Source organism: Triturus cristatus, chromosome 8, assembly GCF_964204655.1.
Source record: "Triturus cristatus chromosome 8, aTriCri1.1, whole genome shotgun sequence".
Classification (NCBI taxonomy): Eukaryota; Metazoa; Chordata; class Amphibia; order Caudata; family Salamandridae; genus Triturus; species Triturus cristatus.
The window spans coordinates 1051921512-1051993600 of NC_140591.1; positions in this window are offsets into that span (position 1 = coordinate 1051921512).

A 72089-nucleotide genomic window follows, 5' to 3' on the forward strand; every position below is an offset into this window, starting at 1 on the left:
TCATATTTAATTTGGCCATGAGGTCTCGTCCCAAGAGATTTACTGGGGACTGTGTTGAGTAGAGCAAGCGTTGCTGAATACATTTACCTCCTATTTCCATTGGTACTGGTTTGGTAAAAGGGACCCTTATTATTGCCCCAGAGAAACCCTGTGTGTCTGCGCTCTGGTTGGAGATGGGCAGTACTCCTTCCCTGATGCAGGAAAACGTAGCACCTGTGTCAACCATAAAACTATAAGTTTTGTTGTTTATCGTGACATACACAACTGGGTCCTCTCTGATATTTGTGAGGCACGATAACACGGGACACACTAGAGTTGTCTGTGGGCTGTCCTAACTTGAATATCCTCCAGCCTGGTACTGCTGGATGGTGCCCTGTGAAAAGGGATTGGTGGTGGGCAGTATCGTGGCTCCCTGAGGCACAGGAGCTTGCGTCTGTGGCACCATTTGGTAAACAGGCATCTGTGGCTGAAGTAGCTGTGGCTGTGCTTGTTGGATCTGGGGCTGCACTTGGGCTATCACAGGTGTCTGTAATTGTACCTGCTGCAGCATTGGCTGCTGTGCTGGGGAAGGGGAAGGATAGGAATATACTGCTTGAGGCGGCAGCGGCTGCTGCTGCTGGTAGTATTGTACTGGCACTTGAGCTTGTTGTGGATTTCCTCTACCTACTGACCTCCCTTCATCCCGCATCTTCATATGACATTCCCTCACATAATGTCCTGGTCGCTGACAGTAGTAGCACACTCGTGCTCCTGGCTGTGGTGCAGGTCTTTGGAAGCCTAATCCTCTACCTCTCCCCCGCATCCCAGTATTTGCATACCTCATTTGCTCATTACCATAATACTGCTGCTGTTGCTCATTGGTGCATGCCTGTTGTTGCACACCATTATTGAAGGGCTGTGCCTGTATGTTTGGTGCAGCTACTTGTGTGTTACCTCCTAGTGCAGTCTGGGCATCTTGTGGGAAATTAGTGACAGCAGTCATCTGACTCACTGGTGAAGCCACCATCATTGTATCAGGGGTCTCCCTTTTCTTAAGTTTTTGCTGCACTAATTTAGCTGCTGCATTTTCAATAGCTAACAACCTTTTCTTCTCCTGTTCCTGCTCCTTTTTGCAAAAATGAATGATGTGGTGTTGTATCTCTGGCCATGGTTTGCACTCCATGGCTACTATTCCATCTAATTTGTCCTGTACTGCAGTGGGCAGTCCCTTTTTTACTGTGTGGTAAAAGAACCTACAATTACCCCCTGTCACATCCCATTTTTCTCCCAATTCCTGATGCCATTTCTCCTTCATTCGTGAAATGTACTGTGCTGGATCTTCATTGCTTTGCATTGTCTGTGACATCAAAGAGCTGATGTCAGGAACGTCAGGAAACTTCCTACGCAATTCATTCCATAGGGGTGATCTAATCTTATTGAAGGGGTTACCGTCACACTGTGTATTAGTGGTAGACAGTCTTGTGTCAATGCGTGTAAACATGTCCTCTGCATCCTCTCCAATCAAGGAGGTGAGCAGACTCTTTACATCTCCAATAGCCAATGGAACACCTGCAGTGTGTTTCTCAAAGGCCTGTATCCATTTTCCTGCACCCTCTGTGAGAGGTGGGAGTTGTTTCTTTAAATTGTCCTTGTCCATTAGTGACCAAGGAACATAAAGGGGGGGATCTTTAACATTTTTAAATAACAGGGGTAGCTGGCGTGTCACCCCTGTGGGCCTTGTGTTGTCATATCTACGTGCGTATTTCTGCCAAACTCTTAGGCCCTTGCTCATATAATCGTAATCCCAATCGTCATCTCCTGCCCCCTGCAGAATACATTCCTCAGCTGTGGCCATGTCTTCTGGTTCAAATGACCCATCCCGAGGCCAGACATTCATTTGAGGTGCATTAGCTTCTGTCCAACCTGCTAAATTATCTGAGAATGGATTGACATAATAGTCAGTCCCTTCCCCAAGTATCACTATCTCATTTGGCGTCAGACCATTGGTCATTGACGGCAATGGCCTGTTAGGGGCCATGTGATGCAGAGTTCTAGATCTTGTTGTTCTTAGCGTTGCAGTACCTGATACATCATAATCTTGTGGGATGTCATCAGGCCGCCCATGGCTACCTTGCACTGCAAGTCTCTCTCTCTCTGTCCTTCTCTGCCTTCTCCATCTTGTTTCTGCCCGTTCGAGCACACTTGGTAGATCAAGATTATCAAGGTCCATCTGTTGTGCATCTGGCCTGCGTGGTGTGACTACTGGAGGCACTACCTGAGGTATGTGTATAGATGGGGGCGTGACAGTTGTTGGCAGAGCTTGCGGTGTACTTGGGTTGATCATCAGAGGAGCTGCTGGGTTACTCTGAGGTGGGGCTGGGGCTATGCTTTGGACTTCCTGGTGGAAGTCTATCCATGGCTCCTGCTGTGGGGGGATCATTGGGACCCCACCACTACGTGAACCCACCAGGCCTGCAGCTCCAGCCAATTCACTTAGTGTTGGTGGCTGCCTTCTTCTAAATTGGCCTAAGCCACCCATTAGTTCAGTGAGTTGATCCTCTACCCTGTCCACTTGTAATGATAACCGCTGTATTGCTGCGGGGTGGCCAGTAGGACTCCCTGAATGTTGCTCGTGTGATGTGTCCCCTGATTCTCTATCTGTTCCTTGGTGTAAGTTGTGCTCTGTTCTCCATCTACTAATGTCCGCCTCAGTGATTATTTCTGGGCGAAATTGTTCACTATCTCTGTTTCTTCCATTGAATTGAAGCAAGTACTCTTCCTCTCGCTTGGGACCTATGTTAAGGGGTCGCCACCCGTTATGGTGTGCCTGTGTATTGCTGTGCTGCTGGCCAGGGGAGAGGAATGGGCCATAGTGTCTAGTCCTTGTCTCTAAGGGCTCGCTATTGTCAGTGACAAATGTAGGCGCTGTAGGGTTAGGCCTAGGAAACGGCAAGTGGGAGCTGTGCTGTGAATCACCAGAGGCTCCATCACTCTCTGAGCCCTCTTCCTGCTGGTGAGCTGCAGAGTTGGGTGCTGGTGTCAGTTTTATTGTGAATAGCGCATCAATCTGACCTGGCATTCCTGATGTTGCACACTGCACCCCTGGACTTTGGGAGCTTAGTGTTACCTGGCCCTGCGCATTCCCTGGCATGCTGTTTGGTGAATCTTCTGAGGGATCTGAAGCAGAAATATCCTCATGTCCTACAGCTGCCTGTTCATTTAAATTAGGCTCTAAGTCAGCCTTAACAACTCGCTCTGTATACATGCCATCTGCGTCATAGGCTGGTGGCGGTGCGGTAGGTACTGGGGCCTTTTCATCATTGTCCTTAAAGACTCTCCACAGAGCTAGGGTTTCTTTACGTTTATCTAGTTTGTTCCCAGAGTACTTCCCCTCCAGGAACGTTTGAGCATGATCTAGTACTGCCCTATCGAAGGTACCCTCTTTTGGCCAAGGGTGTAGCATAGTCTGTGTGAGCTTGTGCAGCTCTCCACAATGTTTTCTAATACGCTTCCCCTGAGTAGCAAAATTCTTCATCACGTGTTCTAGTGGTGTTGCCATTATTCTCTAGCGTTGTGTGTATTCAGAAATAACAGTATACCTCCACTGGGTGTCACCTATCAACCTGCCACAGATGTGTTGTTATTTATACCCTAGGGTATTGTGTGGGTTGACTTATTTCTGACCACAAATAAACAATGTTATTCTTTTGGTAACAGGCGGTTCTGTAAGTATCCCCACAGTAATGGGTAATGTGTTATAGGAGGACGTCCCTGTAACTGCTCTATGATACTTAATGAGGGCTGCTGCTGCAGCTGCACATGCAGCTGCTGGGCGTGATGCTCACAAACCAGGGGTAAGTTGGGGTCGTTAAGTGCCTGCAACAATATCCTGTGCTGTTCACAGCCTAATACGTCGCTAGTGATTTGTGTGATTTGTGACCCTTCCTGTTGTTCCAGGTGGCTGTCGCCTGGAGGAGACGGTGTGAATAGAGGGGATGGTGTAAGTGATTCTTGGTGAGCGAGATCAGGGCTCCCCAGCTGGGTTAATGCCGTGGAGGAGTCTCTAGCAGCACACGGCGTCGGAGGGGACACTAGTGGCGGCTGCAGCAGTGTATCTGGAGCGTCTTCCACAGAGGGGGTGCTCTGTGGCAGCTCAAGTACAGGGTCTGGGTTCAGGGTAATGGGTCTACAGGTAGGCACTGGGAGGCGCAGCTGCACTAGGTGTAGTGAAGATACCTTTACCTCAGTGCCATGTGCTAGTGTGATTCCCAGCAACTTCCACGCTCTGGCTATCAAGGCACTTTGTCGCCTCCCAAAAGTTGCTATAGTCTGTTCGCCAGGATTGTGCACCGCTATTATTCTGTCATTTAGTATGTGCAGAACTATCCCAACTGACTGATGTTCACTATTGCTCATCTGTATCCCTTAGTACTCTATATTAATAAATATATATATATACTGCTCTCCTTATGTGTCAGTAGTCAGGGTGATCATATATTAGCTCGTCCCCCAATGCCTCTTTAATGGTTAAATAAAATGCCTCTTTAATCTCCCGTTTATCTGGACCGTTATAGACTCCTTCTGGTGAGAAGTCAGGAAACTGCAGGGCACCAGGATGTTCACCAAGGCAATAATGAAGGACCTTGCTTCGCAGGGGGTTACGGGGCCAGGAGCTAGTGACCTCAGTCAGTGTTTCTAATCCTGGCACTATCATAGAAATTTGCACATATATGGTGTCTGCGGTTCTATAAGTTCTGTAACCAAATATTCTATTCATCTGTGTACCTATGCTGTACCTCAAACCTTAGTGACACCTAGTTAATGTTAGCAGCACTAGAAATGTTCAATGGTTTGGAAAAAAGGCAGCACTAAATAATATACTTGTAACAATTGTGGCGCAAAAACATTCCAAATACAAAACACAAAACTTTCAATAAAACGAAAATCACTACGGTTATCAGTGGCAGATCAATACATGTGGGAGTACAAACAACAGAAAAGCATTGACATTCCTCCCTAGTTATTGAATCTCACTAACAAACCAATCTTCTACATTTGACAGTGATCTTCTGTTACAATAATAACCCTACCTAGCGGGTCTTATCCTAATAAAAACGATACAGACCAGTCAACATCAATTTAACATCATGTCCTTATACATTCAATATACATCTGCATATCATAAAACATATCATCAAATCTGCATATCATAAAATATATCATCAAAAAAAGATACAAATAACAAAATAACTGTGCACGTAAATATGGCCTTACTAAAAGCAGCTTCTGTGTCAGTCAGTGACCCTTACTGCAGTGCCCATATAAGCACCAACCACAATAAAGTGCAATTGCTTCACTTTAATGAGCCTCTGTATGCATTATCAGACGGTAACCTGAAGTCATGCAGTCATGAAATTCTACATGTGTTTCACGAAAGAAGTAAGTCAGGCACGTTCAGAGTGTCTATTCTCAGACAATGACTGCATACCTTGCCCTCTGAAGGACAAGAATAGAACACGTGCTTTCTATTTACAAATGGCGCACGCACAAAAGGGAAACTGTCACAGAACTACCAAAAACTCATAACATCCAATAAACCAACCCGGGGAACCTCTTAAAATCCTCATAAACCAGGCGATATCCGTTATCCAGTAGCTAAGTGGACCGACAATATCCAACCTCTTTCCTACCTTGTATTGATGTAGGAGAGCCTCCACTGTATCCACACAGCACTCGGTGGAGCACTTTTTTATTGCTGAAAGAATACGATAGTAAATCGTATCTCTCCTTCTCTTCTACCAGGCCGACCCGTAGCCCCCTGGTAAAGAGGCGCTCTCTGTTTCACTATATACAGAGAGACCCAACAGCAAGCTATACCAAAAAGAATAGCATTGAAAAGACTGCAGACATAACCAGCCTCTCCTTATCCCTTATTCTTTTTACTTTTTTATTGTCTTTCTTCTATGCCTGTTTTCCTACAAAAACCAATGTAAAAAATGTAAAATGTAAAATGTAATACTAAAAAAAGAGCTAAATAAGCCCGTGAAAGGCGCAAGACGCAGCCTTCTCCTCCGGGCACTCAAGGCAAAAACAATAGCACACACATCTATATATAACATAAAGGAAACAATAAACCAACAACTTCCTGACCGTACTGTCCAGCTCAGAATTCCATGCCGCACACACAAGCCTCCCCAGTTAAAAAAAAACGTCCTTAGCGAGGCCAACCAAGACAGGAGACAGGAAAGAACTGAGAGCCGAGAAAAACACAGAAGCCTCACAAGCGCTCCTTTCATAAACCGTTACCAAAGCGTCACTTCACGTCAGGTAGTCATAGTACTCACCCGAGTGCTTGTACTCAAAGGCTTCAGCCAGAAAGGAGTCACGAGTGCTCAGTCTGCGTCCCCTCGAACCCAGCCGTTACTGCCCCCGTCTGCAGGCACTGCTACTCCGAGTCACGGCACCAAAATGTCGGAGGGAGGATTTATTACAGGACAAGGAAGCTAGGGGCGTTACTCAGAGCCCCGGGAGCTACCACAGAACTGGGCAGGAGAGTGAGTCAGGGACAAAAGGGGCACCTTAATTTGGGCAGGGGTGCCTGGGAACGCTCGCTCTAGAATTGAAGAAAACAGACATGTGAGACATGGAATTTGAGGTAGAACACAATAGCAGTTTAATGAGAAGATGCAACTTCAAAGAAACCGCAAATCAGAGACACAAAATACAGAATTCATATAATCACATGTCCATTCTCTCCGTATCAGATTGCCTGAGAGAAGGAAAGCATTTTAGGAGACAAGTTATACCTAGGAGATATGTTTCAGAGTACAAGAACTCTATTACCTAGGAACTCTCACGTCTACTCTAGAGCTAGCATTCCTGCAATTTTGAATGAAACAAATACATTTTGATCAAATATAAAAAGACAATAACTAAGCATAACAGTACATTTCATATAGGTGAACACAACACAATGCTAAGCAGGCGCAGAAGCAAACACAAGAGCCCCTAAGAACTCTTGGGGAAACCTACGGAATCTGTCTGTCACCTACATACAGACAGCGAGGTAATCCGTTAAGGTGTCTGCGTGCTCTCCTTATATACTAAATTTTGGGCTGCTTCGCACGCAACTCTTACCCAAAAATAAACCTCGTCTGCAGAATTTCACCAGACATGTCGTCATTTACCCACTTAATGCTGACAATGAACTAGGTGAAAAGGTCAGTTTCTCAGGCCAATCGCTTGTCGTAAATTACACAGAGCAAGCAGAAACTATAAGTAGACATTGTGCGCAAAAGCGAAAAATACAAACAGATATTGTGTTCAAATCGAATATATACATACATAAATCCTCTCAACTTAAGCTCTGCGGTTGCCACTTCCTGAAATGCGGGAAACCTGCCCAGGAAGCAAGTGCTATGCCAGGATGCAGCTTACTGTATGTTGAAGTGTCAAGAGGATGCTGAACTTTTGGTACCGACCGGGTAGGGTGGGGGCTACCAGCTTGGAGGCAGAAAGCTTCGCAGAAAGAGGAACTGAATCTGCGTTGGGTCAGAGTTGGGTCAGACCTGCCATCAGCCTGCGATGCACTAAAATGGCAGAGCCACGGTCAATTTAACAAAGGCCTATATAACATATAAAAGGGCCTACATAGCACGGGCAAGTGGGAGGGATGTCTCAGGACAACTATATGGGACAATCTGTCCCTTTCTCAATTATATAGAACTTTCACAAATCATTATTACATGAAAATAGCTAACGTTAGAAATAACCCACTTCTACAAATGTTCTCAACATTCATGTAAGTGTGTAGTTTTCTAAATTCACATCACAAAGTTCATTTTGCACTATTTATAAAGTACAGTAACTCGAGTATTACTATGCAGAATTTCAAGACCATATTATGTTTCTACGAGTTTTTGCACCACCTTTTCTGAATGGTGCGTTCTCATCAGAAAGCATTACAAACCCTAGGCCATTTAAATTGCATCAGTAAACGTTAATAAACAAACTTTTCACAGAACTCTTATTAGTGCAACTTGTATCTATGTATTAGTATTGCCTTGTATATATGTTTTCCTAATCTTATTTTAAAGCACGCTTTACGTGTGCAAAGTGTACTTTCAGTTCTTTGTGTCCTCAATTATTAAATGTGTTGTGTGTTGTGATTTTTTTAAACTCATGCTACATCACCACTTCCCCATCAAAACAACTTTGTGCTTCATTTTGCTCTCCCCCTCATGTTCTTTCCTTTACAATTTTCCCTGTGTGCTTCTCTAGCTGAAATCACCCCACCACCCAGCCCTTTGTTGGTGGAGGCCTCAATATTGGTAACCTAGCATTTTAAAACAGCAGTTAAAAATCACCTTCTTCAAGCCAGGGGACTTCAGATCGTGGTATCAAGAAAACTATTTTTTTCAAAAAACACAGATAAGCTACTTCCCTCTGAAGTCTCAAAAAAAGCACACTCCTTTCAATGCAATCTAGTATGGGGAGGAAACACCACTCCTTCTAATTAGACAGCTGACAATGCATAAGAAGCTAAGAATAATAAATCAAGGAATAATAAAATTAAATTATTTGGCATTACTCTTTATGAGAAAAGATTTGAAAAATGGTAGCAAATACAATGTGCAGTGTATATAGGGTTTGATCCAAACTAAGTATGGCTCACCTTGATATATTCCTTAATAGCAAAGTGATTTTAAAAGAATGCACCAGATTAGGCCAAATTCACTATTTCTCTAAACATCTGGGCCCAAAATGCAGCTGTGTCAGATTCTGACTGGTTCTTTTTATGGGAACCACAGGGAGTTGTCCTTCACCATAAAGAACTGTGGTGCACATGCATAGACAAAAGAAAAAGCGATTCCTTATTAGCGAAAAATAAGGATTCGTTATTAAGGAATCACTTTTGTGAATGCATCAACAGATTCGGAAAATAATAGCGATTCCCTAAAAATCGCTATTTTTACCGAATTATCAATAGCGGGGCATGCAAACACCGAAGAGCTAATAGCGATTTCGGTAATACCGAATTAGCTAATAGCGAATTCGTTATTAGCGAAATCGGCAATGATCGGGTCGCTCCGGGAACGTGTTTATGACATCACCAACCAGGAAATACTGCTGCCCCACCCTCATTGCCTCGACAGAGGAGCAAACAGGAGCTGAGACTGGAGACTGGCTGTGCAGATTGAAGCCACACCAACTGAGCTACCCTCAAACACTACCCAGATGGAGAAGGAAGCACCATCCAGCGCTGAGGCTGCACGCAAGCGGAAACGCAAGTTTTCTGACCGGGAGCTGGAGCACCTGATAGAGGGAGTCAGCAGCAAGCACGATCGCCTTTTTGGTAAGCTGTCCCTCAAGGTGCCAGAGCCCGAGAAGCGGCGCATATGGCAGCGCATCCGGGAGAGGGTAAATGCTGTTGGTGTGGCGCCCCGCAGCATTGACGACCTGAAAAAAAGATGGTACGACCTGAGGACGCGGGCTAAGGAGAGGATTGCGGAGAGGCTCCGGGAGGCATCCAGAATGGGAGGCAGGCCTTCTACAGTTCAAGCCAACACTGCCCTGGAGGAGCTGGTGGAAGGGACGATCGAGCATGAGGCCGTCGTGGGAGTAACCCAGATGGATACCTCCGGCGCAGCCACAAGTGCCCAAGGTAAGATGCATGCCTGTGCCCATACCCAGCATAGCGTAAATCCATTCCCATGCCCCCAGCAGGATCACATTGTGCATGCAGCTTTGGCCCACACACCTTTACTCTTAACACTGGTGCATCATGGGAGTTGTAGTCTATTCAGCCCAGTGTGCATGTACAGGATGAAATACAATTACAAATCACCACATCAGTTGAACATGGATAGAGACTGTTTATTTAGTGGATCACAGAGGGACATGTATGTTTACAACACTACGTAGGTGTAACTATCCCACTAACCATGCACTGTTTTTTAAGCCACTTGATCATGGGTGCCCAAATCTTACACCCTTTCTCCCTCGCTTTCCAGCCCTTGTGCTTATACAAAGACATTTCCTGAACAGGTATACTTAGCAGACGGTGGAGCCTTACTATATAAGCGGGAGGTTCAGAATCCTTCCATAGCCTAAGTACTGCTATTGTAATAAATACAAAATCTCTTTTTGATGTTGATACCTCAGCTCGGTTATCATATCGAAGTAGCATCATCGGTGAACTGAGAGTAATCACACAAATGGTTGTTTGTTGGCAAAATATTCTATAACTTTTTAAGAGGAAACAATTTTCTACATGCATAGAACATATGTATGCTATTGGCAGGGCTTTATTGGCACCTTGGGCAGTCATCATTTTCCTGTTTCCCCCATTCAAAATGTTTTGCTGGGGTATAATACAAATTAAACAGAGTCTTGTAAGGTTGAGCCTTAAGATTTGCCGCCAATTCCAATGACATATCTAGATCAATCTCATCATCGCCCATTTTGTCCGCCCATTTCGTCTCCATTTTTTCCATGTCACCGGGAAGGGTTTCCATCAGTATGTTATAGTAATCCCCAATCCGACCATCTCCTTGATATACCCTATCCAATAGCAGTATTGCCCCAGGATTAAAAGACCCTTTAGCCGCATTTTTTAGGCAACCCCTTATTTGAATGTACTTGAAATATGACCTACTGTCAATCCCCAATTTCTGGACTAATTCTGGGAAGGGTATGATCTCTAAGTTATTAATATATAAGCTTGTGACCCTTTGTATACCGACTCGTTCCCACTCCCTAGCTATGCCATCATATACCTCAGCTGGAAGGAATGAAGAGCCCCATAAGGGGGTATATAGGCTATATTTTGGGATTTTCAATGTTCTACTGACTTTGTTCCAGACCTTCCTAGCTACTTTTAGGCATTTAAATAGATTTTTTATAGTAGCTATGCTCCAGCTGTGTAAGGAAGAGCCCTGTTGCTTCCTCACCGATGGCCAAATGATAGATAGAGGGTAGATCATCCTCCCTCCTAGTCCTACCTGTTATCAACAGGTCACCCATCTGTTGCAGGATAGCTGCCCTGTATTAGAATAGTAAATTCAGAGCTGGCCAGCCTCCTCTCTCCCGCAGTAGAGTTAACGTTCTCAGAGCACGTCTTGCTTTTGATAGTGTCAAATGAAATTCGAGAATATTAAATTCATTTTCTGTATTGCAGTAGAGGACAATTCTAAGGGGATAGAGCGGAATAGATATAGTATTCCAGGGAAAACTTTCATTTCATTACGTTGACCCTGCCAACTATTGTTAGGTGCAGTTTGTTCACCCGCCTTAACTCTGTACTAATATTGTGCAGCACTCGGTAAAGTTTGTTTGGCCATAGTGCATCCATATCGGATCCTATCTTGACCCCCAGATACATTGCGGATTCCATCTGGCGCTGGTCTTGTCTGACTCATTGTCTTGTACAGATTATCTGTATCTTCCCCTTATTCAGTAGATATCCCGAACTACTCCCAAATTCCTCCACCATATTCTTAATTTCTTTGATTGCCGTCTCTGGCACAGAAGTAATAATGGCGATGTCATCCTCATAGGCCAACACCTTGGTGTCGTAGCCATTATTGGTTTGATCGCAGAGTTCAACATTATCTGATTAATAAAGGGATCCAAGTATATGGTGAAGAGAATTGGGGAGCACGGGCATCCCTGCCTTGTTCTCCTGGCCACCTCGATTGACCCTGAAGTGCTCCCCAACACCTGCAGCCTTGCGTATGGTCTATGATACATCGTCTGAAACGCTGTAATCAATTGTGGGCCGAACCCCCTCTCTGATAAAGATTCCCAAAGATATTGCCATGCCACACAGTCGATAGCTTTCTCGGCGTCTAAGAGGATCACAGCCATTCCGTCACCAGTTGCCTCTGCTATATCCAATAGGGAAATCACCTGTCTTATGTGGTCTGTAGTTCCTCTACCAGGTATAAAACCATGTTGCCATGGCGAGACTAGTTTAGGTATGACCCTGTGAAGCCGATTGGTTAAAGCTTTGGAATACATTTTGGCATCGGAGTTTATCAGAGAGATGGGGCAATACGAACGGGCAGCTCTGGTGGTTTCCCCTTCTTGGGGAATATTATTATATCTGTTTCCTGCCAAGAAGTGGGTGGGATTCCTCGATACTGCACGTCTAGAAAGAGATCATGCAATAGTGGAGCCAAATCATGTTGAAGTATCTTATACAACCCGATTGGAATTTTTTCTGGCCCGGACTCCTTCCCAGAAGATAAGGAGTTTAGAGCAGTCACTATTTCTTCAAGCGTGAATTCTGTTTCCATCTCTGAACGTGTATCTTTGTCAATTTCGTTCAGCAGTGGGTATCTCTTTCTAATAGCCACTTGTGAAGAATCAGTGAAATCTGGTTGGTATAGTTTTTGGTAAAACTGTTCGAACACCCCCATGATCTTTGCAGAGTTGGTTTTGTACTGCCCTTCGGTATTCCTGATTTTAGTTATAATATATCTAGACATCTTCTGTCTAGTCCGAAGGGCCAGTAATCTGCCAGCCGCTTCCCCATATTCATACATCTCTCTTTGATGTAGCTGATAAGACTGGGCCACTTGCATCTGAAAATAGCTATTTATTTCTGATTTGGCAATAGCTCTTTTGAGCATAACCTCACTTAATCTATCCTGCCCCCCCTGACAGATCAGATTAGTGTGTTCTACCTTCAATTGTGCCAGCTGTGTCATTGGGGAGTTGATCTCATTCCTACACGGCTTCCGCTGCTGGCCAACATAACTTATCACTTCCCCCCTTAGGCCACCTTTAAATGCATCTCACACTATAGTAAGTGAGGCGCTATAGCGATTCACATGAAAAAAACTCTCTTGCCCACTTTTTGATATAGCTCATGAATTCCTCATCTGCTAATAATTTTTCATCAAAGGACCAACAACGTTGTTTTCCTTCTATTCCCTGATGTGTTATCTCCAACAGGAGCGGGTTGTGATCCGAGAAGATTTGAGGCATTTAGGTTATCTCCACCTTGTTAAGTATCCTAGTAGGGCTCTAGATGAACACATTTTTGGTGGGGGTGTGAAAAATTTGTATAATCGGGGTCCTTAGTACTTTTTTAAATGCCCAGACATCTGCCAACAAGTGACTATCCTTGAGGGTGTTTAGTGCCCGATTAACCTGTGGTTTCCTCCCGTTATAATGCAGCCCAGCATCACGAGAAATCCCGAGGAGGATGTTAACCTATCCGCATAAAATTAATGGAGTCAGCCAAGAGGCAAGCTCCACCTCAAGATCCTCCCAGATTTTAGGGTTGTCTTGGTTCGAGCCATAGATAGTCCTAATCGTCACTCCCACAATTAATGTAGCAATTGCCCAACTCCCCTTATCATGGAGGTTCGTGAAGAGCAGACTGCCAACTCATAGCCTCTTATCTAAAGGGCATCCTTATTGCTCCATGGGATATGGGTATCCTGTAAACAGATAACCTCTGGGTTCATAAACTGCAAAATCTCATATATCTTGGCCCTTTTCGCTCTATAGTTTAGCCCTCCTGCATTCACTGAGCGAATTTGCATTTTATCCATAACGAGCTATTTGAAAAAACCCTCTATATTGAGTATTTCTCCGATTTCCATCTGTTCCAGCTGTTCTCTCAGTTTCAATGTGCCTTGTCTGAGTTTTTTCCCCCTTAGTGCCTCCCCTAGCTCTCACTGGAGCAGAAGACACCTTCCCCTACCCCACAATCCCCCCTCTGGAACCAAAAACCCTCCCTCACCCTTCTCCTTGAAGCTTCTAGACCGATGGTCTGGTAGGAGATAAAGCAGCCCCTAACAGTAATCTGTGAGCCCCCCCTTAAGTCAATTCCATCTCTAGACCTTAAGGCAAGTGACACCAAATCTAGTGCCCCCCCCCAAAAAAGAAAGAGAAGCAGAGGAAACACAAAAAAAGAGAACCTATCCACTTTTCCAAATTAGAAATGGAGGTAAAATTGGTAGTGAAAAAGAAGGAGTATGAGGCAAACAGTGAGAAAGAGCCGTCTACACCCCAATTAAACATTTCCCACTCAACTTTTCTTTTCTGGCCCTTGTCTATTCCGAGAACATCCTAGAACATCATCTCTGCCATCCTCCCAACAATGCGGACATGTCTTGTGTCTCAAATTCCCTAACTCTTTCCATTTATTTCTTCCAAAAATTCTTTAGCTTTAATTTCGGATGAGAAATAGTGGGATCTGTCACCTAATACAACCTTTAATTTAGCTGGGTTCATAAGATATGCATGTGCACCCTTTGACTGAAATGGACTAATCATCTGTCATAACCTAGAGCCTCTTTCAACGGTTACGTGACAGAAATCAGGTTGGTAAAAAACTCAATACCATCAAGTTTATATTTGCAGTCTGGTCTGGCTTTCTCAAAGATAATCTGCCAGAGGAGATAGTTCCCAAAGTAGTGGGCTTGGCATCTGCTCCAGCAGGATGTTTCATTGACATAGGAACTTGATGAACCTGTTGGACTTCCTGAGCCCAGTTCCATCCTACAACCTCATGAAATGTCTTTGCTAATAGATCAACCATTTAAAGGCGGATGTCCACGCCTCCTTTGTCCTCTGGAATACCCATGAATCGCAGATTTTTCCTAGGGAGAGAGCTGGCTGGTGGGATAAAAATGCAAGCTCTTTATTTCTTAGGGCTCTGGGCGGAGAGTAGCCTGCCATTGACCTACTACCAGTATGACTGAGGGCTAGTCTCATGATATTTTGGTTGTTTCCATTTAATCAGGTATTTGCCCAATACGTTCTAACTGAGTGCTAATAGAGAGAATTCCTACCAATGTGTCCAGTGCCTGTGGGCTGTCTCCGGGCATCTGGGACACAGGAAGTCTGGGTGTTATTATTGGAATTCGCCCCACTAAGATGAGAGGCCAAGGGTGATATTGGTCAGGTGTGCATGAGAGGCAGAGCAGCCTGCCAGTGTTCTAGGAAGTACCAATATCTCTAACAATTTTTGCAAATGACCATCTTTTGCATGGTTTACCTTAAGATGTTTACCCTCACTGTTTTTGCTGGCTATGGAACTCTGTGCACTTTACCCCTGCTAACCATCGGTAAAGTGCCTGTGCTTCCCTTTTAACATGATGAAATTGGCATACCTCTAATTGGCATGCTCAACTTATGTATAAGTCCCTAGTATATGGTACAAAGTGCAACCAGGACCTATAAGCTAAATGTCACTAGTAAACTGCATCACCCATTGTGACACCCGATACAGTAACAGCGCAAACATGGCCATTTGGATCCTGGCTGTTACAGTTCTTAATGCAATTTCAAGCTGCCAAAATAACCCATTTTTATAATACAAAACCTTCCTTTTAACTATGTATGTCACTCCTAAGTAGGCCTTATCAGCCATATTTAAAAGTAGGATATGTATAATTTTAATGCTAAATATATCCTTCCAGTTAAAAAGCCCCAAAAGCTAATTTCAATGTAGCAAGGATAGTTGTTATATAGGAAAACACACTGCTCCATTATTACATTAAATAATGCTAATTTTGGTTAGGTAACAGCTTGAAATATAAATCAAAGACTCATGTTAAAAGCTATTCAAAATCCAACTTAACAATAAACTCTAATATAACTATTAAGTAAAGGGTGTTTTTAGAAAGTAACCATTTCCCTTTCTAAAACGTTCTGATTCTCATTTGCATCAACGATAGCTGTCACCTGACACCTCAATAATCTCCTTGATGAGCTGTGAACAATGCTCCCACAACAAGACAAATGCCTTGGGTGTGGGACAGTGTTGTTGTTGCAATCTTAAACTGATGGGCAAAGGCACATGTTAGCTAACACCTGGGCAGGCCCTTCCTTTTGTCTCAAGTTAGGGAGGCACCAATCTCGGTGAGAAAGGAGCTGCCCCCAACACTGTTGAAGAGTGACCACAGAGGAAGGGTTGCTCATTTTCATGGCCACACCTCTGGGGTGGGCACACAATATCTGCACAGGGGAAGAAATGTTCTGCCATATTGGTTTTCGGTAGGGAAGGCATTGTAATATTGTTTGCAGTCAGCAGGACACACAGGCAATGCTGTATAAGAAGGTAGGTATAGCCCTAGGAACTTTTACAATATTGTATAGGGAGAGGTCTGTCTTTTCCCCCAACCATAGGTTGGTACCAACCATAAATGTGCAATCCACAGTACCTCCTCAGAATACTACTGGACCTGTGGAAGATTAGAGGAGGACTGAACCTCGTTCGACCAAACCCCAGCTTGTGAAGAACTCCAAGGTTTTCTCTGCTTTCTCGCAACTGGAAAACTCTCTTAATTCGTCTGGCTCAGACACACCAATGGATCCTTCCAAGAATACGCCGGATAATTCTAAATCTACCACAAAAAGACTCAAGTCAAATTCTCTTTCACCTCCAAAACACTCAGGACCAATATCCATGGAATTGCTGTTAGAAGAGATAAGGGCTTTGCGTCCCTTCATGGAAGAAACCAATATTAAACTCCAGGTCCTCACGGATAATTGGTCGCAAATGGAAACTAGGGTAACTTCGATTGAAAAATCTGTTCACTCATTTCAAGAGACATCCTCTGTGGTCTCAAACCTAAAGTCTCAAGTCTCAGACCTTCAACAACAAGTGGAACAGTTGGAAAACAGGAATAGGCGCAATAACCTCCGTATTTATGGCCTGGTTGAGGGACTTGAGGGATCTGATCCAATCGCCTTCTTCAAGTCGTTTCTTCCCAAGCTTTTGCATCTGCCATCGGACAAGGCCCTTAACATCCAACGTGCTCACAGGCTGGGTCGACCACCTTCTTCTGCTTCTTCCCCACAGAGACCTAGAGGGGTCATTATTTACTTCTTGGAATACACTGACCTTTTGATGGTTCTAACGGCGGCTAAATCCTCTCCGAATTTAGCCTGGTCTGGCACGCCCTTGTTTTTCGCACAGGACTATGCTAAAGCCACAGCCACCCGTCGTAAGGTTTTTCTGAGCCTAAGAGCAGATCTACGGGCGATGGGTGCGCGATATGGCCTGTATCACCCATGTCTATTTAAAGTTACCTATAACAACAAGACTACAACCTATGAAGACCCAGTGCGCTTACAAAGTTTCATCAATGCGCACAAGTCGTCTGCCATGGATGCCTCCAGATCGTCAACCTCTGCCCATGGTTGACTAATGCTTTCATAATCCTTATATGGCTGTTGCATTTTATCCTGTACTTGCTCAGAGACTCTCTCTTAGTTGCAGTTCACTCGAATCTGTCTGATTTTCCAGAAGCTCACTTTGCTGACTTGTTATTGTTTATGCATGATGGTTGTCCCTTGTTTTCTTGTTAGTCATGGTTCCCGCATGATTTCCTGATTTGTTTCAATTCTTGTTCTCCTTTTTCGTCTTACAGGAATTTTTCCCCGTGTTTGATGATGTCTCTTGGTCCCTGCCTTGCTGCTCCTGGATGTGCTGCCCCACCCATGTGGCTCCTTCCCTCCTCCACCCTACCTCGCACCCTTCCTTCGTAGGTATGTTCTTTCTCTATTCCCTTATTTGTTTTCCTTGCGCATTTGATGGTTTCTCCCTTTATCCTTCCCTTCTCCCTCTTCTCTTATTCGTATTCCTGTTCACATGTTTATATTTTAGCATGCTATCTTTGACTGAAATCTTTTGCTTATACAAGAGTTACATTTCTTGTTCCCCCTGGTGCACCTGTTCTTCAGTTTCTCATTTATCCTCTTCTTCTCCTCTTCTCCAGCATGTCTACACTGGTTCTCTCTTTCTTCTTCTTTCTTCATGTCTTTTCTACGATACATGGGCTTTTCATTCTTTGGTCATGTTTTTTCACATTTTTTGTAGATAGGTTATTGTTATGTCCTTGAATATTTTATCATGGAATGTGAAGGGTATTAACTCCCCGAGCAAGCGTCAAAGAATTTTGTCACACCTAGCCAGATTGAATGTTGATATTGCATTCCTCCAAGAAACGCACTTAAATGATGCAGAGTCAGTTAAGCTCAAGCGTGGATGGGTGGGTGAACTCTTTTACTCACAGGGTGATGGCAAACGGAATGGTGTGGCAATCCTTTGTCGCAAATCTCTGTCATTTTAGGTTCTTACCCAAGAATCAGATGTTTCGGGTCGTTGGGTTTATGCCAAGCTATCACTCAGAGGTGTTCCAATTTCCCTCCTTAATGTTTATGGCCCAACTACGGGTGAGCCCTCCTTTTGGGCTGACTTTTCTCCACTCCTAACTAAATTTATGGATCACAACTTTATTTTGGTGGGGGATTGTAATCAACCCCTGGATCCCTTTATTGATAGGAAATCCATGGCCCCCTATATTCCCAACAAGCCCCATAAGCTATTTAGTCATGCTATCTCACAGCATAAGTTGGTGGACTCCTGGCGCCTTTGCAATCCCAAATTACGGGAGTACACCTTCTACTCTCCTTGTCATCGCTCCCAGTCAAGACTTGATTATGTTTTTGTCTCCCACAACCTTGTTCAATCACTATTGCATTCCGAGATAGGCCCGGTATTACTTTCGGATCACGCTCCCGTCCTTACGAGCGTTGATGTGCTCCCTAAGGTTAATGGTCCCAAAAGATGGAGATTTAATAACTCACTCCTAATTGATCCCAAGTTTACGGCTAATTTCACTTCCTTTTTTGATGAATTTTTTCTGATTAACGATCACACCGATATCCCGAACCACACTATCTGGGATGCTTTTAAGCGGCTGCACGTGACTTTATCATCAGTTACGTTGCGAGTAAACGCAGGGCTGCCAGACGGTCCACCAAACAGCTCCTTTTAAATATTAAGAAGTTGGAACACACATATTTTACCTCCCACTCTGAGGATAGCTTGACAGCCCTTGTTGCTGCAAAACTGAAATTTAATGAGAAATCTACGGAGGACGCCTCCGTATACTTGTTAAAATCTACTGCTAAATTTTATGGGGGTAGGAATAAAGCAGGGAAGCTCCTAGCTAACTATTTAAAGATTAAGCACGATAAGTTAAATATTTGATCTGTTTACGACTCTAATGACACTCTGAAGCATAAGGATGTTGATATTCTGGCTGCGTTCTCTCATTTTTACGAAACATTGTACACATCTGAAACTCAACCCTGTCCCAACTCCCTTGCTCATTTTTTCTCCACCATTCACACACCACCCACTTTTCCTCTTGACCTTTCCTCCTTAGAATCTGACATCACACAAAAGGAATTGCTCACTGCTTTGCAACATCTGAAACTTAATAAGGCTCCTGGCCCCGACGGTTTTACCGTTGAATTCTATCTTAATTTTTCTAAGTTGTTGATCCCACGCCTGCATTCCCTTCTCCATACTTTTATTGCTCAAGGTGCTTCCTCAGGGATGTTCTCAGATGCTCATATCTGTTTAATACCTAAACCTGGGAAAGATGTACAATATTGCAAAAATTATAGGCCCATATCTTTAGTCAATATTGACTATAAACTTTTTGCTAAAGTATTGGCGGTCCTACTGGACCTCCTACTTCCTGATCTTCTCGGTGAAGAGCAATCCGGGTTTGTTAAGGGCCGACATATTACAGACAACACCAGACTTTTATTTAATATTCTATCAAAGTCTTCCCGCTGTCAACACTCACTTGCAGCGATTGCCCTTGACGCCGAAAAGGCGTTTGATCGAGTTGAGTGGCGATATCTTTTTCACACCCTTACTTGGTTTGGCTTTGGCCCTAAATTTATTTCTTTAGTTTCCCTGTTATACTCGCACCCTAGAGCCGCAGTAGTTGCCAACGGCCAAATTTCTTCTTATTTTAGTCTGGGTAGAGGCGTTCGTCAGGGTTGCCCCATTTCCCCCTTTCTTTTCAACCTTGCTTTAGAAACCCTTTTTATCCAGAATACGTCAAAATCCCGCTATCCATGGCTTTCAGGTTGCGGACCTTCATCTTAAACTTGCTGCTTATGCAGACGATATTTTACTTTTTCTTTTTAACCCCACGGAATCTGTCCCTGCTTTTTTGGATGAAGTTCGAAATTATTCTTCCCTCTCTGGGTATAGACTTAACCATGATAAATGTGAGATTCTACCCTTGACCAAATTCACTTTCAAGCAAGAATTTTGGGACTCTCAATTTACTTGGTGCCCCACCCACATTAAATATCTGGGGTTATATATCACCCCCTCTATTCCTGACACGGTCTCTCTATGTTTGTCTAAATGCACACAAAAAATTACGGATCTTACTGCAAAATGGCACCCCCTATACCTCTCCTGGTGGGGCCGCCTCGATACTATTAAAATGATGATTTCTCCCATTATTCTTTATACGCTATCCAATATTCCGGTATCTATTCCAATGAAGTTCTTTAAAAAGATTAACTCAACGTTATCTTCATTTTTGTGGAGTTCTAAAAAACCCAGAATGTCTCTTGCTAGACTTATTCGTCCCGCTTCTGAGGGTGGTGTTAACTTCCCTGACTTTCCTGCATATCAGAAGGCCTTTCTGCTACGTCAAGCCTCCCTCTGGTTACAAGATATTACTGTTCCTTGCCCTTTGTGGATTAAGGTTGAACGCACTCTCCTTTCTCCATTTTCTTTTACAGAGTATCTTGCTTTCTCTCGTAAACCTTCTTTGATTCCCACTCCTATTCACAAATATACCCTTAAGCTCTTGCTATCTGAGCCCCCTGGCCCTCCCACGACTGTTGCTGATTTCCTCTCTTCCACCATTTGGCATAATAAATATCTTCTAATTGGTAATAAACCCTTCTACTGGAAAGCATGGAGATCCCGAGGTTTGATATGGATTTCGCAGCTCTTCTCTGATTCCATCTTTTTTTCTTTTTCTGATCTCAGTTCTTCTTTTGGCCTACCTTTATCTTTTGTCCCTAAATACTTATTACTTAAAAATACCGTTCTAGAGGTTTATGAGAGGCTCTCGGGTTCTTCTTCTCCTTCCCCTGTTCAACAATCCCCCACTTTCCAACTCCACTCTCTTCTACGTACGATTCCCAAAGCATCCCTTATTTATAAGTATCTTCACTCACACCAATCACTTAGACCTAAATCCAAGGTTGAGATTCAATGGGAGACTGATTTTGAAACAGAATGGCCGATATCTCTCTGGGATAAGATATGGGCAAAACTCCGTAAAACTTCCAGAGCAGCCTCCCTGATGCAATCCTTATTCTTTATTTACAACAGATTACTTCATACTCCTTCTACACTACACAAGTGCTTTCCTACTACCCCAGACACATGCTGGTCGTGTGGCTCCCCCAATGCTACCTTATTTCACATGATATTTCTCTGTAAATATGTGCATGACTTTTGGTTACAGGTATGGGCTCAAGTCAACGTTATTTTTCATGCCTGTATTCCTTTTTCTCTCACTCATCTTTTCTTGGGCAGCCTATCCCCGGGTTGGGATAATGTAGATATGTGTGTTCGCATTGTAGATCTGTTATTAGCTGTAGCCTTTCAGCAGATTACTGTTAATTGGAAAACTGCATCTAATATTTCTCTCAAAGGGTGGTGGTACAATGTCTGTCACAATCATAGACTCGATAATGCTTTTGTTTTTCCTGTTCAATTAGCAACTAAACGAGCAGAATTATGGCTCCCCATTACATTGTATTTAGATAAATGTACTGCCCATTCATCTCGTCCACCGCCTGCCCAACAAGAGGTCTCTAAACCCCCATGATACCCTTTCCACATCCAAGATTTTCTAATATACTGTCTTTTCTCTTTTTCTCTTCTTTTTCAATGCCCATGTTCAAATGTTCAAATGTTCAAATGCCCATGATCATTGTTTTTATTGTATATTCTCTTTTACATGCTGCATTCTGTTATTCCCCTCTTCCCCTTCTTCCCCACCTTCCCTCTCCCTTCCCTTTCCTAATCGGTTATGTATTGATTTACTCTTTTTCATTGACTAATAAAATTTTATTGAACTTAAAAAAAATCAGTGGAAATACAGCGATAATCCCACAAGGTTTGGCAATAGCTTGCTGAGAGTGATAGACATACTTAGTCATGATATCCACCTTACATAGGATATCATGGCTAAGTCAGAAAAATACCAGATGTAAAAAAGCAGCATTAACCGCGGTTAGCGCTGCTTTTTTTTTATCTCTAACAGGGTGAGCGATATCCTTGATAATAGGAGAAATGTCGCTTAGCGACATTTCTCCTATTATTTTACTCTGGAACGCCCCCTTTGCATCTCATTAGAGATGCAAGGGGAAGCGTAGAGTAAAAGGGTGCTAACATGCGAATTTGCGTGTTAGCACCCTGTTGCTGATAGGGCGCTATTTTTATCTCTGCTTTTTTGGCTTTTAAAACCAGAAAAGCAGAGATAAAGCCCTTTTTGATATGCCCCTATGTCCCTAAGTCTGAACCTAAAACGTCTGACCAGGTCAAACGTGGTTTCTATAACTGACGCATGTTACATCGTGGTCAGCCTTAACTTGTACCTAGGTACTGGTCAAGCGCAACCAGATGACCACATTTGGCGCTTAACATATTGTGGTGCAATTTCGTACCATAAATTTTAAAAATTCATATCTCTAGTCCACCTTAGTGGATTTTTGTTGTTTTGAAGTAATTTTATTTCGTCATATTTACTTTGTTTTTCTAAAATAAGCTGTCTGCTCCGTGCTATAGCTACCAGAGTACTGTCCTCAGGTTAATTTAGTGACTTTAGTGATTCACCCTAACAAGGATTGTGGTTATTACTTGGGGTGAGTACCTACCCTCTCTCAACTAATACCCCAATTTCTTACAACAGTGGTTCTCCACAGGGGAACCTGATCTTGGATCACTTCCTGTGATTAATGGTGATGTGGCATTACCTCCTGCTTGTCATCCCCACCTGTGAAGGCAGATGGAAAACATGGTAACGGTGGATTCACCAGTGATATGTGGGTGAAAACTGATCAGCCTTGCTGTGAAAGTCACACATCTGCTTTGGGATCCTGAGGGGAGTGTGTCACTCTCCACACAAAAGTGGAACTGATCTACCTTATAGCTAAGCCTATTTTGGGCTGATAATTGGTGGTAGAGCAGAGTGTCCTTGCATAGAGCAGATAACTCCCATTGTGGTGCACTGCGCAGATGCGTTCATGGGTAGAGTGCCATGAAAACCCCGCACCATCTTACTTACAGATTTTAGTGCCCATTTACTTTGCAGGTGCACAGATCTGACATACACACTACCTGAAAGCAAATAATATTCAAACCATCCAAATGAATGCACACTTTTAATGCAAACATTCTTCAAGTGATTGAAAATATATTTTTTTTTTCCTTATCACTTACCAATCTTAGGAGAGAACTCCAAAACGTTTAAGGGAGAAACTAGATCGAATTCATAAAGAAATCATGGCTACATTCGTGCTCCGAGTAATGTAGACTGCAGATGAATCTGCCTGACAGGCATTAGATCACACGGACAGCAATTTTTATTATTCCTATTGCTCTGCCATTCAGATGTTATCCATTGCGAAAGGTCTGTGCATCTCAAAAGAAAATACTTCCTCACTTTTGTTATTGAAAGAAAGTGGAAGTCAGATAAAAGACATTATAGCTATCAAATCTCAGGAGTGTGTCAGAAATGAAGCCGCACACCCTGAATACTAAATGCTTCGAGCAAATAACACTTCAAGGTAATTCTATTTGAAGGTCTAGAAGCGTCAGAAGCTGCAAATTGTAATTAGTCCGGCTAATGTGGATAATTAAATGAAGGCTTCTCTGGAGTGGGTTGCTAAATCTATTAAAGCTCCGAGGCAAAGGATGAGTAAATATGATAAAAACAAAAGAATTGTTTTGCTATCCTGCGCTCTCTTTTAAAGGGAAGTGGAGGCTTGAGCCAAAGAGCAGAGCTATGTGCCTTGACATTATGAAGCCGTGCACTCATTTCTGTGGAATCCATAGAGTTCACAGGCAGGAAAACAACAAAAATAACCGCAATCCTTCTGTGAATTCCCATGATGCATTGCAGGGGCAGTAAGCACTATATAAATACATGTATCAGGTTAACCAACTTGAAATGGTCAAGGGATAGTCTAGTAGAGTGGTTCTTACTCTGTGGTCCAGGGACCCCTGAGGGTCTGCACCGGCTACTCAGGCAACTGCTTAGGAAATTAAATAATATTAAATGATTAATAAGGTGTATATAAATAAACAATCAACATTTAAAATTGAAACATTTTAAAATGTGAAGGAAAATGAAATTGTAGCCTTTTTTCAGATTGATTCGTGGGAGCAGTCACACAGATCATAGTATCGAATTCAGAAATGCTCCATCTTTCCAATTGAAATTAAGATTTGGATTTTTTTTCTTTTTTTTATGAACTAAATAAAATATTTTATTATTACTGTATTTCTTCGATGCAGTTTAAACTAATAATGTTGCTTAGGTCAGGATCCATGGACTCCAGTAATGATTAAATGGGGGTCCACAGAAGTTGAAAGCTTAAGATTCACTAGTCTAATACATATAACACATGTCACACAATGCACCATGGGAATTCACTCTAGGAGTGTGGTTATGTCAGTTGTTTTCTTCTCTGATAAACTCCATGGATTCCATAAAAATGAATGCAATAGAGTGGGATTTGGAAACAGAGGTGGTATTTCAGCAGAATGGTTGATGTTCTGGAACCTCAATATTAACAAATTTTTCATACATACTGTCCACCTTTTTAACAATGTATTATTAACCTCTCTTCTGACCTGTGTTACATGAGCAATAGCTTTCTGCACTAGCTGGAGTAGAAGGGTATGAGCTTTCATTTTCAAGTAAAGAAACTGCTGCTACCTATAAAGATACCAGGAAGGTCAGTGAGAAACACCAGAAGTACTGTCAGGATCCTATCCAGAACTCTGAGACCTCCAAGATGGCGTAAACAAGGACAATTTGGTGAACTCAGGATCCATTTGCACCCATTGCAACTTCACCTAAAGAATCAGGTGACCTACATGCAAGGATGTGCTGTGACATTCGTGTGTGCTTGAAAATCATGTGGTCTCCCAAGCATGGTGTGTTCCCCCTTAGCTATGTCAAGTGTCATGAGCCACTCGCCTGAACACCAGGACATTCCTATGGGGTGACGATGGAACCCGACTCCCACTGACGACCTTTCCCTGGTAGCAATGAATGGTATTCACACTGCCCCAGTGAAAGTCTCCAAGGGGACAGGGGAATGGGAATGAGAGAAAACCATAGAAACAGATCATACAGGCTCGGCACGTCTCTTAGGATTGCCTTGGATGGAGGGTGATGCTCTTGACCTCTGTAACGAACAAGCTATGTTAATACATGATTGTTAAGCGAAAACAGATATTGAGGAATTACTTTTCCTAACCAAATAATTGATTACCCTTTTAAAACAGTCCTTGGGGATGTCATTTCCAAATGGGAAACAGGGTTCTTTTGGGTGATTTACCAAAAGGTTCAGCCTAGGTCCAAACCAAACTTGGGTCTCATTGAATCCAGAGTGCTTTATACTTACAATGAAACTGTCTTAACAAATCCCTTAATGAAGATTTATCTACAGAGCATAAAGATGTCTTTAAAAATGAATCTGCAAGATCAGCATTTCCAGGAGTGTATGCAAGACGCAATACACTTGTGCCATTTATCTATCTGTTTCTTACAATTTAATTACGATTCTCAAAACTCATGAACTCTCCTCTGCTTTTTTGCGTCTTTCGTTACAATATTTCAAACTCTTGCGTTGTTCTTATGGAGCCTGCCTTTTAAAAAAGTAGTTTGTTTACCTGATCATCGGTTGAGATCTGATCATCAGGTGGCAGTTCCGTGGTGAGTTATTCTTGTTTTTGTTCATCCTTTGTCTTTGTCTTTGTCTATAGGAAGATTGAGTCAGTGTGGGGACGAGGAGCACAGCTGGAAGAAGATCATTCACCATGGACCACCCCGGCTGAAGTGGAAGATGGGTTCTGGCCCACATTAGAATTACAGTTACTGCACTTCTTCTAAAATACTAATTTAGATTGAATGCATTAAATAACGAAAGACTTGATTGCGCAACAAAGGGACAAATATACCTTGTATTCTTCTTCCAAAGCAGGACTTACCTCGCTCATTTCATGAAAGTATGATAAAAGTATTAAAGCCTATTTAGGCCTCTAAATTAGACATTGAACTAATTTGCAACAACTTTAATGCACATACTGAAAACTTACCACACCTTCACCAGCATAGCAGACTCTTATCGTATGCACCTTATGTGAGGCTTCAAAAGTTATGTTTCAATGTATAAATAAATCTGGTGTGCTTAATATTGTTCTGCTCTTGCAGGGTCTCAGTTCATCTATCTTCTCCTATCCATACCCTAAAGTATTGTAATTTCACCACCTCCAGTGAAACTGTACATTCAAACAAGATCCTCTACTGTATTGTTTGAAACTTCAACTAAAAGGTGAGAAAATTACTCATTCTTATACTGAAGATCTTAACCTCTTATCAGTTTTGATCAAGGAAATTTGTCACAGTTCTACATTTATCGGATCTATCCCTCAGAGTTCCCTTCTTAATCTCCTCTCCAAATCTCCTGCTATGGTTGCCAACATTCTGGAATCGTGGTGACCGTATCAACATAGGTCTGTCGTGTGAGTATTTGATTCTAACATGAAAGCATTGGGGGCCATCAGACACACATTGTGCTCGCTAGGCTACTCCTGACTTAACCCAAGCGAGCATATCAAGCCTTGTATCCTCGCAGTGGCAACCACAGTCATTATTTACCTACTTCTACACAAGCATTATAGACAACTTGTGTTGCTTGTAAGGTGCTTCTGTACCCTGCTCAGCATCCTTCTCTTCTACATCAGCTAAGAAGATAGGCTTACTCTAAAACCGTATTGCATGACCTGGTACCCCGGTTGACTATCTTGCTCCACCCTCCAATGCCAGCAGCTCTGTTCTTCCCATACTCCTCTGGGAGAGAAGACACCATGGATGCTGATGACTTCTTCCCTTTTTTCAAAAGTCTTCATTCCATAATCTCCTAGTTGTCAACCCTCCCCTGTACTGGACAATCTAATGGATAGATGACCAGAGATGCAGAGTGGTTGCTATGGCCAAATATTGTTCTGTTGGAGAATCAGTTTTCTCAGCAACAATCTTCTATGAGGAGGGATATTTGCCAAATAGGGGGGAGCATGCACAACATCGAACCTCACCAGGAATATTGTCCAAAGTTGATTGAGAGACAGACTGGTGTCTCGAATGACATTACAAAATGTCTGCAAGATATAGTAAGGTTGCCCCAGGAACATCTCTGTGTGCCGAATTAGGAAGGTGCAAGCAGCATGCCTTGTTCACGTAGATGATACAGCCAATATCACACATGCCTCAGTCATCTGGGGTGGAACAGCAACCTTCAAAACCTAAAAGGAACCCATCTATGCCACCCACAAACTCACCTGCTCCCACCCCACAACTCTCTAGCCACAAAGACCTGTGGGCCCAGTTTTGTGTATCCAGGCACATGTACCCCCCCACCCGACCCCCCCTCCCCTTAGTAGGCATGGACAACCATCACCCGCAAGGACCATTTAATCACCTATTCTCACAAATTCTATCATTGAAACATCTATAGCACAATGTTTTATGTACGTATAAACATTTTTATTGTCCATCTATTTTAATAAATATTACTTGCACTTATCTTTTGCCTTTGTGCCATTTATTATGTGCTCATGCAGGATTATGTCTGTATTTCAGTAATGTATTGTAATGTTTTACAAACTCCAGAACATTTAACAATAACTCTCTGTTGGGACTGAATGTCCCTCTGCATAGAAATGGATGCGTACTCCCACCCAGAGTGACCCAAAGGTGAAACTAGTATACTGACTTTTTATTATCAAGCTGACAAACTAATCTAACATGTGCTCTAAGGTCTAGGCCTGTCCATGTTAATTCCAGGATCCAGAAACTGTTCTGTGACACAAAGGGTAGCACCAAGCATGAACTCTTTACTGACAAAGGGCCATGCTGTGTCCTAGGTTGTTGACATAAAGTAATGGTGGCAGCATACCAATATTTTTGTGAATTGATAACATTAAGTAGATATTTTTTTGGGATCTCTGACAAAATTTCGAAGGTCAGAAAATCGGCCTACAAAAATATCGCAACACAAATATCGATGTCAAGAATATCGACATCCTATCGACAACATGGTAAGTGCAAAAATATCGAAAAAAATATATAGATGTCAAAAATATCGTTTTTAAAAATATCGTTTTTTTTTACAATAAATATGTTAAATAAACATAATAATACTTATAATTAAAATAAACATAATTAAATATATTTAATAATGTTAAATCAATATAATTTAATAGAAAATGAATTAAACATATACATATAATATATAATATATATACTTATTTATTAATGTTTTTATAATTATTGTAATAAATTATAAATTATTTAAAAATATTAAAAATTGCAAACACATTACACACATAAAACAATAACATAAATAAAAATTAAATAATTATGTATAACAAATTTACAAAATTACATTTAATTTAAAGATGGTTAAAATTAATTATATACTACATTAGCTAAAATAATAAAAATAAACATTAAATAGCAGAGACAATAAAACTACTACTCCAGCTCCCAAAAAACAACATAAAGGAAAATTTTGGATAGCGCAGGGCTAAAAATGACTATATCCACTCCAGATAGTGTAACAGTAGGGAAAGTGTTGGATAACGTAGAGGTATAAATTACTATTCCGACTCCAAGGAGTGCAACAGTAAGGTGTCAAGTACCTCAAGCTGAAATTCGGTTTTCCACAGGAGCAGATGCTGGTTCTCCACTCCCCTACTCCGCTGCCGCGAACTCAAAGGCTCACGAGCAGCGAGGAGGGGGAAAGGGGAATTGGACAGACAAGAGAGACTGCACTGTGTCTTCTTTCTGGACGGGTCTCAAACCTTCTTCTTCTAGATCCCTGTAACGAGAGTTAATAAACAACTGTTCCACAACTACTACCCCTTAGAATTACAAATGAAATTATTCCACACTATACCTGTCCTGACACAGTGGGTAGCTACTCTCTATACTCTTTCAGCTGGGTATCTTATTGAGAAAGAGGGGCTGTACAGTTGGCGTGCAGCAAATCCTGTAATGAAAATTCACATGTAAAACCCTGTCTTCTTCCTTAAGCCCACTCCACCCAACTCTCTCCCTCCAGCTTACCCTGTCTCCCAACAAGAGGTTATTCAATATTTTGAGTGAAGAGCTGAGATATGAGGTTGAGGATAATTGGCTAATCTTCTTGCTGGACTCTGCACTCCGAAGATGATGCTGGTAGGTGAATGCTCTTAAATAAATATATATATATATATTTACAATGGCTTATTTGAGGTCAAAGCTGAGGAAGTCTTTATTTGACTCAAAACTACTTCTTCTTTCTCTTGTTTCAGTTTCTTTTCTTCTATTACTATCCACTGGTATTCAGAATTGATAGTGACTGGCAACTCTTTACGGAAGACTATTGTTGCTGGAATACGTGAGTCATAAGCGGAACTGAAAAGCTTACTGACCCACAGAGTCTCTAGTCACAGAAACGAAGTTCACTGGAAGATTGACGCTCCAAGAATGTGAGAGAAAAAAGGCACACTTACTTTTCAAAATGCCCAGCTCTCTCGCCTAACCTCTCACCCTCCTTACTCATGAAGAACTTGACCTCACGTCGTTAACGAGATGCCCACTTTTCCGCAGATTCTCCCTTCGAAGTCCTTCGAAGATACAGCTGGCTTTCTCGAAATAATGTCCCACAGCGGGACTGAGTGAAGGTTCTCTAAAGGTAACTAGTTTATACTAAGAAGTCCAAAACTCTGACTAGAAATTTACCGGGAGAGGACGGAGCTCGAGAGAACACCGCCACTCCACAAAATTAGACAGATGAAGTGCGCCGCGTATTGGAAGCGCGCGCACAACTTTAAAATTGAAACACTGCACCACAGCAGAGGAACAGTGGGAGGGAAGAAGCGGACCGACCAGCGGCCATCTTGGAAGGAAGGGGTAGAAATGTTACTACACTACCAATGACCGTAGGAAGGCGGAGAGCGATCTTACAGATACGCATCGACGCCTTCCTCGGACCAGCCTAGCCTGACTATGAGATTGTTGCCTCAACCGGGGAAAACTAGCCCTTTCAGCTCCAATCCTGACAGTACCTCCCACCAAAACCCCCCTCCTCTCCTCCTTGGGTTTATTGGGATGAGTGCGATGAAACTCTCTGAGCAAACGTGGAGCATGGATGTTGGAAAAGGGCTCCCAGGATCTCTCTTCAGGACCATAACCCTTCCAATCTACTAAATAGAAAATCTTCCCTCTTTGAAGCCGAGAATCTAGAATTCTCTTCAACTCAAATTCCTCACTTCCCTGCACCAAAACTGACGAAGGGGACCTCTTGACTTTAAAACCCTCAGGACAACGCTGGAGCAAGGAAACATGGAAGACTGGATGAATCTTTAACCTTGGAGGAGGACGAACCTTAACACTGACAGGATTCACCATCCGGTCTACCCGAAAAGGCCCCACAAATCTAGGCTGGAACTTCCGGTTCCCCTTCAGACGTAAGTTTCGGGTGGAAACCCAGACCAGATCTCCCTTCTCATAAACCGGATTTGGACGCCTCTTCTTGTCTGCCTGCTTCTTATAGGAAATCTTAGCCTTAGACAAATTTCTAGAAGCTAATCGATAAGCCAAATGTAATTCTTGTACTACTGTCTCCACTGCTGGCACATTGCTGATTTCTTTATCTACTTGTGTGTTAGGATGCCTTCCTGAATTCAAATAAAATGGGGAGTACCCAGTAGATGCATGAACGGCGTTATTGTAAGCAAACTCGGCTGCCCATATCAGGTCAGGCCACTCACCTTCCTGATCCAACAAGAACATGCGCAAGTATTGCTCCAATTCTTGATTTACTCTTTCCGTCTGTCCATCCGTCTCTGGATGGAAACTGGTGGACAGACGAGAGTCAACGCCCAACCTTCTTAAAAAGGATCTCCAAAAACGAGAGACAAACTGAGGACCCCTGTCTGAAATGACTGTCTTTGGAATACCATGTGCCCTTACAATGTGTTGTGTGAACAGTTTGGACAACTGAGTGGCATTGGGAAGAGCCTTCAAAGGGACAAAATGACTCATTTTGGAAAAATGGTCCACCACCACCCAAATGACAGAGAGGCCACCACTGGACGGGAGATCCACAATGAAATCCATGGAAATGGTATGCCAAGGGTATGGGGCTAACGGTAATGGCTGTAAAAGACCTTGTGGAGCCCTTCTAGGAGTCTTTCCCTTGATACACAACTCGCAAGTGGCTACATACTGCCGCACCTGAGCTTCCATTGCCGGCCACCAAAACTCTCTTCGGATCAGCTCCAATGTCTTCTTCACCCCTTTATGTCCAGCTAGAGGCTCATCATGGAAGTGTTCGATGATCTGCCTTCGCAATTCCACATTAGATACAAACAACTTGTCTTGAAAATAGGGCCTTCCTTCTTTAACTTGGAATTCTTTTCCCTTGGCAGTCCAATTCCTCACTTCTTCTTGAGACTTGGTATTCTGTAGTTTCTTTTCTATGTCTGTGTAAGTGAGAGTTCCGATAATTCGATCTACAGGAATGATAACTCCCTCTTCTCCAGTCTTGCCCTCTTCGCTCACACTCAAACGAGATAAGGCGTCCGCCTTTCCATTTGCTGATCCAGGCTTGTAAGTTAAAACAAAATCATAATCGGCAAAAAAGAGTGACCATCTCAATTGTCGTGGCGTGAGGGTGCGGGCGGATTTTAAAAACTGAAGATTTCGATGGTCCGTGAAAACGGTCACCACGTGCCGGGCACCCAATAAATAATGACGCCACTCCAAAAACGCATCCTTGACTGCCAACAGTTCCTTATCCGCGATGGGATAATTTATCTCTGCAGCTGTTAACTTCCTGGAGCGAAAAGCTACAGGATGTAATTGTCCTGTCTGCTTATGGCGCTGAGACAAAATTCCTCCAATGGCCAAATTGGAGGCATCTGCTTCCACAAAGAACGGTTCTCCAGGATCTGGATGAAGCAACACTGGAGATGACACAAAAATGCTTTTGAGTTCATTAAAGGCTGCTTCTGTTTCCGCATTCCACTCGAACTTCGCCTTTTTCTTGAGCAACTTCGTGAGGGGACAAACTCGTTCTGAAAAGTTCATTATGAAACGCCTGTAAAAATTGGCGAAGCCGAGGAAACTCTGTACTTCCTTCACTGAACTCGGGGAGGGCCACTCCTTGATGGCCCTTACCTTTGATTCATCCATGGAAACACCATTGGGTGACAAGACAAATCCCAAAAATTCCACTTGTATCGAATGAAACACACACTTCTCTAGTTTGACAAAAAGTTGGTTCTCAAGCAGCTTCTTCAGAATGGACCTGACGTGTTGAATATGTTCTTCTAAACTGGCAGAAAAAATGAGGATGTCGTCAATGTAAACCACTGCACATCGATCCAAAAATTCTCGCAACACATCATTTACAAAGTGCTGAAAAGCGGCTGGAGCGTTACATAAGCCAAAGGGCATAACTTGGTATTCGAACAAACCAAAACGAGTGCGAAAGGCCGTCTTCCACTCCTCTCCTTCAGCCATGCAGACCAGATGGTAGGCGCCTCTCAGATCCAATTTAGTATACACCCTCGCTCCCTTTACCTGATCCAAGAGCTCTGAAATCAAAGGTAGCGGATAACGATTTTTCTTGGTCACCAAATTGAGGGCGCGATAGTCTATGCAAGTTCTCAGCTGGCCATCCTTCTTCGGAATGAAGAAAAGTGGAGACGAAACCGGAGACTGTGAAGGGCGTATGAAGCCATTAGCCAGATAATTACTCAAATATTCTTTTAAATGGACATTTTCTGCTTCGGTCAATGCGTAAATTCGGCTACAGGGCAGAGAGGCTCCCGGCTCCAGCTCAATGCGACAATCATATTCACGATGGGGAGGCAAGCGGTCAGCTTCTCTTTCATCAAAAACTGAGGCAAGATCTTCATATTCTTGTGGAATTTTTTGAGTATCTAAAGCACAAATGGTCTTTGGGATGCTGGCTAAGATTTGGGACTGTGAAGCTTGTGAAGCAGATGATGGTTCTGGATGGGATTGGAAACAATGTTGCAAACAAAAATGTGAATTCATGCGAATGGATCGCTGAGCCCAATCAATTTGAGGGTTATGCTCGGTGAGCCAGGGCAGACCCAGGATAAATTTAAACTGCGGAGCATCAATTAAGTTGAATTGTAGAGAGCTCACATGTTGGCCGGGTCCAAACAACAAAATCTCCTCAGAATCGTAGACTATAGGACCGGAGGACAAACTTGTTCCATCTACAGCACGTACAGGCTCCGGCCGTTCCTTCTTCAAAAAGGCGATTCCAAGAGCTCTAGCAAATCCAATGTCACAAAAATTTCCCGTGGCCCCTGAATCAATCATGACTGACATTCCTTCCTTGATCTGACCTCCAAACTTTATCCGAACCGACAAAATTAAATGTGGGGCCGAAGATTGCAAAGTATTTGCCACTAATTTCGAATCGGGAGTTGACTGTTCCTTAGCTTCCACCAGGGCAACCCCTTCTACTGGTGGAGCCGATCTTTTACCCAGGAATTGTTCTTTGGCTTCTTTGGACATTCCTTCACAAAATGACCAGAGTTCCCACAGTACATGCACAGCTTTCCCAGACGTCTCTTCTCTCTTTCTTCTTTAGACAACGGACCTCGAACGGAACCAATCTGCATTGGTTCATCTTCTGACGTCGATTCTTTTTGCTTTGATCCTTCTGCTTTCATTCTGTCAAAACGAGGAGGGATATACCTGGTTTCTTTCCGCCTCTCATTCTTCCTTTCATTTTGGCGTTGATCAATCTGAAGAACTAAGTCAATTAATTCTGAAACCTCCGTGGGACGTTTTGGAATCTGTGATAGACCATCTTTGATCTCATCCTTGAGACCACGATAAAAAATCGCAGCACGTTTAGCCTCTGGCCAGTTGGTTTCTACAATTAATTTATTAAATTGCGCCAAATAAGCAACTAATTCTCGATTCCCTTGCTTCAGATCTAACAACTCATTATCAGTGGATTGCGAGATGGACCGTCTGTCGAAAATTCGTAGAAATTCTCTCTTGAAGCCTTCAAATTCATATAAAATGGGGTCGTTGTTGTTCACCAACGGCATAGACCAGGCGGCGGCATCTCCACTCAGGTACGACAGCATGAACGCCACCTTAGACTGATCTTCCTTGAAAATAATTGGCCGACAGAGATAGTGTAGAGAGCATTGAGTAAGAAAAATTTGGGCTTTGTTCGGATCCCCGCTATATCTTTCAGGAGCAGCCAATGGAATAGTTGGCGAAATAGCGTGGATCACCTGTGTAGTGAGTTCGGCAGCGGAAGGGGCTGGGGCAAAAGAGGAGGGCTTATCTTCTTGAACTGATGGACGGGTTCCCCCAGAAAACTCTTCAAACTGTTGGCGCAAATAACTTGCATCTAAGACAGACTTTCTGACCTCTTCTCTCAAAGACTTATTCTCATCCATAGTATCACTTAACTGCTTCTGGATACTGTCTAATACTGTAGCTAGAGCCTTAACATCAATCCCCTCAGCCATCGTGCTCGGGTGGAATTCAGTTTTAGGGCACTTCAATCTGTCAAGTACCTCAAGCTGAAATTCGGTTTTCCACAGGAGCAGATGCTGGTTCTCCACTCCCCTACTCCGCTGCCGCGAACTCAAAGGCTCACGAGCAGCGAGGAGGGGGAAAGGGGAATTGGACAGACAAGAGAGACTGCACTGTGTCTTCTTTCTGGACGGGTCTCAAACCTTCTTCTTCTAGATCCCTGTAACGAGAGTTAATAAACAACTGTTCCACAACTACTACCCCTTAGAATTACAAATGAAATTATTCCACACTATACCTGTCCTGACACAGTGGGTAGCTACTCTCTATACTCTTTCAGCTGGGTATCTTATTGAGAAAGAGGGGCTGTACAGTTGGCGTGCAGCAAATCCTGTAATGAAAATTCACATGTAAAACCCTGTCTTCTTCCTTAAGCCCACTCCACCCAACTCTCTCCCTCCAGCTTACCCTGTCTCCCAACAAGAGGTTATTCAATATTTTGAGTGAAGAGCTGAGATATGAGGTTGAGGATAATTGGCTAATCTTCTTGCTGGACTCTGCACTCCGAAGATGATGCTGGTAGGTGAATGCTCTTAAATAAATATATATATATATATATTTACAATGGCTTATTTGAGGTCAAAGCTGAGGAAGTCTTTATTTGACTCAAAACTACTTCTTCTTCTTTCTCTTGTTTCAGTTTCTTTTCTTCTATTACTATCCACTGGTATTCAGAATTGATAGTGACTGGCAACTCTTTACGGAAGACTATTGTTGCTGGAATACGTGAGTCATAAGCGGAACTGAAAAGCTTACTGACCCACAGAGTCTCTAGTCACAGAAACGAAGTTCACTGGAAGATTGACGCTCCAAGAATGTGAGAGAAAAAAGGCACACTTACTTTTCAAAATGCCCAGCTCTCTCGCCTAACCTCTCACCCTCCTTACTCATGAAGAACTTGACCTCACGTCGTTAACGAGATGCCCACTTTTCCGCAGATTCTCCCTTCGAAGTCCTTCGAAGATACAGCTGGCTTTCTCGAAATAATGTCCCACAGCGGGACCGAGTGAAGGTTCTCTAAAGGTAACTAGTTTATACTAAGAAGTCCAAAACTCTGACTAGAAATTTACCGGGAGAGGACGGAGCTCGAGAGAACACCGCCACTCCACAAAATTAGACAGTTGAAGTGCGCCGCGTATTGGAAGCGCGGGCACAACTTCAAAATTGAAACACTGCACCACAGCAGAGGAACAGTGGGAGGGAAGAAGCGGACCGACCAGCGGCCATCTTGGAAGGAAGGGGTAGAAATGTTACTACACTACCAATGACCGTAGGAAGGCGGAGAGCGATCTTACAGATACGCATCGACGCCTTCCTCGGACCAGCCTAGCCTGACTATGAGATTGTTGCCTCAACCGGGGAAAACTAGCCCTTTCAGCTCCAATTCTGACATAAGGAAAGTGTTGGATAGCGAAGGGGTACAAATAACTATTCCAAATCCAGAGAGTGCAACAGTAGGAAAAGTGTTGGATAGCGTAGGGATAAAAATTACTATTCCAACTCCAGAGAATGCAACAGTAGGGAAAGTGTTGGATAGCGTAGGGTTAAAAATTACTATTCCAACTCCAGAGAGTGCAACAGTAGGAAAAGTGTTGGATAGCGTAGGGGTACAAATTACTATTCCAACTCCAGAGAGTGCAACAGTAGGGAAAGTGTTGGATAGCGTAGGGGTAAAAATTAGTACTCCAACTCCAGAGAGTGCAACAGTAGGGAAAGTGTTGGATAGCGTAGGGGTAAAAATTAAGATTCCCACTCCAGACAGTGCAACAGTAGGGAAAGTGCTGGATAGCGTAGGGGTAAAAATTACTATTCCAAATCCAGAGAGTGCAACAGTAGGGAAATGGTTGGATAGCGTAGGGGTAACAATTACTATTCCAACTCCAGAGAGTGCATCAGTAGGGAAAGTGTTGGATAGCATAGGGGTAAAAATTACTATTCCAAATCCAGAGAGTGCAACAGTAGGGAAAGTGTTGGATAGCGTAGGGGTAAAAATTAGTACTCCAACTCCAGAGAGTGCAACAGTAGGGAAAGTGTTGGATAGCGTAGGGGTAAAAATTACTATTCCAACTCCAGAGAGTGCAACAGTAGGGAAAGTGTTGGATAGCGTAGGGATAAAAATTACTATTCCAACTCCAGAGAATGCAACAGTAGGGAAAGTGTTGGATAGCGTAGGGTTAAAAATTACTAATCCAACTCCAGAGAGTGCAACAGTAGGAAAAGTGTTGGATAGCGTAGGGGTACAAATTACTATTCCAACTCCAGAGAGTGCAACAGTAGGGAAAGTGTTGGATAGCGTAGGGGTAAAAATTAGTACTCCAACTCCAAAGGGTGCAACAGTAGGGAAAGTGTTGGATAGCGTAGGACTAACAATGACTAATCCAACTCCAGAGAGTGCAACAGTAGGGAAAGTGTTGGATAGCGTAGGGGTAACAATTACTATTCCAACTCCAGAGAGTGCAACTGTAGGGAAAGTGTTGGATAGCGTAGGGGTACAAATTAGTACTCCAACTCCAGAGAGTGCAACAGTAGTTAAAGTGTTGGATAGCGTAGGGGTAAAAATTACTATTCTAACTCCAGAGAGTGTAACAGTAGAGAAAGTGTTGGATAGCTTAGAAGTTAAAAATAACATACTTTTAAATAAAATAATTATTTAAAATAATTAATAATTTAATTATTAAATAACTCAAAATTACTTAAAAATACAAATACATATTTATTAAAAACATAACTACCAATAAATAATTAATTAGCAAAAAATTATTAATAAATACCAATAAATAATAATTAAGGAATATTAATTACCAATGTAAACATTATTTAACAATTAAAATTTGTATACCAAAAATTAATTATCAAACATTAATTACCAATTAAAAAATCTTAAACAATTACATATTTTTTAACACAAAATAATAATGATTATACATTAATTACCAATTAATAATGTATTATTAATATATTAATTAGAAATATCACTAAATAATATTTAAACATATTTAATTACCAATTGATTATTAATCAACCATAAATTATTTTTCATAACCAACAAAGTATTATTTTAAATATTTACCAATTAATAATTAATCTACAATTAATTAATTATCAATACCCAACTACAAATTTAATAATTACTTAATTAGATTTCAATTACTTCCAACACTATTCCCCTATAAACGCACGAAACACTCAAATAATAAAATAATACAGTTAACATAATTATCAATTAATCAATTATTCAAAACTAATTACCAATTAATAAAAACTTAATTACCAATTAATACTTAATTAACAATAATATAATTAACAATTAATCAATTATTCAAAACTAATTACCAATTAATAAAAATTAATTACCAATTAATACTTAATTAACAATAATATAATTATCAATACCAATAAATAAATATAAATATTACTTAATTACAATTAAATTACTTCCCACCCTCTTCCCCTATAAACCCACAACCCGCTACAGAATTTAAACGCAAAAATTATTTTTAAAAAATGTATAATTCCTAAAAATGTATAATTAATTTCATATTATTAAATTACTTCCCACCCTAATCCCCTATAAACCCACAACCCGCTACAGAATTTAAACGCAAAAATTATTTAAAATCAATTTATAATTCCCAAAAATTTATAATTAGATTCATATAATTAAATTCTATTCCCCTATAAACCCACAACCCGCTACGGTACTAAAACACAAAATTAACTTTAAAAAAACCATTATTAACATATATAAAGTGTATACATATATTTTAAAAACAGTAGAACACTTAACAAAAAATAATTAACGCATACATATTAAATACATAATAAAATACATAACAATATTATAAATATCGATATTAGTAACATGGATATTAGTAACATCGATATATTTCATATCGATATTACTAACTTCGATATTACTATCATCGATATAACAAAAATCGATATTACTTACCTTAGGGTCGATATTCTGTCCATCGATATTCTTGACATCGATATTCTGTCCCTACGATATTCTAGACTCGATATTATGGTAGGTCGAAATTAAATTATCGATATTTAGACTGCTCACCATTTTTTTGATTAAGGTGTGTGATCTACTGGCCCCATTTGTGCAAAGTTCTGCTGAGATTTGACATGGAGAACCTTGGCTGACATCCCAAGTGCATGCATTTAAGTGTAGATGGCAGGAAGACTTTTCCCATTGCACAGGGTAGAAGGTGAAGTACAGCTCCCCAAACGATGAAACTGTATTGCCTGTATTTCGGAGTTGAGGGGTGGAGACCCACACATAGAAGTAAGACAGGGTGACACTTAGAACTTCTATGTGTACCTTTTAGCAGTGGTGTGCCGATTAGTTCTTCCTGAGCATTGTTATTTGGTGGATAGTAGAGGAAAGGTGATGAGCTGGCAGATTCTGCTTCACTGTGCTGACAGGGGTGAAGTAGTTTCAAGGCAGGGTTGCCCTTTTGTCTTTCCTTGAATCCTACTTCAGGAAAGCTAATGGCAGGTGGTGTCACACTTCACTGTGCACATGTTTTGGGATACTTCCGCTTGTAGTCGGCATCATCACTACCTGCCATGAGAAACATCAGCGTGCACAAAGGATGTGTCTGCACTGCAGCTAGCATTTGAAGAATAGGCACCCTAAGCCAATTTAGACAGTGGATCAGAACCCTCTGTCGGAAAAATTAGTATAAAGGTGGTACCCAAACTATCCCACTCTGTTCTAGTTCTAAGTTCTTCTTGACAAGTATGGGAGTACTCCACAAAGAACTCACAGAAATACAGATTAAGGTTTGCTTTCTGCATGACAGACGTTGGCGTTCGTGCAACTTGCTGGAGAAGCATTGGTATTGGCCAGATTTTTAAAAAAACCTCACAACTTATTTGTATACAGGAAACTTGGTACACTGAACCCTTCTATATTGATGGCTTTTCAATAACTGATACACAAGCAACACCCTCACGAAATGGAAGGGCAAAGGGTGGCTTAGCAGTTTTACTCTTGGTTACATGCCCATTAACCCTAAAGAAAGATTATATCAACTCACCCTATTCCATTTTTTATTGTTATACTCTAATGATTCTCAGTGTTTTGTGGTAATTCATTTTATAATAATGTTTTTAACAACACAAGAGACCAAGTAATTAGATCACTATAGAAAGAGCTTGATATCTTCTTGAACCAAGTTAAGAGCGATTATTTTCTGATTTGGGCTGGAGATTTTAATATTAGGATGTATGGCGACGTAGATGGGAAATTATGAGAAAATGGGACTAGGGATGGTGGAAGTTATACACATTTCCCACATAATGCTTATGGGGAAACAATAAATAAGACAATTAATAAATGCAACATAGAAGTGGTGGATCAGTTGCTATCGGAGGGCATTTTAGAGTTACCAACCTTCGTAGGGCATGGTCAATGTTCCATTATTGATCACATATTAATCTCGGCATATGGCCAAAATCAAATAGTGAAAATGGAGGTTAAAAAGACCTGTCTAAGCGACCATTATCCACTAATTCTAATTGTCAGACTATATGAAATACCCCAGGCTTGGCCATGCTTAGCACCGACCATAACAACACTGACCATAACAACGCAGGGAGAAAACGGCATTTCGATTAAATGGTTTGGTATAAATCCTAAAGTATTTGTGGAGAAACTATTGTCCGGTTGTAATAATGATATAGAAATATGTAATAAGGAGGATTCAACTAAAAAACAGATAATTAGGGCTTTCTGTAATATTACTTCTGTAATATCCCAGGGATTAAAGAAAAGAGCTTCTAGACAAGGAAGAAAACAGTTAGCTGGTCTGAGTCAGAATGTACGGAAGCAAACCAGAAATTAAGAAATGTGCTGAAAATCAAAACTAGAGATGGAGAACAGGTCAGAAATTGTAGGATGATATACAAGCAGACCATAGATAAGAGAAAGAGGGAGATCCAAAATGAGGCATGAAAAAAACTGATGCAGGCTGCAGATACAAAGAACTCATCACTTTTTTGAAAAACAATAAATTACCCCTATTTTAAAGATAGCGGTGCTGTGAAAATTGAAAGTTTAGTACAGCCCCACGACTGTATAAGTCATTTTACAAAAGTTTTTAATTCAGATAAGGAACCTTGCATTCTATCATTAAATAGTGATCCCAACGGCACACCGGAACCCACAGGTATAAGTGAGAATTTTATAAATATTGACACCATTAATATGGATCCTATTACTCTTAAAGAGGTTACGCTGGCCCTAAAAGTGCAAACGGAAAAGTTGATGGAGTCCCTATAGATATTTTTAAATTAAAGATACGTTTTTTCGGCCCCTATACAACAACAAAAAATTAATACTATCACTGAGGGCCTGATAGCGAGAATATGGACTGAAAGTATTATGGTCCCCATATTTAAGAAGGGTAACAGGAGTGACGAAAACAACGTTCTCTCCTTGATACAACTTCTAAGTTGATGGGCAGGATACTTTTTGAAAGGCTGGAATTGTGGGTAGGGTAATAAAATATTCTCACTGAAACACAATACGGATTCTGCAGGGAAATAGGGACAATAGAACAATGCATTAATTTGCATGTACTGATTGGCAAATACATGATTGCAAAAAAGGGCCACTTACATCTTTGCTTCCTTGACCTCATTGTACATAAATGGGGTTGACGAGGAGTTACAAAAATTAAATGCCGACGCACCTAAAGTTGGTAAACCTAGCGTTCCAATTTTACTTTACGCGGATGAGACTGTTCTTTTATCAAGAACTGCGAAAGGGCTCCAGCTCCTAATAGAAAAATTTGCAGAATTCATGTCTGAAAAGATCTGGTGCTAAATCTGATAAAAACATTTACAATGGTATGTGGGCAAGGAAGAGTAAAAACAAAGGTTCACCATATAAATATTATCCCTATAGAATCAACAAATTATTTGTATATCTAGGCCTGGTTTTCACAGGGAGTGGATGCTGGAGAGCCCACATTGCACAATGTAAACAAAAAATTACGCTAGGACGACCGAAGCACTTTTTAGATTTTCCAAAAAGATGGGCAATAAACCAATCAGAAAAATGATGACACTATGCAAGAGCAAGTGTATTAGTGGTACCTCCTATGGTGCAGCCCTATGGAGGGTGGCAAATTGTACAAGTCTTGAAATACACGTAAATGTTTTTTTCGACGACTATTAGCAGTACCTAATTCAACACCTACCTATAGTGTTCACAGAGAATTGGGGGCCGGGTATATTTGTGATTATATAAGTACTATAAGCTTAAACACTTGGGTGCCGATTACGATCCGGTAAAAAAATTCCCCGTGCGACTCGTATCCGGTCTTTTTACCGTACGAATCGTACAAGTGCCGTACGAACTGGCAATCACGATTCGCATGGTAAAAAGTCCATACGAACCGCATTGGGAATCATTCCCCACACAACCTCGGGTCGGAAAATGTGTCCGACACGTCCTCGTACGATTTACCGTACAAATGTGAAAGGTGAAGTCCGACCGAGGAATCACGATCCATCCCGTGCGTCCGAGGTTACAACCGGATGGAAAAAACACCGTCCGCACCGAACTCCCATAGCAACCATGGAGACGTGCCCGCATACGCGCCGACCCCCCCCAGCCCCCGTACGTACGCGCTGACCCCCCCAGCCCCCGTACATACGCACCGTACCCCCCCCAGCCCCCGTACTTACGCGCCGACCCCCCCCAGCCCCCGTACGTACGCGCCGACCCCCCGTGTATGTACCCCCATGTACGTTCGAGTCGAACCCCCCCGTGTACGTTCGAGTCGAACCCCCCTGTATGTACACCCATGTACGTTCGAGTCGAACCCCCCCGTGTACGTTCGAGTCGAACCCCCCTGTATGTACACCCGTGTACGTTCGAGTCGAACCCCCCATGTACGTTCGAGTCGAACCCCCCCGTGTACGTTCGAGTCGAACCCCCCTGTATGTACACCCATGTACGTTCGAGTCGAACCCCCCCGTGTACGTTCGAGTCGAACCCCCCTGTATGTACACCCGTGTACGTTCGAGTCGAACCCCCCGTGTACGTTCGAGTCGAACCCCCCCGTGTACGTTCGAGTCGAACCCCCCTGTATGTACACCCGTGTACGTTCGAGTCGAACCCCCCGTGTACGTTCGAGTCAAACCCCCCGTGTACGTTCGAGACGAACCCCCCTGTATGTACACCCGTGTACGTTCGAGTCGTACCCCCACCCGTGTATGTACGGTGCTGGGGGTACGCACCGTACATACACGGGTTGGGGTATGACTCGAACGTACACGGGTGTACATACAGGGGGGTTCGACTCGAACGTACACGGGGGGGTTTGACTCGAACGTACACCGGGGGGTTCGACTCGAACGTACACGGGGGGGTTCGACTCGAACGTACACGGGTGTACATACGGGTGCTGGGGGGGGGGTCGGCGCGTACGTACGGGGGCTGGGGGGGGGTACGGTGCGTACCGGGCCACCTACTCTGGTCGATTTGCGCCGTACTTCGCTTTTCCGGCACTTTTTGGGTGCCGTGAAAATATTGCCGTCCGGACTGCTGTCGGTTCGAATCGTAATTCCTGGGTCGTGAAACGCTGCCTGAAAGCGTCCCGACGTCACGTCGCAGCATTCCCGGATCACATTCGTATGTATGTTTTCGTCGGTCGGTGTTTTTATACGATTCGTACGGAAATGGTGTTTCCGTGCGAATTGTAATTCCATGTTTGTAAAGTTTTACGACCGGGTACGAGTCGGACGGGGAAAACGCTCCGACCGACGGTTCGTACCCGGTTTTTACCGGATCGTAATCGGCACCTTGGTGTAAAGAGGGCACGAAGCTCACACAGTATGTTTTTAAAGACTCCATTGCACTAGACTAAGGAAAGAAAATCCCATGGCTGACATATATTAGAAAACTCCTAAATGAATGTACTATAAACATTGATCTGGATAATCCCTCCCAAATACAAGAGTGTGATAAAAAAAAGTTAGACTAATTTGATCAACTCACGTACACGGTTGAGGGAAGTTGATGCTAACATGAAACCTATGACAAAGGAGTATCATGATAGAATCCTTAGGACAGGGGTACAAAATTACTTAATACTGGTCACAAGCATAACACATAGATTATACCTAACAAGACTACGTATGGGGCTGGCCCATTTTTAATAGCTTTTCCAAAAATGGGTAAGTGGAATCGCAATTTGCCTAAGTGCTCATGTGACGGCATATCAAACCAAACAACGTCTCATTTTATCCTTTTTTGTGATTTTTATCATAGGATTATGAAATAATTTTTACGGCCCCCTGTTCCGAAGTAAGAGGCCATTTTCATATAAACCTGCCTTTGAATATATATGTGGCCTAGCAAACCTAAACGTTTGTAGTGCAGTGGTGGGTTTTATTCAGGAGGCAATTAAAATAAGAAGTAACAATTCCCACTTGGAGGCCCTTTTATATGAGGAAATTGGGTCACAAAATGACGTATAATGAACCATGGGAATAATGCCGATAATCTGATTAAATGTTTTTTAGACTGATATTGTGTGAGAAAACATAAGCAACTTGGTAGTTATTGCACAATGGCACTTTATACTTGTTATGACTATCGATTTCTGGGCCTGTTTTAAAAAGAAATTATGTGTTTTCTAAATACAGGCGTCTGTATAGTACTGTATTAAAACTAGAAAACTGTATATGTTATGAAAATGGCATAGTTTGTGATGGTACTTGTAGTTTTTTAATCTAGGATCTGTTATTTTAAATGAATTTTATGGATTTTGCGATGTGCTCATGATCTTAGTATGCTTTTATGGTTTTTGTTTTTAAACCAAATAAAGCTTTTGAATTTGAATTACTGTGTTGGTATTCTAGAGTCTAGAAGCCTGTAAGTTTGCTCAAAAGGGAAGGAGAGTGTATGTGTCTGCAGGAGGAGAGGCCATGCAGGAAAAAAGCCTAGCAGTTTTCCAGGTGCAAGGAGCAAAACAAAAGCCTAATTGTGTTCTGGAGTTTGAACTGCACCCACTGAACTTGAGTGGGGTCCCTGACTTTCCTGCTTGGTTCATGTGACTAACTGCATGAGGTGACAACAACCTCCTAAGTAGCAGTATGTCATCCAGTATTCCAGCCACAAACAGAGGGACCTGTTCTGCCATAGCCTGATGCACTTTGGATGATAACATCATTATCACCATGGTGAAGGAGTACCCCCCAATGGGCTGAAGGCCACAACTGCCAAAGACAGATGACCACTGACAAAGGCCTGCTGTGCTACTTGCTTCAGCAATGAGATTCAAGAGGCAGACCTGCCACAATCTTTCAGCCACTAAACAGAAACACTGCCTATTCGTCTTAAAAGGGTGCATCACATAACCACAGCGCTATCCAGCATCATCATAGACAGATGAACCCAAGTCAGTGTTGTCAAATTAACAGACTAAATGACTGTGTCTCACCTTAGTACTGCGCAATGAGTGTATAAACAATTGCCAATGGCAATTTATTTTCAATCTAAACTAACCTGTGGATCCCACATTTAGTAATTACTCACGTAGGCTAAGTAGTGAGCATGCCTCTTTGCCGATTCTCACCCATTGGTTTTTCCTTTGCTGCTAGGCCAATAAAGAAGTGCTGGAATTGCAACCATGTTTTAAAATGTGAAGTGGGATGAGAACTGTGGCCATAATGCAGGGACACTGAAATTAGTGTGCGAACGTTAGGAATTGCTATGAGCCCATAGTCTTATAGAACACTGTTGCTTAACACCCTTTACTATGTGTAGTATTTTGTATGCTGTGTTATAAAAGTGCTTATCTTTTTCTAAGAAAAGTACAAGGCTGGACAGTATGTTATTGCGTCTGTTGGTTGATTCTTGAGTTTTGTATGTCTCCCTTATATCTACCTCCCTGAAAAGTATCTCAATACTCACTCCACTATCCTTAGAGTCAAGTGCAGAAAAGGTGTACTTGGCCCAATAGTTCGAGCTATAGTAGGATGCACCCCAGGTCAGGGGAGGCAGGAGCTTCATCTACGGGGCTGCTAAAGCCTGGAACGAACTTCCTCCGTATCTTAGGACTACGACGGATCTCCTGCTATTCAGAAGGGAACTTAAGACCTGGCTGTTCCGGAATGAATAGTCCCAGTTATCCTTATTGTTGCTCCCAACCCAAGTCCTCTCAGTTTTTCATGACAGCGCCAGGACACCTCCGGGTATTTGCCGCGCTATACAAAACTCAATAACATAACATATCATAACATAACATAAAAGACAAATAACCCCATCTACCACCGTTGTGACCCACTATCACCGCCTGCCTTTTGCCCCCCCATCTCCAGATGCAGACACCGGGGGCTGTGGGACAGGATCAGATACCACCTGAGAATACACTAGGGTAGTTTTATGAACAGAGGTGAAAGTCAAATTAAAACACACAAGAACACCTGTAGCTGATGGTTGAGAGATGGTAAGAATGGAATTGGCTGCTGTACAGGAGGATAGGAGTAAGCAGAGCTGTCTATGATAATCAATATGCACTTTGTACGCTTTCACCTCCAACTCTCCTCCATCTCTTGGATGCCCTGAGAAAGTACCTGCTGACCAGCAATTACATACTTCATGAGCACCTGGAAAGTAGGTGGTCATAACTTCGAAGATGGGAAAGAATTATCTTTTTTATGTGCTGAGTCTCCCCTAAATGTGTTGTAACGATACTACTCAGTAAATACTTCAGAGAATAGGGAAAAAAACAAAAACTTACCAAAAAGTGTACGTTTACCTTTGTGAATGAGGCCCTATATGTATAAATCATAATTAAATCAAAAAGGTTTTCAAATATATGCATTAGTAACATTCATTAAAAAACTGTTTAGTAGACAATATTAACAACCCACAACATTGACATAAATAAAACACGAGACACGACACTATAAAACTTTCAAAGCGAAAGACATGACACTATAAAACTTTCAAAAAGCAAGTAAATATTAAATTTTACTAATACTAAGGGGCATATTATCAAAGGCAGTTTCGCCGCTTTAGTGGCACTTTTTGCCGCTAAAGCGGCGATATTCTTATCGCCCAATTAACAAGGCGGCGCTAACATACATCAGCGCATGTTAGCAGCCGATTTCCTAACGCTACGCATCTTAGCGATATACATCGCTAATGAGATGCAAAATAGGCATTCCTTACAATTAATTCATTGAAAAACATCGCAAACACAGCTTCATTGTATTATCAACGCTGCCCCGGACCCGCGTAGCGATGAGAAAAGGCGTGCTAAACCCCCATTATGGCATGATCCTAACACCTGAATAAAACCTGACTCACCATTATTGTCTATGGGAGGTGGATTGTAGGGTTAAGTACACACTCCCCTATTACCAAGCATTTCATTAGCACTGTGAAATCATTGCTGGATTTCACACGCTATTGAGGATTATCGCAGTTTATTGCTGGATTGTACTTCGCCTGTTAGCAAAGCGTTGCTAATACACTGCTAACACAGCAAGGTAATTCAGTGATAGAGGGTGATACCGAAAAACACGCTAAGCGCGCTTTGTGATATTTATGACAGTTTGTAGATAATATGCCCCTATATGTCCACCTTGCTTTTTTCCAGTTGAGTATAAATACCTGGCTATGCTGTTTTCGGAACACTTAGATGCAATGATGATGCGCTGGATTACTGCATGCCGGGTAGTTCTGTATGTCCATCCTGTGGTTGCAGCACTCCCTTCTTCTTCTGTTGTGAAACCCTACTGCACTACAGCATTGGGCAATGGTCTGGCATATCTCAGTACACAAGATATTGTTCAGCTGTGTTACAGGTGCTGCACACAGCGGAAGGTATTTTTTGAGAACCACTCCCTGCCAATCTCCACTTTCTCCTGGGAGCAATGGATTCTCTCTCATCATGATCCTCATCAATATTGGAAATTTCTACAGTCATAGAGCAATGGTGGAGGATTATTAGATGGTTTTTAGAGGGCTGAAGAACAACCTACTTTCTGTCCCTGAATGTCACAACCTGTTTGTAGGTGTAGGCAGAGAACTTTGTCCGGAGTTCTTCAACCATATGACAACTTGCACAGGGAGGCAAAGTAAGTAGATGGATTATGTAGGTATAATATGAAAATAGGAGCTTCACATTTATGTGGCTATGAAAGTGTTCCTAGTATTATAGAATATTAAAATTAAAGTGCAGCTTTTAAATGCATTTAGAAGTACATGTGTGAGGTGAAGACTTACAGAGAGCATTTCTCCCAGCACCTTTTGTGCATTTGATGTAATGCACTTTGAGGCAAGGATATGCCCAGATGTGGGTTCTTTGCTCACCGTGACAAGGGAACCAAGCTACATCTGACTGAAGAGCTCCAGTGTGGTGAAATCGGTCTTGGGTTACTTCTGTTCTGGTTCAGGGAGGATCTGATGAGCTGGCAGTTGAGGTGGACTGTTCCTATTAGAGCAGGGTCATGACTGATTTCATATGGCTAGGTTCAAACTGAAGTGGCAAGGTGGACAACAGATTGATGGGTTGGAATGCTAACCTGAGCAGTTGCCAGGGGTTAGACATTTCAAGCATTCCTCCCATCACCTTTTGTGCACTTGATTTAATGCTCTAAGTGTCCAAGGGTGCGCCAACACGTGGATCCATTGCTCACCATGCCACTGCAACTAAACTACATTTGACTGAAGAACCCCAATCATGGTAAAACCATTCTCTGGTTGCTTGTGCTCAGATTAGGAAGGAATTGGCCTTGGCATTTTTTGTTGGACTGTTTTTATTGGAGCAGGGTCAAGATGGATTTGCATATGGCTGGGTCCAAACCGAGGTGACATGGTGGGCAAAAGAACGATGAGTTGGAATCCTACCCAACTGAATGCAAAAGGTTAGACTTATTGAAAGCATTCCTCCCATCACAGTTTGTGTGTTTGATATAAATGTAACTCCCTAAGTGGCCAAGATTATTTCCAGATGGGGTCCCTAGCTCATTGTGCTACTGGAATCAAGTTGCACCCAGCTGACAAGCCCCAATCAGGGCCATACCTGTCTTTGACTGCTTGTCAAAGTGGGCTTAGCTTTGACAGTTCATACTAGACTGTTCTTATTGGAGTAGGGTCAAGACTGTTTCACATACGGCTGGGTCCAAACAGAGATAACATTGTGGGCAAACGATGGGTTGCAATGCTACCCAGATCAATATTCAGTGGGTAGATTTATTGCAAGCATTCCTCCCATCACCTTTTGTGGGCTTGGGACTTAGTCAATAGCCACATGTCACCAAAATCCCTAGCAACCAACTGAAATGCAAAAGCTGACTGTCAGAAAATGTAGCTGTCATGTGTGCACCCAGGAAGGGCAACATACACATTGGTGAAAGATTCACATTGCAGCAAGCGTTCATGTTGATGGAGTGCAAACAGTGTCTGTTGCAGAAACATTTTTTAAGAAAAACAATATTAAAATATGTATTTTTCAGTTTAAAATACTCCTTTACTTTTCCATTCTTCCCTTTGCTTTGTTATTGGTATTCCATGATTCCACTGATCTCTTTGAGAGTGGTTCACAGTACCATTTATTGGTCATGTGTGCTGCGCGATTTACTCCACAACTTGGCTGGAGTAGTTTTGAGTCTGATTTGTTAGTACTACTACTGTAGTGAATGCTTGTGTAACGTTTGTGAACTGCAAATGGTTTCCTGTTTTTTGGGTGTGTTATATTGTTTGCATTGTGACTTAACCCCTTCGAAGCTCCTGACGGAGCGGTTCCATCATGAGCATCGGTTGGGCTGGGCTTATGACGGAACCGCTCCATCATGAGCACAGCCCCTGAGGGAAGCGCTGGTGCTTCCTCCCTCGGGTAACGATCATGCCCCCACAGAGGGGGATAGCAGTAGAAGAGTTTCCGCTGCCACCCCTGACCCCCCCACGCTTTCCCATGATGTCAGCGCGCACAGCGCGGCCCGACGTCTTCAGGAAGCACTGGATGTGCTGGGAATTATTTCTTTCCAGAGCATCCAAGAGGGAGGGTAAGTTTTTGTTGCCCCGGGGGGTCGGGAGGCCAAATCTGGATGCCTTGAGGCATCGGGGGAAAGGAATCAGTGTTTCCTCTCCCCTGATGTCTCAATGCAGGGCATTCCTGGTGCACGATCGCGCACAGCATCGCAATCGTGCACCAGGAATGCCCCACTAGGCACCAGGGATTTGTTTTTTGGTGCAAAGGAAGCGACCCCTTGGGCAAGGGTCGCTTCTTAAGGGGGACAATTATTTTACTCTTTTCTGCCCCCCCCCCCCCCCAGGGACAGATCAGCCGATTTTTGTCCGTTTGTTGACCGGGCGGGCAGAAAAGCCCACTGAGCCAGGGATTTTTTAAAAAATTAAATTGGAAGTGACCCCTTGGGCAAGGGTCGATTCCTGGGGCCAAATTTATTTAAAAATTATATTCTGACCCCCGGGGACAGATATCCTGATTTTTTGGGCGTTTCTGGCCCCAGGGGGGGGGAGAAAATCCCACTAGAGCCAGCGAATTCGTTTTTTTAAAATTAAAAGAATTAATACTGGGAATGAATACTCTTTACTTTAAAAAGATGTACTTATACTGTCCAGAGGTTAAGAGAGGAGTTTTATTGCTTCTTCAAGGAATTTGACTCCACGGCAAGCTAAGATTATGGAAGAGCCTATGAGCCAACATGTGACTGCCTGTCTGCAAGATCGAATATTTAGCACGTTTAAGATAGGTTTCAATAAAAATCGTCTCTGGTTTATCAGGGCCGGGCATGCACAGAAAAGATGAACCAAGGTTTCTGTATGGTACCCACAAAGGCGGCATTGTTTCTTCTGATGCGGCGGTTTCCAAGATGGTAGTAGGTTTTTTTAGACATGCATCCCCATCCGATAAGCTGTAAATACATTTTTGAGGTGACCATTAAAGTGGGATGCTAGGTAGGGCGATGGTTTTAAAGATGTAAAAGAGTTTATGATGGTCCAACCATGCCGACGTTTTACCAATGTCTCTTTATCCTCCATAAACGATTTCCTTTTTGCCGCCGCATTGGCTAGTTTACTTAACGTAGCCTTGTCTGACCCTGATTTCCAGACTGATTCCAACTCCAGCATTTCCACACATAGTTTCAGGTATTGTCCCCAAATATTCGGCTTTTCAGATTCCCCACGTTTTTTTATTTCCTCCCAGCCAATCCAGTGTTTCTGAGTGAGCAGATCGAAGTTTATGACAAAGTTTCACAAACTGCTCATACTCCGATATTTCTGGTTTTGCAGACCAAATTTGAGCCTGACTTGTGCGGCTGATGCAGGTTTAAGCAGATTGAAGACCGCTTTATAAATTTTGGTCTGTAAGATGTTTAAAAGATCAGCCTCCTTCCCACACCATGTTACCAAGCCGTAGGATAGGGTCGGCATTATCTGAGCTGCCATCACTTTTAATTGGTGGCTATAATTGGGACAATCCATTTTACCTTTTAGGGAGCGGTGGGCAAAAATAAGGGATTGTGCCTTTGTTTTTAATGCGGTTTTGTGGTCATTGTGAATACCTCCTTTTGTTATTATTAGACCCAAATATTTATAATTCTCTTGTTCTTTCACTGTTATCCCTTGTGCTGTCCATTTGTATTTTAATTTCTTCGGGTCAACCAACCGGACCACTTTTGTTTTTTCTTTGTTTAATTCCAAGCTTTCCTTTTCTAAGTATGATGTTAATTTGTTAATGGCTCTTTGTAAACCGATTGGGGTTTTACTCAACAAAACTATGTCATCAGCATATTGTAAGTAGTAGATTGGGTTGTTAACCAAGTGGGGGGGATGACTATCTGCTGAATCGATCGCCATTGTGAGGTCAGCAAGAAAGAGATTTTAAAAGGGTGGGGGCTAAAACACAGCCTTGTTTTAGACCTTGGTGCGTTGGGATATTCCCTGTTGTGCTACCTCCATTTCCCAATTTCACCTTTGTCCAAGTGTTTTGGTATAAGGCTTGGATGGCTATTAAAAGCTGGTGTGGCAGCCCCCAACTCTCCAACTTACTCCATAAGCGCTCTCTATTTACTCGGTCGAAGGCAGACTTGATATCAATAAAACAAGCGTACAGTTGAGTACCTTTTCCTACGGCTCGATCTATTAGAATTGCCAGACAGGTTAGGTTGGTTATTGTTCCCATTCCTTGCCTAAATCCTGTTTGGAATTTTGGCATGATCTTTTTTTCTAAGATCCAAGCTTGTAGTTCTGCTAAGATGTAAGAGGCATATAGTTTAGCCTCTACATCTATTAGAGATATCAGTCTATAGTTCGAGGGGTCTCGATGGTCACCGCTCTTAAAGATGGGATGGATGATGCTCCCTTTCCAGGAGGCGGGTAACTCTGCATGTTTGTATATTTGGTTAAACAATGGTGTTAGAGTCTCCGACCACAGGTCCGGGTCGTGCTTAAAAATTGCGTTTGGCAGCCCGTTGGGTCCTGCTGCGCCCTCTGTCTTTAGTCTTGAGATTATCATCCTTAGTTCGTTTTAGCTGGTTAAATCATCTGATTCTGTTAACCCGTTCTCCATGTATTCCTGCGCGAATTCCCTATTTTTGTTTTTATTCTCTCCTTTTAATTTCTCCATGTGGACCTTCTCTACCCCAGAGTTATTGTTGTGACCCGCCTCCGTTTTGCTATATAGAGTTTGCACATGTCTGATCCAGATGTCTGCTCCAACCCCGGCTTCCTGCTGAAGTTTAAACCCTTGATTAAGATCATTTATAATGCCCCAAAAATCCCGGTTATTCTGATTTTTTTATGCCAGATGGATTCTTTGTATGAATACTTTGCAGCTGTCAGTGCCTTCCTGTATGTACGTCTTACTTTCCTCAATTTAGATGTATTTACTGTAAATCCTGAATTTTTTTGATATGCCAGGGCCCGGACCTCCTTAGCCACTTTTCTTTTTTTTGTTCTGAGATCCATATTAAACCACGGCTCCTTTTTGTTGTAAACATTTCTGTGGTTCCCTGAACTTGCTGGGAACTTATGTTGCAAAACCTGAATCGTTTGTTCCCAGTTGGATACTATGTCCTCCTCCTTTTGGGATCCAAAGTCAGCCATCTGTGCTTTAACTGAGGCCGTGATTTTGCCCAGACCCTCACCACGCCATTTTAGTTTATTCAGATTAAACTTGGATGCGTGTTGCAATAAAGAGGTCATTGTTGGGGCCATACTTGGTGCAGAATTCAAACTTATAATTTGAGGAAGATGGTCACTTTCCGCTCGGTGTTCTATACCAAACGCTTTAATACTAGGGATTAACTCATCACTTGTTATGGTGTAATCAATTATTGATTGAGCCCTGCCACATAAATATGTGGCGGCAGCCGGCATGTCCTCCTTAAAATTCCCGTTTAGTATTGACAAACCGTGGTCTTTAAGGCTTGATGCTAACTGTTTTCCTCCACTGTTTACTTTTATCTTCACCCTCGCCTTGTTTTGGTCGATAAGGACGGTGTTGAAGTCACCGAAGATGACCAATGGATATTGTAAGTAAGTCCTTTGCAGGAACTTGATAAGTGATAACAAGGTCACGTGTTTTTCTTTTTGTGACTGTCTGTCGGGGTGGATATAGACATTAAGAATTATCAATTTACAAGGTTCCATGCCCGGTGACTGGTTTTCAGTAATTCTGATCACTTGGACCCACTTCAGGCCCACGTCTATCTCCTCAGATGCCCAGTTGAACTTAAGGGTTACGTATGTCGAAAGACCACCACGAGGGTGGCCATGCGTGGAGATACTTTCTGCGTATATTTGATATTCTTGGAAGCCTGGTATTGGTGTTGATGCTAATTTCCAGGACTCCTGAATCAAAATTATGTCCTGTCGTAGAAAAAAGGCTTGGGTTTCATAGTCATGGACCATTTCTCGAAAGCCATGGACATTCCACGAACAGATTAAGACTATGGGCTTCTTTATTACTTTCTGGCGGGGCAACGGGTTCCGTGAAGTCTCGGTAGAATTCAAAACGGGGATAGGTAGCTTTATTACTCAAGACAGCAGGAATCCAGGACCAATCCAATCTGTCTTTGTGACGGCGGTCAATTGCTTGTGCCTGACGGGCTGCACTAGAAGGCTCTGGCGTAAAGGCCCTTGCGCCACGTAGACAAGTGGACATTTGGCCTTTGCTCTCTTGCCCCTTTGTTTGATCCCTTGTGCTAGATTGTAATGGATATGGGTATCTCGGGCGCTTGTGGCGCATTATAGAAATTCCCCATGTTTCGAACTGAGGTCTTGCAAGATATATCCTGTCTACCAGGTCCTTTGAGACCCAGGTTGTAACTGTTTCTTCTATATCCATTTTGTTTGCGTTTTGCTGGAATTCCACAGAATAGAGATCCTGGGAGGTAATACCTTTTAGATCCGATACTTCTTTAAACAGTGTTAACAGGTTACCTCGGTTCAGGATGTCCTGGGTGCCCCTTGTCGAGTAATCAGGAATAAATGTTAATTTTTGCTCGTATAGTTCTGAGTGATTCCTTCCCTCCTTGAATTTTGTGTCTGTTTTGCCAAGGATAAGGTTACAACCTTGTAACCTGGCGCTGACGGACTTGATCAGTTGTTGTTCTTGCTCATTCTGTGCGGCCTCAGATATTGATGCTTGATTCTGTATAAGGGCTGTATTTTTTATCTTCAGTCGGGGCGCACTTTGCTCCCTTTGTGAAAAAGAGCATTTACGTTCTTTTTCCAGGATAGTAATCCGCAGGGGGGTTAGCACTGCGTTGTTTATGACTGCTACTGCTGCACCACGTTGTTCGTATATATCCCTTTCAGGAATTGTAAATAATTGTTGCTCATTAGAATTTTCTATTGCTGGATTTGGAACCTCTTTATGGATGTTTTTTGTAGCCGGGCTGTTTGTTGCCGAGGTTCATATCATGTTATGCTCCTCATAAACTCTGTGTTCACCCCCTTGTGATTGTTTTGCTTCTTTACGTCCCCTCACTTGTACTAAAGAGTGGTGGTTTGTTCTTGTGACCTCTTTGCATTCATCACCCATGGGCAGGTGTAGGCTTTGGTTGGCTCCTGATCTGGGGCATTCTCCCCTTCGTGTGAGTGCTGGATTTAGTTTGTCAGTTGGGTCTGCTAAAAGACCCTCACCACCTGTTGACCCATTCAAAAGGCTGGAATTATTTCCAGGATGGAGTTTGTTTTTAAATATAGGGAAGATTTTCTCAGGAGCCCCATTAAGTTGTTTGCTTGTTCTTAAGCCTTGCCTTTCTCGCCCTTTTCCTTTCTCTGTTTGTTAATTTTTTTTTGGAGTTAGCTTGGATGATAGATTGAGATTCTTCATTAACCGAGACAATTTCACCTAGACCACTTTCCTTTGCTGATTGGTCTGGATCCGTTGTTTGTTTACTTATTGAGGCCTTACTCTTAAGTATTTGTGATTTTTCCGGGGAAAGGGTTATTTCTAGCACCTGTCTGTTAGCACGTGAAGGTTTAACCTCCCCTAGGATGTCCCTCAAGATGGCCGGAAGGCTTGTTAGTTTTTCTATTATACTTCCACAACCACAGTTTTGTATTTGATCACTCCTTCCTGTGGTGAGATCTGGTATCCTCTGAGTTGTTAGGAGCGCGGAAAGGGAATCCAATTTTGCATTTATACCTGAAATGTGCCCAGCCATTAATGTAATAAGATCAATCTGGACTTCCATCTTGTTGGATTGGTAATTCAGCACCCTTATTGCTTGCTCTAGGGTGCTTAACAAGGATTGGGTCATTGATGTTGAAGGCTCATGTTTTTCTATATTACTCAGGTCCTTTAGTTCTAAGTCCGACATATTCCCTGATGAAATTGTAATTGGCAATGAAAGACTCGAGAGTTGCTGAGTGACCTGCGTAGTTATGCGATCATTTGTGCCTGCTTTTTGTTGGTCTCTACTTGGGTCGAGGCCTCGAGGGGTCGAAACCAGCATGCCCGGACTCAAATGCTGATCGCTGAGGCCGAGTTTTACTCGTGAAGCTCTCTCTTGAGTGTCGATGTATTTTGTAATTCTTTCGGAGAGTTCCTCAAATCGAGAGTCATTTGATAAGAAAAGGGGGTTTAACCATGAGTCCACTTCTGGCCCTAAAAGGATGGATTGATTTTTGTGGCCTGAGTTTCCCTCATGGACACCCGTATTTCCTCTAATGTGGTCACCAACGTCAACATTGTCGTCGATTGTCACGGCTGTAACCTCACTTTTTCTTTGTGTCGGCCTTGGGGCCTTTACTAGACAATTATCCGCAGTGACCCTTACAGCGCTGCCTCCATTAATTTCATTTGAGGCAGCTGAGGCATTAGGAACATGCACTTGTGCGGTGACCAACCCATGTTTGCCTTGACGGGAACGCATAGGAATGGTTGGAGACTCTGGTTTGATGTTTGGCAAGTTTGATGGCTCAAGAGGGCTTGGAAGCTTAGAAGCCTCCACAGTTGGAGCATAGATCGGTGCCAATGGGTCTTTTAGATTAAAGAATTTTAAGAGGCCGGGTTTCCGTCTGGGGTCTGGTCTTGGCTCGGGGGTTGGTACCGATACCAACTTTTCTCTAGTTTTTGGTTCATGCCCCGGTTCCGATGATCTTTTTACTTCCATAGTTAACTTTCTGGATTTTTGGTTTTTTTTTTTACTTTCCACAGGTTGGCGTGTTTTCCCCGATCTCATTTCCCCTTTCTGGGACCCACACTCATTTAGGCCCTGGCAAAAGATCAAGTCGTGTTATTTAATGGCAAATCTTGGCGAGTCTTGGCGGGGTCGGACGTGTTGTGCACTGCCACTCTACAGACCGCAGTCCATACTCTCCGGTACTTTCGCAGCATCAGGCTCCCTCAGTCCCGGACAAGTACAACAGAGGGCACTGTTGTCTGCCTTTACTTTACTATTTCCTTACTCCTTGCTCCTTACTCCTTACTCCCTCGCTACACCGTCCAGCTGCTTGGCCAGACACGATCCGTGTTCATTTATTTACCAATGTGCTGGCTCAGCTCGCGCCCGAGTGCAGGTATGGAAACGAATATCGAATACAGGGAGCGATCGACTATGCGATGGACTATGCGCAAGGAGCGTACGGGGAGCGGGGAGCGGGAGGACAGGAATTAGACAACTGCCCCTCCACTTTACCCGGCTTTAACCGGCTCAGCTTGTCTCCACTCACCGCTAACCGCTCGCACCTCTCTCCTCGCCTCGCCCCTCTCCTCTCACCGGATCAAACCCGCTGATGTTTCTGCTGATTCTGCTATCCTGCGGAGACTCTGCTCCGCTCCTCTCCGATAGCGGCTGCGTTGGGAACGGTGAAACAGGGTAGCTCCTCCCGTACCTCCGTCCGACGTCGCAGGGAGTCCAACTAACCAATGTGACTGGTTCTCATGTAAAGCACTCAATCAGTACACGTGTCTGGCTTGCCGGAGACGTATCAGCTGTGTCGCCGGCTCTGCACGCTCAGTTTAGCTCACCAGCTCTACTCAACTCAGTGCAGGAAGCGAGGGAGCGAGCAAGCAAGCAAGCCGCCAGAGCCGGAGCCGCAGGAGCCGCGGGAACGGGGAGCGGGGGGCAGGAGATTGAATGGCCTCCGCTCCAACCCGCTCAACCCGACTTTTCTCCTCCGGCCAACGGTTTCTTACCCGGATCAGTCCTGACCACGGCCTGACCACAGCTACGCTCCGCTCAAACTGCTGCACTGGCACACTGCAAACCGCGGGAAGCGGGGAAGCTCCTCCTCCACCATGGCAAATCAGGCTTGGCTTGCTACTGGTGAGTCAAAGATTGCACTGCATAGCACTAGATGTGTGAATTAGCAGCAGTGAAGCCCCTGCACCCCTGAGAGGCGATGTACCCTAGTTTTTAAAATTGGAAGTGACTTGGGCAAGGGTCACTTCCAGGGGCCATATTTTAAAAAAAAAAGTATATTTGGCCTTTCTTTAAATGGAAGCAACCCCTTGGGCAAGGGTTGCTTCCCTCTGGGCCTACATCATTTTAAAGACTTTTCTGCCCCCCTTCCCCTCCCCCCGGGAGAGATCACCTGCATTTTTTGGCATTTCTAGCCCGGTGGGTATAGAAAAGTCCACTTGAGCCAGGGATTTAAAAATAAATAAATTGGTCCCTTCCAGGGGACATATATTTTTTTATGTGTATTCTGGCCCCCCTGGGGGCAGATCTGCCTGTTTATTTGGCCTTTCTGCCCCCATTTGGGTAGTGACATAGCGTGTTATAATGTTAATTGTTTTATTTCTTGTAAATTGCAAATGTAATGCTTTATTTCTCCCTTTTTGTTCTAGTTCAAGGTTTTTGCTCTTTAGACTGTTCCAGGTTGCGGTTTCGTTACTGGTGGTTCTGCTGTTTGTATATTTGCATATGTTTGGTAAGAGACTTTTTTTGTACAATGTAAATGAGTTTTATTTCTCTGCATGAATGTGTTTTTTGCAAATGGTGTAATAATAGCATTATGTTTGGCTTCTGTTTTTTGAGTGTCAAAAACATTTGTGCTTGATGTGTATTTTGTTGTCTTGTGAGTAATTGTTTTTTGTTTTTTTTCTTTCTAGTTGGATATCGTTCGTTTTTGCTGTGTCTCTGCAGAGTAGGTGCTGGTGAGTGTAGCTGTCTCTTGTAAGTGAATCGTATAGTTTTTGACTATATAGATCTTTGTGATAAAGGCACACATTTTTTTACTTACTTGTTTTGCACAGTGTTGGTTGTTGTTGACTTGTTTATGCAGTCTCCTTTCTTAATAAGGATAATGGCAAGCCGCAGGATTACTGCTCAGCAGGTTGTTGGTATGCTTTTTGTCTCTCCCTCTGACCATGGTTCAGAGACTGAGGGCCCGATTCACAGAACTAACTTAAGACAAAATCCTAAACTTACTACCATTTTGGTATTCACAGAAGGCACTTACTCATTTCGGTATTCAGAGAAGTTAGGAGTCCTAACTTTAGGACTCCTAAATGCCTTCTGTGAATACTGAAAGTCTTAAAATTAGGATTTTTCTCAGTTTAGTAGTAGTATAGTTAGGACTCCTAACTTTAGGACTCCTAAATGCCTTCTGTGAATACCGAAAGTCTTAAAATTAGGATTTTTCTCAGTTTAGTAGTAGTAAAGTTAGGACTACTAACTTTAGGATTCCTAAACTGAGAGAAATCCTAATTTTAAGACTTTCGGTATTCACAGAATGCATTTAGGAGTCCTAAAGTTAGGACTCCTAACTTCTGTGAATACCGAAATGACTAAGTGCCTTCTGTGAATACCAAAATGAGTAAGTGCCTTCTGTGAATACCAAAATGGTAGTAAGTTTAGGATTTTGTCTGTAGTTCTGTAAATCGGGCCCTGAATCTGCATCTGAGGCAGAGGCGGCAGGGGGCGATTCAGGCACTGAGTTTTCTCTCCACATGGAATCATCGGATGATGAAGCTACTCTCAGTGCGGATGAAGCTACTTTTAGTGCGGATGAAGTACCTGTGTTAGAGGAGGACATTGATGTACCGATAGTGCAGCAAGAGGCATCTGGGCTGCAGCCTTGGTCTGCAAGGCTTCCCGTTGGTGTAGTGCGGCAAGAGGCATCTGAGCTGCAGTCTGCGGCTGCAAGGCTTCCCATTGGTCTAGTGTGGCAAGAGGCATCTGGGGCTGCAAGACTTCCCATTGGTATAGTGCGGCAAGAGGCATCTGGGCTGCAGCCTGGGGCTGCAAGGCTTCCCATTGAAAGTGCTGACGTCTGGGTTGCCCCAGGCATGGTGTAGACTTTACTGGTGTTCCGGGGTGTAGAGTGAATACTGAAAACTTTTTTCAGTTGTTTATGAACGATGTATTTTTGGCACAGATTGTTGAGCAGACTAATTTGTATGCCGAACAGTTTTTGAGGGACAACAGTGCCAGCCTTAAGCCCCACTCTAGAGCTACCTGGTGGACTCCTACAAATCTGGAAGAGATGAAGAAGTTCTTGGGTTTCACTTTTTTGATGGGCTTGCTAAGGAAGCCATCAATGTCTTCATATTGGTCTACTAGTCCCTTGATGACAACTGCTATATTTCCGACAGTCATGAGTTGTGATAGGTATTTGCTTCTGCTTCGGATGATGCATTTTGTCGATAATGGTTTAGCGTTGCCATGAGATCACCCTGATTGTGACCGTCTTTTTAAGATTCGGCCTGTCATTGATCACTTTGTTGATCGATTTTTTGAGATCTATGCTCCAGGGAAAGAAATTGCAGTGGATGAATCTTTGGTGTTGATCAAGGGCCGCTTGGTTTATAGGCAATACATTCCTAGTAAGAGGGCACGCTATGGAATTAAGCTGTATATGCAGTGTGACAATAGGACTGGATATGTCTCTAATTTCAGGGTTTACACCGGTAAGGAATCCAGGATTAAAACCCCTGGTTGCCCGTCCACTTTTGGAGTGACTGAGAAAATTGTGTGGGAACTTGGTAGAGGATTTTTTACCAAAGGCCACCATTCATATGTAGATAACTTCTACACTGGTGAGCGGTTGTTCAGGGAATTGGCCAAAGTGGACACTGTTGCTTGTGGCACAATCCGCTCTAACTGTAAAGGTTTCCCAAAATAACTTGTTTGTCAAATGCTTGTGCGGGGACAGTGCGTTGCGTTGTGAGGAGCTTCTAGCTGTGAAGTTTTCAGACAGGAGAGATGTCTACATGCTGACTACCATCCATAATGAAAGCACTGCGTCTGTGACTGTTTGGGGTCACATTGCTGAAGTGCGCAAACCTGTGTGCATTTTAGACTATAATAGGCACATGGGTGGTGTTGACAGAGTAGATCAGAGGTTGGAACCTTACGCTGCTCTTCATAAGGCTTACATTTGGTATAAGAAGTTGGCTGTCCATCTTTTCCACTTGGCAACCTTTAATGCTTTTGTTGTTGTCTTCCAGGATTCTTGTCCTGAGTCAAAGATGAGTTTTGCTAAGTTTCCGGAGTCTGTAATACACAGCCTTGTTTTAGTGGAACAGGCAAGTGTTCCTAGAGTTGGAGTGGTGGAGGATGTTGCTAGATTGAAAGATCGCCACTTTCCTAATCCATTCCTCCCACTCCCTCAAAAGTCTTTCCCAGTAGGAGATTTTAAGTCTGTTGGCGAATAGGTATATGGAAGGGGACTCGTATGTACTGCCCCGAGTGTCCTTCTAACCCTGGGCTGTGTGTCCCTGCTTGTTTCAGAATGTACCACACACAAAATAATTTTTGGGAGCATCCATGAGTGGTAAAGTGAACTGCCTGACCTCTATTGTTTAATATTTTTCGTTCAGTTTCAAGGTTGGCATTTGTGTAGAGTATTTAGTTTCAGATTTTGTGTTAGTAGATTTGCATCTATTTGCAATTTGTTTGTGTTTTCTTATTTATATAAAAAAAATCCTAAATGTGATGGCGGTGTGCGTGGAATGGCGCTTGTCTGGCAGTGTGCGTGGTCTGGCGCTTGGCTGGCGGAGTGTTTGGATTGGCGCTTGGCTGGTGATGTGCGTGGACTGGCGCTTGGCTGGCGGTGTATTTGGACTGGCGCTTGGCTGGCGGTGTGCATGAACTGGCACTTGGCTACCAGTGTGCATGAACTGGCGCATGGCTGACGGTGTGCATGGACTGGCACTTGGCTGGTGGTGTGTTTTGATTGGTGCTTGGTTGGTGGTGTGTTTGTACTGGCGCTTGGCTGGTGGTGTGTATGCACTAGCGCTTGGCTGGCGGTGTGCGTGGATTGGCGCTTGGCTGGCAGTGTGTGTAGACTGGTGCTTGGCTGGTGGTGTGATTGGACTTGCGCTTGGCATGCGGTGTGTGTGGACTGGTGCTTGGCTGGCAGTGTGCGTGGACGGGTGCTCGGCTGGCGGTGTATGTGGACTGGCGCTTGGCTGGCAGTGTGTGAGTAATGACTAACTGCTCATCACTACACACACTGCTAGCCAAACGCCAATCAACGCAATCCGTGAGCTGGTGTGGTTGCTGTGTCAGGAATGTGGGCGTGTGAAAGTGATGGGCCCTTGAATGGCGCTGTCTGCTGGTGTGTGTGTTGTAATGTGCTGAGCCCGCGGCTGGCGTTGTGAATGGTTTTGTATGTGTCACACGTATCAAAGGTATATGAATGGCCTGTAAAGAGGTTGGTGCCTTGTCGTGGCTTTACAGCTCACGGGCTGTGAGTCAATGGTTCAGTTTCTCATCCTTTCTACTAGCAGTGCATTTCATTTTTGTGAAATATCTGGTTAATACAATACAACTGTATATACTGAACCATCACTCACCCTTGAGCCAAATCCAACCAGTATGTATGTGTGCTTGAGGAATAGGTGGTTGTGCATAAAAATGTGTCTTTTCTGTTTTTGTCAAGCAGGGTGTACCGTGTCCTTTTTTGTGAATGTTGTAATGTGTTGGTTTTGTGACTGGTGGTGTGAATGGTCTTGTGTGTATCATGTATGAAATGTGTGTGCATGGCCTGTAAAGCGGTTGGTTCCTTGAAGTGGCTTTACAGATCACAAGCTGCGAGTCACTGGCTCAGTTTTTTGTCCTTTCAATTATTGACAGTGCATTTCATTTTTGTGAAATCTCTAGTTAATACAACTGCATATACTGAACCATCACTCACCCTCATGCTGAATCCAACCAGTATGTATGTGTGCTTGAGGAATAGGTGGTTGTGCATAAAAATGTGCCTTTTCTGTTTTTGTCAAGTAGGGTGTACCTTGTCCTTTTTTGTGAATGTTGTAATGTGTTGGTTATGTGACTGGTGGTGTGAATGGTCTTGTGTGTATCATGTATGAAATGTGTGTGAATGGCCTGTAAAGCGGTTGGTGCCTTGAAGTGGCTTTACAGCTCATGAGCTGCGAGTCACTGGATCAGTTTTTTTGTCCTTTCAATTATTGACAGTGTATTTAATTTTTGTGAAATCTCTTGTTAATAAAACTTTATATACTGAACCATCCCTCGCCCTCGTGCCAAATCCAACAAGTATGTTTGTGTGCTTGAGGAATAGATGGCTGTGCAGTAATCTTGGTCTGTTTTGTCTCTCTGCCAATCTGTACATTTCATCTAAGAATAACCTAACAACTGTAGTTTTTGTCGTAAACTAAACACCCATGGGAGTGCATGGTGATGTCTCTCTTGTGGATCCCAACAAGTTATCTTACCCACAATGTCCTGCAAACCTCAAAATGTGACTGTGATATTTTCCTTGCATTGTTGTGCCCAAGTTTTCACACTGCAGAAAGTAACAACAAATTTCCAACCCCCAGCACTTCTCCACGTATCCCAATAGAAATGGTACCTCACTTGTATGGGTGAGCCAAGTACCCGTGGCAGGGAAGGGCCCAAAACCTATTGATGCGACATCAAAATTACTTAATACAAACCAACTTGGTTTTGCAAGGGGGGTCCCATGAGTTTTTGGCCCGGGGCTCGGCAGCCATAGAGGGAAACCTACCTAACCCACACATTTCTGGAAACTAGACACCCGGGGGAGTCCAGTGAGGTATGGCTTGCGTGGGTCCCCCATCATTCTCCTACCCAGAATCCCCTGCAAACCTCAAATTTTGCAGACAAATTCACTTTTTTTATCACATTTCTGTGTGGGAAAGTTCTGGAATCTGTGTGGATCCACAAATTTCCTCCCACCCAGCATTCCCCCAGGTCTCCCAATAAACATGGTACCTCACTTGTGTGGGAAGGCATAGTGTCTGCAGCAGGAAATGGCCCACATCGTACTGTGGAGACTTCAAAATTACCTATAGCAAAACTAACTGGTTTTGGGGGGGCACCTGAGATTTTGGCCCCGGGTTCGGAGGCAATCTTGGGAAAGTACAAAACCCAAACATTTCTGAAAACTAGACACCCGGGGGAGTCCAATGAGGTATGGCTTGCATGGATCCCCCAACGTTTTGCAAACCTCAACTTTAGCTGAAAAAAGCAAATTTTCCACATATTTTTGGATGGAATCACTGTGCCAGCACAAATGTCCAACCCCACAGTGTTCCCCCTAGTGTCCCAAGTAAAATTATATCTCACTTGTGTGGGTGCCCAAAGCAGAATTGGCTAAACATGCTTTTTTTAAAAAATGTAGTGCTTAGAATTCTCGGTGCTATACTCTAAATCCCATGTTTTGGGCTCTTCCTAGCCACAGGCCTTTGGCCCACCCACACAAGTGAGGTATCATTTTACTCGGGAGAAGAAGGGGAATGCTGGGTGGTAGGACATTTGTGCCGGCATGGTGATTCCATTCAAAAATATGTGGAAAATGTGTTTTGTTCAGCTAAATCTGATGTTTGCATGGCATTCTGGGTAAGAAAACGTTGGGGGATCCACTCAAGCCACACCTCATTGGACTCCCCCGGGTGTCTAGTTTTCAGAAATGTTTGGCTTTGGCACTTTCCCAAAATGGCCGGTGAACCCGGGGCCAAAATCTCAGGTGCCCCACCAAAACCAGGCAGTTATGCAATAGGTAATTACGAAGTCGCCACGATTTGGGCCATTTCCTGTTGCAGCTACTATTCCTACCCACACAAGTGAGGTACCATTTTTATTGGAAGACAAAGGGAAATGCTGGCTGGAAGAAAATCCAGATTCCAGAAATTTACCACACAGAAATTTGAGAAAAAAGTGAATTTTTCATCGAAATTTGAGGTTTGCAGGAGATTTTGGGTAGGAGAATGATGGGAGACCCACGCAAGCCATACCTCGCTGGACTCCCCCGGGTATCTAGTTTCCAGAAATGTGTGGGTTAGGTAGGTTTCCCTAGATGGTCGCTGAGCCCCGGGCCAAAAACTCATGGGACCCCCTTGCAAAACCAAGTTGGTTTGGGATAGGTAATTTTGATGTCGCCTCAATAGGTTTTGGGCCTTTGCCTGTCGCGGGTCATTGACCCACCCACGCAAGTGAGGTACCATTTTTATCGGGAGACCTTGGGTAACACTGGGTGGGAGGAAATGTGTGGATCCACGCAGATTCCAGAACTTTCCACCACAGAAATGTGAGGAAAATGTTGTTTTTTTGACAACTTTTTAGGTTTGCAAGGGATTCTGGGTAACAGAACCTGGTGAGAGGCAGTCAAGTCGCCCCATCCTGGATTCCCCTGGGTGACTAGTTTTCAAAAATGTATAGGTTTGCTAGGTTTCCCTGGGTGCCGGCAGAGCTATAATTAAAAAACTACAGCTAGGCGCTTTGCCAAAAAAGGGTCATTTTTCACTGCAAAATTGAGGTGTGTCCACGTTGCGTTTTGCGCTGTTTCCCGTCGCGGGCACAAGGTCGACCCACACAAGTGAGGTGCCATTTTTCTTGGAAGACGTTGCGGAACGCGGGTTGGGTGGAAATTTGTGGATCCATGCAGATTCCAGATCTTTCCACCACAGAAATGTGGGGAAAATGTGTTTTTTAAAACAATTTATTAGGTTTGCAAGGGATTCTGGGTAACAGAACCTGGTGGGAGGCAGTCAAGTCTCCCCATCCTGGATTCCCCTGGGTGTCTAGTTTTCAAAAATGTATAGGTTTGCTAAGTTTCCCTAGGTGCCGGCAGAGCTATGGTTTAAAAACTACAACTAGGCACTTTGCCAAAAAAGGGTCATTTTTCACTGCGAAATTGAGGTGTGTCCATGTTGCGCTTTGCGCCGTTTACTGTCGCGGGCACAAGGCCGACCCACTTAAGTGAGGTACCATTTTTCTTGGAAGACTTAGTGGAACACGAGGTGGGTGGAAATGTGTGGATCCACGCAGATTCCAGAACTTTCCACTACAGAAATGTGGGGAACATGTGTTTTGTTGTACAATTTTTTAGGTTTGCAAGGGATTCTGGGTAACAGAACCTGGTGGGAGGCAGTCAATTCACCCCATCCTGGATTCCTCTGTGTGTATAGCTTTTAAAAATGTATAGGTGTTCTAGGTTTCCCTAGGTGCCGGCAGAGCTATGGTTCAAAAACTACAGCTAGGCACTTTACCAAAAAAGGGTAATTTTTCACTGCGAAATTGAGGTGTGTCCACGTTGCGTTTTGTGCTGTTTCCTGTCATGGGCACTAGGCTGACCCACACAAGTGAGGTACCATGTTTCTTGGAAGACTTTGGGGAATGCGGGGTGGGTGGAAATTTGTGGATCCACGCAGATTCCAGAACTTTCCACAACAGAAATGTGGGGAAAATGTTTTTTTTGGACAATGTTTTAGGTTTGCAACGGATTGTTGGTAACAGAACCTGGTGAGAGGCAGTCAAGTCACACCATTCTGGATTCCCCTGGGTGCCTAGTTTTCAGAAATGTATGGGTTTGGAAGGTTTCCCTAGGTGCCGGCAGAGCTAGGGTTAAAAAACTACAGTTAGGCACTTTGCCAAAAAAGGGTCATTTTTCACTCCAAAATTGAGGTGTGTCCACGTTGCGTTTCGCGCCATTTCCTGTCGCGGGCACTAGGCCGACCCACACAAGTGAGGTGCCATTTTTCTCAGAAGACTTTGGGGAACGCAGGGTGGTTAGGAATTTGTGAATCCATGCAGATTCCAGAACTTTCCACCACATAAATGTGGGGAAAATGTGATTTTTTTACATTGTTTTGGTTTGCAAGGGATTCTGGGTAACAGAACCTGGTGGGAGGCAGTCAAGTCACCCCATCCTGGATTCCCCAGTGTGTCTAGTTTTCAAAAAGTTATAGGTTTGCTAGGTTTCCCTAGGTGCCGGCAGAGCTAGGGTTAAAAAACTACAGCTAGGCACTTTGCCAAAAAGGGTCATTTTTCACTGCGAAATTGAGGTGTGTCCACGTTGCGTTTTGCGCCGTTTCCTGTCGCAGGCACTAGGCCGACCCACAAAAGGGAGGTACCATTTTTCTCTGAAGAAGTCGGGGAACGCGGGTGTGTGGACATTTGTGAATCCACGCAGATTCCAGATCTTTCCACCACAGAAATGTGGTGAAAATGTGTTTTTTTACAATTGTTTAGGTTTGCAAGGGATTTTGGGTAACAGAACCTGGTGTGAGGCAGTCAAATCACCCCATCCTGGATTCCCCTGGGTGTCTAATTTTCAAAAATGTATAGGTTTGCTAAGTTTCTCTAGGTGCCGGCAGAGCTATGGTTCAAAAACTACAATTAGGCACTTTGCCAAAAAAGGGTCATTTTTCACTGTGAAATTGGGGTGTGTCTACGTTGCGTTTTGCACCATTTCCTGTCACGGGCACTAGGCCTACCCACAACAGTGAGGTACCATTTTTCTCGGAAGACTTTGGGGAACGCGGGGTGGGTGGAAATTTGGGGATCCATGCAGATTCCAGAACTTTCCACCACAGAAATGTGAGAAAAATGTGTTTTTTGACAATTGTTTAGGTTTGCAAGGGATTTTGGGTAATAGAACCTGGTGTGAGGCAGTCAAGTCACCCTATCCTGGATTCCCCTGGATGTCTAATTTTCAAAAATGTATAGGTTTGCTAGGTTTCCCTAGGTGCCAGCAGAGCTAGGGTTTAAAAACTACAGCTAGGCACTTTGCTAAAAAAGGGTAATTTTTCACTGTGAAATTGGGGTGTGTCCACGTTGCGTTTTGCGTCGTTTCCTGTCGTGGGCACTAGACCTACCCACACAAGTGAGGTACCATTTTTCTTGGAAGACTTTGGGGAACGAGGGGTGGGAGGAAATTTGTGGATCCACACAAATTCCATAACTTTCCACCACAGAAATGTGAGGAAAATGTGTTTTTTTTAAGAGAATTTTAGGTTTGCAAGGGATTCTGGGTAACAGAACCTTGTGAGAGGCAGTCAAGTCACCCCATTCTGAATTTACCTCCATGTCTAGTTTTCAAAAATGTATACTTTTACTAGGTTTCCATGGTGCCGGCTGAGCTAGGGTTAAAAAACTACAGCTAGGCACTTTGCAAAAAAAGGGTAATTTTTCATTGTGAAAATGTGGTGTGTTCACTTTGGGTTTTGAGCCATTTCCTGTCGTGGGCACTATGCCTACCCACACAATTGAGGTACCATTTTTATCTGGAGACTTAGCGTAATTCAGATTTGTAAAGCAACTGTTATTAGCTATTGACTTTCACGCAATTCTGCCTTCCAAATGAAAGACATTGAGTAAAAAAGAAGTCATTTTGAAAAATGTCTGATAATTCTCATGCTAGTATGAGTATTCACAATTTTGGAAATGTGCAAATATCTACTGTTTCTAAACTCTATATTTTGTTCCCATTTCAGAAATACATAGGTGTCTTTCATACCAATGTTTCCTTGTATACATTTTCCCACAATAATTGCTATATACCCGGTACATAATAAAAATCCATTGCAAATTGATGCTCAGTTTTTGACTCTGGGTTCGTCGGGTTCTTGGTGAACCTACATGTCCTATATATCCCCACAACCAGTAAGGTCCAGAGGATGTTCTGGTATATTGCTTTCAAAGAACTGTCATAATTAGAAGAAGTTACAGGTGAAACCGTTGACACAAAAGGTTGGTTTTTTTCAACTAATTTTCACTTTTTCCTAGATTTAACTGTTATTTTCTATAAAAAATCCTTGATGGATCTGCACAAATGACCCTTTGCTGAATTCAGAATTGTGTCTACTTTTCTAAAATGTATAGCTTTCCAGGATCCAATTATTGCTTTCATACCCATTTCTACCGTTAACTGGAATGAAGTTGAAAGTACAAAAAATAGCATAAATAGGCTATATCCCAGAAAAATGCCAAAACTGTGTAAAAATGTTGGTTTTCTGACAAAAGTCTGTCATTTCCTAAAAGCTGGGAAAATTATGATTTCAGCCCCACAAACCCTTTTTTGATACCATTTGCAGGGAAAAACACAGACGCTTTCATTAGCTCTATTTTGGCTTATTTCTGGGACCCCTCCAGGGGAATCCACAAATCCTGGGTACCTTTGGAATCCCCATGATGTTCGAAGAAAAGGACGCAAATTTGGTGTGGATACCTTATGTGGTCAAAAAGTTACAGGGGCCGAAGCGCGCACTACCCCAAATAGCCAAAAAAAGGCTTAGCACAGCGGGGGGAAAGGCCTAGCAGCGAAGGGGTTAATAAACCCTTCCATGCCTTCATCTCTATCATTTTAAGAGTAGATATGCACCATTTTTGTACCACATATACTTGTCCCTCCATCTTTAACTCCTAAAACTTCGGAGGACACTACACTCATAGCAGAGAAATCCACACATAATAGCTAGGTGAAGACAGCTGGTCATAGTTTAGATTATAGCCTTTGTGAGTATGTAAAATAGCACTACTCGAGTACTACTAAACCACATCTAAACTGCATTCTTCAACTGGCCCTGATGTTTGACCAGAAGTTGCCATACCACACATCATTGGTGCGCACATACGTCAATGTGAATTTTCACAGAGATTTCTCATCTCATTCTATGAGTGACCTAAATGATAATTTAGTTCAGATTCACTCAGTCACTAGCATCAGCTTCACAAAGTAAAATCAGAAGACAATTGCAATCCTTTGTTGCATGACATTTGTTCATGATTTTCCACCTTGCCCTGCAGAATTTGATCCCTCTCAGCCTTTACCTCGTTGAGCCATTTTCAAATTGGTTGTATTCAGTAAACACTCATTTGTGTAAAAGTGGTACAAATGAAGCAAAACCTCAAACTTACACGTTTATGATTCCAGATGTGTTTTAGATTGGAATGGAAGTTGCAAGATGTTTGTTATTACTGAATGCGGCAAAGATCATTGACCTTCAGTGCATTCCTTAATGGTCAGTTACTAATTTGCATATGCCAATTTCCGGTGCTAAATTTGTTCTGCTGGTTGTGGTAGTGGGCACCAGTATTACATTTGGGGAACCCAGACTTATTTTTCATAATTAGACTTTGGCAGTAGAAAGACATACATAAGGGAAATGCAAGCAATTTGAAGGAAGAGAAAGATAGAAAAACAGTGTCAAAAGAAGAAAGCAGAAATGAAAAAGAACCTGCAAGAGTTAATAAAAAGATAGGATGTGCAGGGTGGTGGAAGAAAGATGCTTGAGGTGACATCAACCCTAGGCTGTCTTGTTTTTTGGCAAACCTGGCATTCGGCAGCCCTGGGGGCAGGCTCACATGGAAAATGTTTGGCAAACGCACACCAATTCGGGACCGAGGGGCACATATGCTTTTTCCACATAACACGGTGCAGCATGGGAACGTGCAACCAAAAAACAGTGCTTTTCCAAAACCCATAGCAACAGGGTACTAAATAGTGCGAACTATCATTGAAAGAAAGTACAGTTTTTTTCCCGTAGACTTACTGGAAAACATAGACTCAGAAGGGGGAGCAGCCCTTTGAAACACATATTAAGGGCAGTTAGAGAGCACCAAAGTAGATCCATGTAGCTATAGGGGTAATGCAAGATGATGGGGACCCCTGTAGAATTTAATGGGCGGCCCCTGAGACTCAACGACTCAGAGACATCTTTAGTCTTTAGGTTGAAAGGTGTCGGGGGCCTCGTGAGTTGCAGTGGCCTGGGATACACCCCTACTTCCTGCCTGACTGTTTACTGACCCAGCTTCAGAGTCACAGTCTTCCTTTACAGTTCCTGGTGCAGTGCAGCTTATACAAAAATACCTGATTACCAGTAGCACCTCCTGGGCTAAGGCAAAGGAGCGTCGCCCCACTGCTGCAAAGCAGTGAAACAAAGAACAGATACAATCATAATAACCTTATTATCATCGTATGTGTTCCTGCTGTGCAGCTTTGTGGGGAAGGCAAGGATGCTCTGCTCTCAGAGCAGGGGAGGAGAGGTTTGCCCACTCCAACCGTCCAAAACAGCCATGCGCACTTCGCATATTCTCCATGCAGGCTGCATTACTGCCTCCGTGGAGAACATGCCCAGGCCCCCATGCCCTGCTGAGTTCAATCCACCGGCACTCAGATAAATCACAGTGCTGCATTGCAGGGTTCTGATTTGCTTAGGGGAGGGAGCCTGACTGCTTCCTGTTCTGTTCCCAGTGAGGAGAGACTGAGACAATGTGCAGGAAAACAGTAAGAAGGTATTTAAAAAAAAAAAATTAACATCACTCCCTCCAAGCCCCTTCCCACACCCCCACACCCACCCTGCCACTCACGATCTTTGCTGGCCGCTGCTGCTGATTCCTGTCAGCGCAGTGAGGTAACATGTCCCTTGTCATTATTCTTATGCTGTTATTTCTGATGATAAACTGACTGGTCCTACAGGAATGTCCAAATACCTGCAGGTCGCATTCACCACTGAGCAGTGGCAGACAGTAAGTAACCTTAAAGTGTCCCCCAAATGAATATTATTTAAACATCCCTCTAGAAGCATTCATACAAATATTAGAAAGAAATACACTTTATTAATATGCATAGATGTTTGATTTAAGCAAGGTTCATCCTGCTTTCCAAAAATTCTGCTGCTATTGCATCAAGCTGGTACAGACAGCAAGAGTAACTTGTTTTGATAGAGTGACAATGACACAACCTTCCTACTCCAAAGTAGTGGCAAGCGTTACTCATATCTGAACAAGTGGATTCTTCATAGAGACTTCACAAGGATGAAATGAGTCTGTTTCATTGTAGTGTGAACTTGTGATCTGCAGGTTAGAGCTCTGTCTCTGCAGTAGATACACTAATGCATTGCCAACAAAGACAGCTTGGTCCAGCTACACTCTGAAGCTGCTCTCTTCGCCAGAATGATGAGGTGCACCACATGAATATGGGATATAACTAGAACCAGACCCACTTCGAACTAGAGCTGGGTGAGTCAGGCTCTAATCAGATGTTTAACTCTGGCTCATCTCAGGGTCCCCTTGGACCTTTTAACCCAAAACAAGCAGAGCCGTCCTGTGGCTCCTGTCTGTTAGGAACACTCCAACATCTAACGTCATGCGCCAAGAATTAAAGACAGATCATAAACACTTGGGGGCATATTCTCAAGCCCCTATCGCCACCAAAAAGTCACTTTTGGTGACCTTGTTGTGGCGATAGGGGCTTAGCCCTATTCACAAGGCAGCGTTAAGCCACATTAAGTGGCTTAACGCGGCTTAACGCTGCCTTGGGGATAGGGCCCCCTTCATGCTGTTTTTAGCGTGAAAGGGGCGTGCAGTGGGTGTTGCGGTGGGCGTTCTACCACAACACCCATTGAGTTTGACGCTACCTCCTATTCTCAAGGGCAGCATACATAGGAGGTAGTGCCAAACTTAAGACCAGGAAAAATCTGGTCTTAAGGTGGCGAAACAAGGAGAAATGCTTTATTTCTCCTTGTTTTTGCTTTTTCCATGTGTGCTGCCTTGTGCAGCACACATGGAAAAAGCAACATGCCATGGTTTGTTTATGTACAGGAAGGTGTCCCTTCTTGTACATAAACAAACCTTTTTAAAAAATGCAGTTTTGTAACTTACATGTGTGCTGCATAAAGCAGCACACAT